Source organism: Xenopus laevis, chromosome 2L, assembly GCF_017654675.1.
Source record: "Xenopus laevis strain J_2021 chromosome 2L, Xenopus_laevis_v10.1, whole genome shotgun sequence".
NCBI lineage: Eukaryota > Metazoa > Chordata > Amphibia > Anura > Pipidae > Xenopus > Xenopus laevis.
Window position 1 is genome coordinate 17,651,191 of NC_054373.1, and position 60,948 is coordinate 17,712,138.

Here is a 60,948-nt window from a genome sequence, read left to right on the forward strand (position 1 = left end):
AAGTAATAGCTACAGTGAGAACATTAATGATGGACACTGGCAACGTATGGCCAGAAATATTTGTCAAGTATGAATAAAGATGTAGGATTTCATTTTAGATATATACAATCTAAGTGTACTAAACAATATCGATAAAGTCAGCTTGAAACACAACTGACCTTTCCACATATGATTTCAACATTGATGGTCCAGAAGAAGAAGATATATCAATCCCCTGGGGACATCTTCTAGTGAGGTTGGAGTCTCTCAGAAATATATTAACCTGAGTCTCAGTATTTCGGCCATAATTTAAGGTTTCTGGCCAATTCTTCAAAGTTGCAATGCCAAATATATTTTTTCCAGGTTTTCTGAGGTTTTGGAGCTGCTGGTGACTCAGAAGTACCATTATAATCATTTAACACTGCTTTATATCCATTAGGGATCTGACCTATGAAACAAATGACGGCATGTAACATACTGCTCCTTCAAAAATACTTTCACATGCTCTGGATAGGCAATGCTTAAGTTTCCAAAAAAGACCAATAATGATACAGAACTGTCAGGAATGGCAATAGGCTATAAGTTGTTGTAGATAAACAGTAACATACCCCCTGTTGTAAACTATAAGGCCTTTCCTGGTCATGAAGGAGACCCTTGAGCTTATCAAGTCACGATTGATTTTAATACAGTGGGGCAGGAGATGAGGTCTAATTAGATCTGCCACCTATTTTTTGGTAAAATAAGCCTTTACCTATTTGCCTTCTTCCCTAAAATTGGCAGCAAGTTATTTTTACCAACTGGGCTTGTAAAATCCCAGCCAGATGGTGACTGTGCTTTTAATCTTCTTATATTTTAAAGCGTGCAATGTATTATTTTTACGGTTCTACCCAGTTCTGAGTCTCAATCCAAAACACCATAAAGAAGAATCCAGGAGCCCAAAGTTTAAATATACAAAAAGTTTTATTTTACATGATGTAAAAAAATTAAACAGCCTTACGCATTTCATGTTACCCAAGGACATTTAATTATCGGCTAACTTTCTGTAGAGGAAACGCGTAAGGCTGTTCCTTTTTTTACATAATGTAAAATAATGTAGCCTTATTTAAAATGGAACAATGGAGCGAGGAGCACAAATGGCGGTTGTTTGTACTAGACAAGGGGGGAGAGTGAAGCCAAACACAGGCAATGCAGTTTGCGTCAAAAAATTCAGGGGTGGTGAGGATCAATGTCTTAAAGGGCATGTAAACCCAAAGAATGTATTGATGCCAACTTGGAATTTTTGGAATTCTCATTTTCTGTTTTAAGTGGTTTCTGCAATTTCATCAGTTTAGACATCCCATAGCAGGCTTTTGGTTCAACTGAGAGTCAGGGAGTTAACTGAATACAGGCGGTAGATCACACCAAAACACCAAAAGTAGTTAGACTGACAAAACTGTTCTTGATTGGAGCTTTGAGAACCATTGTAGAATCCAGTCTTTGATGGTGGCAAAAGTCATGCAAGTTGCCCCACGTGGGTCTGCCCCTTTACAAGACAGTTAATTGAATTTCAATGGTTGAGACGTTTGTTATCATTGCAGCCTTGGAAGGAATGTCCTTTGGCTGTTATATTAGAACAGGGTATTTTAGGAATAATAAGCCATGCTCAGTAGCATTATGATAAATGAGACAATGGAACTCTTGGGACTTGAAAACAGGCGCCAGGATCAAGTATTATGGCAGGAAACTTTCAGTGCTCTCTCAGAAATCAAGAAGAAGTCACTGCATGTTTATTTATAGTAAAAAAAGTGGAGCTTTTCAAAAAGATCATCAGTAATTAGCCAAGGAAGGGTTCTTTTTAAAGGGATACTGTCATGGGAATTTTTTTTTTTTCAAAACACATCAGTTACTAGTACTGCTCCAGCAGAATTCTGCACTTTCTCAAAAGAGCACACACATTTTTTTATATTTAATTTTGAAATCTGACATGGGGCTAGACATGTTGTCAGTTTCCCAGCTGCCCACAGCCACGTGATTTGTGTGCTGATAAACTTCAGTCACTCTTTACTGCTGTACTGCAAATTTGAGCGATATCACCCGTTTTTCTCACCACTTCCAGCAGCCTAACAACAGAACAATGGCAAGGTAACCAGACAACAGCTCCCTAACACAAGATAACAGCTGCCTGGTAGATCTAAGAGCATCACTCAATAGTAAAATCCAGGTCCCACTGAGACACATTCAGTTACATTGAGTAGGAGAAACAACAGCCTGCCAGAAAGTAGTTCCATCCTAAAGTGCTGGCTCTTTCTGAAAGCACATGACCAGACAAAATGACCTGAAATGCACCTACACACCAATATTACAACTAAAGTACACTTGCTGGTTCAGGAATTAAATTTTATATTGTAGAGTGAATTATTTGCAGGGTAAACAGTGTAATTTAGTAATGGAAACTACATCATAGAAATCATGACAGAATCCCTTTAAGTAACACAGTAGAACTTAAGCCACACCCTGATGAATAAGAAAATAGACCTGCCCCTGAGAACCTTACAGAAGTCCATAGTTTGTCGTATTCTAATTTTTTTTGCATTTTAGAGGAGGAGACATAAATATATATCCAGTGGAAACAAAGGAATGACAGAATTCCCATCATCATCTATTTTGCAGCCCAATCTTCAACTCTTCAAAAAGTTAAATATCAAAGTCATGATTTATGGTTTTTAGAGGAGAAAATGTATGTTTTATTTTTATCCACCCAAAAAGGTACAATACGTCTGCATAGTTCATGTTGTTTCCAGCAAATTATTAATTTGAGCAGAAGAATTTAGGGCACTTTTCAATTCTGATAATGGGCACTTGATCTAGGCTTGGAGGTATTGCCAAACATACAAGAAACAGATGCGCTTGGAAGTCGTGATGAGCTAATTTTTTCGCCAGCCATGAATTTGTGGCGAAATTCTGCAATTCTCCATCTGCGAATTTTTGAAAAAATTCACTGCAACAAAAAAAGTTGTTAAGACACAAAAGTCGCCATACGAAAAAATGCCAAATGCCTTTAATGCATTTGGACAAAAAAGTCGCAGAGTGTGAAAATTTGTTGCGTGCGGAAAAATAAATGTTGACGCCCATTGACTTTAATGCTTAGAAGTAAAAAAGTTGACCAGTAGCAATGGGCGAATCTTTGGCAAAACGCATTGAAGTTAATGCGTTTTTGACGCGTCCGACAATTTTTATACGTGCGACTATTTGATCCAAATGCATTAAAGTCAATGGACGTCCGAATAATTTTGGCGAGTGAAAAAATGTTATTCGAGCAGCAATTTTGACGCAAAAAAATTTTCGTCGGCAAATTGTTGCTGCAGTTTTGTGAATTAATTCACTTGCAGCAAAACGGGGAAATTCTATGCAAATTTGTGTAGAGAATTTGGGCCACATCCCAAACCTTCAGCTAGAGGTAGTGGAACTGTAGAACACTGTAGAATCATGAATTGAACTGTTACTTCCAGAAACTCTAACCCACAGACCAGTGTGAAAGTCTACTTTTAAAAATAACACATAAAATGTCCACAACAAGCCTTACGCATTTTGATGCCAGGGGATAAATTCGCAATCTCCCGCCAAAAAATTTTAGACGCACGTCTGAAAGGTCGCTTGTGCCAAAATCGCCACGCGTCAACACTATTTGGATGCCCATTGACTTTAACGCCAGCATCACAATTGACACAAGGGGCTTTTCGGACACACATCCAAAATTGGATGCGGGCGTCAGTTTCGATTTTCACGATTTTTCTGCAATTTGTTTTCACAAATTTTTGAGATTTGTCAGGAGTTCTCAAGAAAACCATGTCCAAGTCCATGGGAACTTTGTGCAATATGAGATTTTTCTCACGGTCAATAAAATTCTATTGATTAACGGAAAAAAACTTGAGAAACGTTCCAAGATACTTCGATTTATACTTGTGAGCCCCAGAAGCGAAATGTTTTTTATGATTTATGAGCAAATTAATATTCTGTACTTTATTAACAGACTCCAAGCAGCGGAGAGCGTCTATATTCCATTTGCATCCATTTTCATTTTCCTTCCAATTACTTTCTGCTTGATTAGGGAAAAGGGCTGCCTGTTCAAGTACATCTAATCAATCTTTCAACAATGTGGCATAACAATATTATCCCCAGTTTCTCAGGTCAACAAGTTCATTAGAATAATTGAAAAGGTTTTTCTGTCGGAGGTCATTGCCGGACTGGAATGAATTGAAGGTAATGAATTGTTTAATGAAGTTGATTGCAATTTAATGCTCTCTCTATTAATCTCTCTCTCTATATATATATATATATATATAAATTTGTTTTTTTGTTGTTTTTTTTAAAATCATTAAAGGATAAGTAAACCTTTAAAATAAGTGAATGTAAAATTGATGAGGGTGCTATTCTAAGATATTTTGCAATGTACGTTAATTATTTATTTTGTTTTTATTCCAAGATATCAAGGGATACATGTAATGTTAATATGAATGAATTTTGTTACAACAGCGCCACCTGCTGGTCATTTTCCCACCAGTCTGACCACCAAGTAGTCAAGGAAGTTGTCAGGAGAAAGAAAGAGACTGCTCTGATGTTCTTCTGCTTAGGAAAAAAATTTAAAACCTTTCTCAAATATTTCCTAAGCAGAAGAACATCAGAGCAGACTCTTTCTTTCTTTAAGAGGGTTATTTATGAAAGTTTGAATTTATCTCAATATTTTCGGAAAAAAACTTCGACCAAATCCGGACTTTCGAGAAAATTTTGTTTGCGGGGAAAAAACCCGAAAAAATTGTGAAAAATACACATTTTTCAGATTTTTTCAGATTTTCCACCCAAAAACTTTGTTTTTTTCCGAAAACCCTGAAATCTTAGGGTTATTGCACGAAACCCAGCGCTGATAAAAAAAACCTTTGGGACTTCTCCCATTGACTTATATACAACCTCGACAGGTCTGAGATGCCGGATTTTCAGAATCTGACTTTTTTCATCCTCTGGGTATAATAAATCCCGAAAAATTCATGATTTTTTTTTCCACTAAAAATTCAGATTTAGTAAATAACCCCCATAATGTCTATATCTGACCCATCTTCCATTAATATACGTTTTTTTCCACATCCATGATGACCTGGTAGAGTGTAGGAGTGGAAGCAAACTTCCATAATTGTGCTATCAAGATTGTGGTTTGAGATATAAAGGCTTTCCCCATCTCTAGGGTCTGGTGGAGGCGATTTTGATATGTTTTGGCCAAAAATTCACCGCCAGTGAAATGACTCTGACGCCCATTAAAGTCTAAGGGCGACAAAAAAATGTTGACGCGCGTCATGTTTTTTTGGCGAGTGATGCCATACAAGTCTATGGGCGTCATTTTCGCAACGAAACAAGGCGAAAAAATTTGCCCATCCCTAATATGGACCAAAGTGTCTGTTCCACCCCAGTGCCTCCATGATAAGAACCCACGATACATAAGAGCCAACCTATAGTAGCAGTTAAATAGCAACACAGCAGCACATTAGAATAATGCTCCTGATAATTGCCACACTGGGTGACTTGTTTTTATAGTTAACTTGATGAATTTTATCTATTTTCTGCTTGCATATATCTTGGTCCGACCAGACTCTTTGGATAACGACACACACAGGGAGGTACATTTATCAAAACTAAAATGTTCCAGTTTTTATTCTAATTTGAAAAAAATGTAAAAACTCTCAAATGTACGCTTATTTGTTACAAAACCTCAGATCTAAAAAAAATTTATTTCGCCAAAATTTGAAGAAAAAAACAACTCAGAGACAGTGATATCACATTCTACCAATCATTTTAAATGTTTCTGTGAGTCTGCCAAATGTTTAATTAATCTTAGATCCTTGAATCGAAAAATAGGTGGAATTGTGATAAAACAACACTTCGGCATGAGCTCGCCAGCTTTTAGATGCCACATTTATACAGGTATATTCAAGTTTTTTTGCTCTTAAATAAATAGATTTGTAGTAAAATTTAAAATGAATAATTGTAGTAAAAAAAAAATCTAATTTGACTGTTGATAGATCTTCCCCAAGGCATTTTGCCCTTCCCTTTTCCCTACTGGATTCCATTCAATCCTACTGGATTCCACCACTGTCATAAATAGAAACCATGTCCGTTTTCTGCCAGGAAGATTTTTGACCAAAACTGTTGATTTCAAACTGATAAAATCCTGTTCTAGGCAGTAATAAGCACTTATCCACTCGTGTCAATATCTGGAGGCTCAGGGGGTTGCTTCTACATTGACTGACACATGTTGATAAAGAAACTCTACGTGTGCCATTAACCTTTTTGCTTTCTCCCAGAATTACTTCATTTTTAAAAGAGTCGTGAAATTTTTTTGTTTTCCAGAGAAATTTCACCAAACAAAGAAAAAGCATTATTATAACTTGCCCTTTATATTTTCTTATCTCCCAAACTTGTTAAACAATTATTCATGCTTTATCTTTATAAGAAAAAATATATAATTGTTGCCAACAATTTGTTGCTGTTGCTCTTGAGCAGTGATCCCCAACCAGTGGCTCTTAGGGCTCTTACTGACGAGCGGTTGAAGCTGCGCTCCCCTGCGTTCCGCCGCAGGGGAGCTCAGGAATAGACGCATTTAGCCTTTTTCAATGGAGCTGTACTCACACAGGTGCGTGTAGGCGCTGAACGCAGGTTGAGACGCAACTTGCTGCATATTCCTGCGTTCGGCACCTACACGCGCCTGTGTGAGTACAGCCCCATTGAAAAAAGTGAAATGCGTCTATTCCTGCGCTCCCCTGCGGCTGAATGCAGAAAAACAGAACACAGGGGAGCGCAGCTTCAACCGCTCGTCAGTAAGAGCCCTTAGGCAACATGCTACTCACTCTCGGATGTTACTCTCAGTAACTCTTTTTACAGTTTTCTTTACATGTGGCTCACAGCTAAAAAAAAGGTTGGGGACTCCTGCTCTTGAGCATAGGAAATAGCAGGCAAGTAAGGGACGTGCAGGTTTGTAGCCATGCACCATGGCCAGGGGCGTAACTATAGAGGAAGCAGACCCTGCGGCTGCAGGGGGGCCCAGTAGGTATAGGGGCCCCATGAGGCCCTAATTCATATACAATTTCAATAAATATTGGAGAAACAAGTCAACCTCTAAACATTTTGGGGGCCTGAAAAATAATTTGCTGTGGGGCCCAGTAATATCTAGTTACGCCACTGACCATGGCCATGCGCCACCCACATACCATCCAATACAACGTACCCCCCAAACGGGGAATATTTTGAATCAAGTGTAAAAGTATGTGCACAGATTGGGCCCAGATAATGGATTTTTCATTTTGCCCAGCTTTGTAAATGAGCCCTTTGGTCTTTCCTCTAATAAAGGGCTATAATCAGCAAGCCACTAAGCTAAGCAGCCTCACTTGCCTGGCTGAAATAATCCTTCTCAAAAAACAAGATTTCCCCAGTTAATTTGCAATGTGGGGCTGCTGTATCAGTCTGTTCCATCTCTAGCCGAGGGGGAGCCTGCAGTCCAGGAAATCGCTTCAGTGCTGAACTAGAACATATGAGGCTGGTAGTGTCCCAGGCAGCAGTCAGTGCACCAATGGGAGGGCAGCACAGTCAGGAGGGGAGCCTCAGGGGCAGGGACTACAACCTCTATAGAAGTCATCATGTCATTTCTAGTCTCCTAATCAAAAGAATCTTCCGGCAATGAATTTGACACTTTCTGTATCAGATCTAAATTCCCCTGCCTTTCCTCTACTCCTGCCTCATTTCACTTGAAATTATCCTTTTAATTTTATTTTCTGTGTTTTTTCTCCAGTAAAGGCAATTGAGTTCCTATTCTGAGATTCTGCAAAAAAAAAAAAAAAGACTTTATTCACTGGGCTCTTGGCTGTGGGTTGGTACTAAAGTCCCTCAAGGACTAAAGTTTGGGGCATTCTCATTGCCCTGTGGGACGGGGGGAGTTTAAAATGTAACCCCCCTTTCTGACCTACGACTACAGCAGTGCAGAAAATATTAAAGGGGCTGTTCACCTTTGAGTTAACTTTTAGGGCTAAAGTTTTACTTTACTTACGGGCGGTTTTTCCTGCGCTCCTCTGTGTTACCCTTTCTTCTGTTCAGCCGCAGCCAGGGGAGCGCTGGAGTAGACACACGCAGTTATTTTAAAGAGGGCTGTACTCACACAGACGCATGCGTTCATGCGTTTTTTTTCCTGCGCTCCCCTGTGTTGCGCTTTCTTCTGTTCAGCCGCAGGGGAGCGCAGGAAAAAACCGCCAGTGTGTAAGAGCCCTTAGTATGATGTAGAGAGTGAGATTGCAAGAAAATTTGCAATGGGTTTTCAATGTTTATTATTTGTGGTTTTTGGGTTATTTAGCTTTTTATTCAGCAGCTCTCCAGTTTGCAGTTTTAACAATCCGGTTGCTTGAACCAAATCCCCCTAGCAACCATGCGTTGATTTAAATGAGGGACCGGAATATAAACAGGAGAGGGCCTGAATAGAAACTTTAGTAATAAAAAGTTGCAATAACAATACATTTGTAAAATTGCAGAGCATTTCTTTTTTTAGATGGGGTCAGTGACCCTCCATTTGAAAGCTGGAAAGAGTCAGAAGGCAAATAATTCAAAAACTGTACATAATAAATAATGAAGATCAATTGAAAAGTTGCTTAGAATTAGCAGTTCTATAACATACACAAAGCAATACAATTTGCCAACCACTTGTTTCATGAACAAAATGAAGGTTTCCTTTCTGACGCCGCCCCCCCCCCAGCAAAGCTTGTATTCAGGAGCACAGGTGAATCAATAGCTGCTGGAGTTCTTCAGACTGGCCCATCTGTTCTGTCCTTCTGTGTAAATATCCTGGATTCAGGCAAATGGGAAAACATGGAAAAAGTAGTAACTTCCAAGCGTTTCTTTGCCAACCTTGCCAGTGAAGCAGATGTACCCGTGTATGGAAAAAGACTATTCCTGCACTTATTTATGTTTCCACCATACAAAATACCTCCCAACAGTCTCACTTTCGAGAGGCAGTCCCAATTTTGACAGCTCAGCCTGTAGTCCCGGGTTTGTTACTGAAATGTCCCGACTTTCTTTTTGATCTCCTGCACTGAACAGCCAGAAAAAGATACAAAGTTCCTAAAACTTAATTGGTTTTTGACAGAGAGCCCCGAATATATGGCAGCTGCACTTTTGTTCCAGTTTAAGATAAGCAAAGAAACAATTGTAACAGTTTAAGATAAGCAGATCTCTTAGGGAAACTGTGACTTGCAGGTTAAAGGGCAATTTCACCTTCATTAGCAAAACTGTAATAACACATAAAAACCACAGAAATGAGTTCAAACTTTCATAACCTGCCAAATTTTGTAAAATGACCATGGTAATTAGGGGGTGTGGCCACACACACACACACAAAATGGGCGTGGTCAAATTTTTCACCCATTTCGGCAAATGTTTTGTCCCTTTTTATATTTCCAAAATGTTGGGATACAATATTGTCTGCTGGCCAGCGCCCAAATCTTGCCCTGCCTCCTATCATAGTGCCATATGAAGGCGATGGACCTATGGAAATTTGCACGATTCGTACTTTATATATTTTATATATTTTATTTGTTCCATAGGATTATGGCAATTGAGAAATAAGGAATAGTGATGGGCGAATCTGTCCCGTTTCGCTTCGCCAAATAATTGATGAAGCGGCGGCAAAAAATGGCAAAATGCCGAAAATTCACGAAACGCATTGAAGTCAATAGGTTTTAATTTAATGTTTAAATTTTTTTTTGGTAAGGAGATCCAGAAAGTACGGAAAGACCGGGAAACCCTAGTTCCTGGGCATTCCGGATAACAGGTCCCATACCTGTACCATAAATGATCATTAACTATTATGCAAAATAATGCATAATAAAATAATAGCTTTTAAACCCATTACAAAATATTTGATTATTTTGTGTAACTTTTAAATTATTTTAACGCTCGACAATTTTTGACGCGAGCGACAATTTTTATACGCGCAAATATTTAGTCTAAACGCATTAGTCAACGGGCGTCCGAATGATTTTTATGTGCGCAACAATTTCGACACGCAACAATTTTTTTTTCGTTGCAGTGGATTTTTTTTTTTTTTTGTGAAACTGTGTCAAATTTTCGACACAGTTTCGCAAAAACATTAGTGGGAGGCAAAACGAGGAAGTTTGTTGGGAATCCATGCCTGTTGAATTTATTTGCCCATCACTGATAAGAAATATTTAGGGCAGGGACCTCCTCCATGTGAATATCAATGGCAGGGATGCAGCACGTCGGCTCCTGTTTAACGTGGGACTGAAAGGGTCTGCAGGGAGTCCTAAGAAAACTGTGAGCTGTGCCTTTAAAGGAAAAAAAAAATCTTCCCAGTGCCACCCACCAAGCGGCTGAAACCTGAGAATGGGAGCACCAGGAAAAGCTGTTGGGAAACAGGAGGAAAGAGCTGGGGATTGACACAAACAAAGAGGGGACTTGGAGGGAGAAGAAGCCCTGGGACTAGATGTCTAGGAAGCCCGACAGTTGTGATTGAGACTCGGCCGAGCCAGAACCTGATGAAGTTAAGAGCCCATTGGATCCAACTGTCAGGAAGGTGCAGAGTGCAGGGCTGGTGCCACACAAACCAGAGCAGCTCACACTCCCTTTAAAGTTTGGATGGACATACCAAGGAGTCTCAGGCATCCAGAGATCCTCCTAGTGCTGCTGCTGTCTGGGATTACAGGTCAGTGCTCCCACTTCTACTGCCATGGAACTCCCAGCATGCAACCCCAGGGCTATTGTTAAACTACAACTCCCAGTGTGCTCTGCTAGCAATCACATGCTAGATTATCAGCAGCTGTGGAGTTGCACATTGACAGCCCCTGCGATAAACAGTACAGGGATATGTATACGGGGTATAGGGGTATGCAAACGTCTGCCCCCAGCTGCTGCTTAACTACAACTCCCAGAATTGTCTACTGTACCTAAATTATATATATATATATATATATATATATATATATATATATATATATATATATATATATATGCGTGTGTGTGCTGACAGGTGCAGCAGATAAACTATATCTATGCAAGTGGTAGAACTGGTTTTGTTTGGTTATACAGGTGTGGGATCCATTATACAGAAAGCTCCAAATTATGGAATGGCTGTCTTCCATAAGCTCCTTTTTATCGAAAGAATCCAAATCTCTAAAAATGATTTCCTTTTTCTCTGTAATAATAAAACAGTAGCTTGTACTTGATCCCAAGTTATAATTAATCCTTATTGGAAGCAAACCCAGCCTATTGGGTTTATTTAATGTTGATATGATTTTCTAGTAGACTAAGGGTTTCAGCACATGGGCAGATTCGGGGAGATTTAGTCATCTAGCGACTAATCGCGTCTTCTGCGGGGTGACAATCTCCCCGAACTGCCTTCCCCCCGCCTGCTATAATGACAATGCAATGCACTTGCGACTTTCCGAAGTCGCCCGAAGTTTCCTCGTGAGGCGACTTCGGAAATCGAAGTGCCGCGAGTGCATTGGCGCTGGCGTTTTGTCATTATAGCAGGCGGCAGGCAGGGGGAATGCAGTTGGGGGAGATTCACGCAGAAGTCGCGATTAGTCGACTAAATCTTCCCGAATCTGCCCGTGTGCTTGAACCTTTAAGGTACGAAGATCCAAATTACAGAAAGATCCATTATCCGGAAAGCCACAGGTCCCGAGAATTCTGGATAACAGGTCCCATTATGAGGACAGGTATGGGACCTGTTATCCAGAATGCTCTGGACCTGGGGGTTTCCGGATAACGGATCTTTCTGTAATTTGGATCGTCATACCTTAAGTCTACTAGAAAATCATGTAAACATTAAATAAACCCAATAGACTGGTTTTGCCTCCAGTAAGGATTAACTATATCTTAGTTGGGATCAAGTACAAGCTACTGTTTTATTATTACAGAGAAAAAAGGAAATCGTTTTTAAAAAATTTAATTATTTCATTATAATGGAGTCTATGGGAGACAGCCATTCCGTAATTCAGCGTTTTCTGGATAACAGGTTTTTGGATAACAGATCACATACCTGTGCTGTATAGAAGGGGTCAAATACTTGTTAGAAACACCAAGGTATTAAGGGTAATTAAGTATTAGAGTGGACACATGATCAAAGTTTCAGAGGCTAGTGCCCTTAGCATGGGGCTATATAAATGTGCAGGGACAGCTGTGAGTATGCAAATACACTCATATAGAGGCTGCCACATTGAGCTGAGGATGTCTGGGGTGTGTAAGAAATATAATTATACAGAGCTACATGGTAAATATCACTGTGCATGAAAGCTGAGCAGATGAAAAGCAAAATGTGTTGGGTTCCGACTGAAGACAGAGAGCCATGTGCTGCTTGTCAGCTCCCAGTTGGGGGATTAGTTCAAAGTGCCGGTCCCTCTGCACATGGTATGACCCACAAGGCTTTCAGATGCTACTGGTTAACTTGTGATTAGTCAGAACCAGCATAAAACAAATATGAGTTTCATATTCACTATTATAAAATATATATATATATATATATATATATATATATATATATATATATATATATATATATATATATATATATATATATATATAATTAAAGGGGTAGTTTGCCTTTAAGTTAACTTTTAGTATGTTTTTGAATGGCCAATTCTAGGCAACTTTTCAATGGTTGTCTTTACTTAATTTTTATAATTTTTATGCCACCTTCTTCTGACTCTTTCCAACTTTCAAATGGGGGTCACTGACCCCATCTAAAACACAAATGTTCTGTTAGGGTAAGGGCACACCTGGAGATTCAGGGAGATATAGTCGCCCGGCAACTAATCGCCTCTTCTTTGGGGCGACTAATCTACCTGAACTGCATCCCCGTGTCTTCCACCTGCTTCAATAAAAAAAACGACTGCGGCAATGCACTCGCGACGCTTCAGGAAATTTCAGGCGAAAACGGGAAAACGAAGCACCGGGAGTGCCATGCCGCAGGCGTTTTTTCATTGAAGGCGGTGGAAGACACGGGGAAGCAGTTCAGGAAGATAAGTTGCCCCAAAGAATAGGCGATTAGTCGGGAGACTAAATCTCCCCGAATCTCCAGGTGTGCCCTTACCCTAAGGCTACACCTTTATTGTTATTACTACTTTTTATTACTCATATTTCTACTCAGGCCTCTCCTATTCATATTCCAGTCTCTTATTCAAATCAATGCATGGTTGCTAGGGTAATTTGGACCCTAGCAACCAGATTGCTGACTTTGCAAACTGGAGAGCTGCTGAATAAAAAGCTAAATAATTCAAAAAACACAAATAATAAAAAAAATGAAAACCAATTGCAGAATAACACTCTCTACATCAGACTAGAAGTTAACTCAAAGGTGGATAACCCCAATAATGTTCATTTGCAAAGTTTCCTTTTATATTTATTTGCTTTGCCACAGGCTGCCCCGGGGGGATGACTTATCATTCATACATGGCCTTAGGCAAATAGATAGCGGCTCCCTGTTGTGCCATTAAGTTGATGTACAACAGGAGTTGGGATGTGTATAGTAAAATGCCTTCCCCCAATAGCGCTGCCTTAGCTCAGTTAACCATTATCTGAATGGCAACATTAGATATTTGGAGTACAGAGTTTTATGGCAGCTGGATGAGGGGATGTCAGGAAAACCGTTTGATTATGTGACTGTCGTATTAGCTGAGAGCAACCTACTGTCTCTTCTACTGCATAAAGCAATGGGGGGAAATAAGTGCAAGAACACACTTATTATAACACATACACATGGCATAATACTCTCAGATATACTAGGGGATGGGATAAACCAGTTATCTTTAAATTAACCCAAACAATCACTGTAATCTACTTGTCTGAGCCCTCCTGTGGAGGAGCATCTGCACAACCTCTGGGTTCAAAGGCTCACCAATATTAAAGGAACAGTTAGACCAAAAAATTGAAGCGTTTTAAAGTAATTGATTTATAATATACAGTTAGCATGCACTGGTAAAACTGGTGTGTTTGCTTCAGAAAGGCTACTGTAGTTTATATAAATGATCTGCTGTGCAGCCATTCGAGATAGAAAAAAAAGGAGAAAAGGCACAGGTTACATAGCCAGGGCCGTATTTATATTAAGGCACCCGAGGGTCTGTGCCTAGGGTGGCTGGTTTTGGGGGGCCTATAAATAATTTTTTTAAAATTAAAAAAAAATCCGGTGAAAGAGCTGGGGGATGAGGGGTAGGGGGGCCGGACTGGTTTGCGGAAGTGATGTCACACGCATGAAGTAGGGGGCGTATTTAGGTCCCATGCCTAGAGCAGCATCAGACCTTAATACAGTCCTGTACATAGCACATAACAGATAAGCTCTATCCAATACAATGGTTTTATTTAAGTTATCTGTTATGTATCCTGTGCAGTGTCAGACTGGGACACCAGGGGCCCACCCAAAAACATTAGACCAGGGGCCCATGCTCAGTACTATTATTCTTCCTTCTTCTTCTAGTCTCTTTTCTTTACATATTAATCTATTATTCCATCTATTTAGCCTCTTTGTTCTAATAGAAATAGGGAATGACCATGAAATAGGCCAAATATTTAGCAGCATGAGGGTCCACTGACACCTGGGCCCACCGGGAGTTTTCCTGGTATCCCGGTGGGCCAGTCCGACACTGATCCTGTGCCCTTTTCCAGCTTTAATGGCTGCCCCCATGGCTACACAGCAGCTTGTTTATATAAACTATAGTAGTATTTATCTGTTATCTACTGTGTATCCTGTGCTTGAATGGCTGCCCCCATGGCTACACAGCAGCTTGTTTATATAGACTATAGTAGTATTTATCTGTTATCTACTGTGTATCCTGTGCTTGAATGGCTGCCCCCATGGCTATACAGCAGCTTGTTTATATAAACTATAGTAGTACTTATCTGTTATCTACTGTGTATCCTGTGCTTGAATGGCTGCCCCCATGGCTACACAGCAGCTTGTTTATATAAACTATAGTAGTACTTATCTGTTATCTACTGTGTATCCTGTGCTTGAATGGCTGCCCCCATGGCTACACAGCAGCTTATTTTTATAAACTATAGTAATTTTTTGAAGTTTTACCAGTGCAGAGCAACAGTACATTATATTTTAATAACCGATCCACTTTTTAGTTTTTGGTGTTATTGTTCCTTTAACTGCATCTCTTGCATTTGAATAGAACCATTCCCAAAATCCCAGCAGTTCTGACACACCTACAATTCATGTGCCAAGTTGGGTTTAGGGATGAACCAAATGATTTGCACTTCAAACTGAAATAGTTTTTTTTTCTGCACTTAAGTTCTCCTTTAAATTAACTGCAAGTATGGTTCACTTATATTAATAGCATCTCTTGCATGTCAATGGAACCATTCCCAGAATCCCAGCAGTTGGGTTTTCCAGATCAACCAACTGATTTGCACTTCAAACTAATAGCATTTAATGTACTTAAAGGGGTTGTTCACCTTCAATTTAACTGTTAGTATGATTGTAGAGAGTGATATTCCAAGACAATTTGCAATTGGTTTTCATTTTTTATTATTTGTGGTTTTTGAGTTATTTAGCTTTTTATTCAGCAGCTCCCCAGTTTGCAGTTTCAGCAGTCTGGTTGCTGTGGTCCAAATTACCCTAGCAACCATGCACTGATTTGAATAAAAGACTGGAATATGAATAGGAGAGGAACAGAATAGAAAAATGAGTAATGAAAATTAGCAATAACAATAAATGTTTAGCCTTGCAGAGCATTTGGTTTTAGATGGGATCAGTGACCCCCACCCCCCTTTTGGAAGCTGAAAAGAGTAAGAAGAAAAAGGGTAATAATTTAAAAAAAAACTATAAAAAATAAATCATAAAGATCAATTGAAAAGTTGCTTAGCATTGGCCATTCTATTACATATTTAAAGTTAACTTAAAGGAGATCCACCCGGAGGCAAAACAATCCTATTGGTTTTAATTCATGTTTTTTTTAATAGACTTAATTTATCGGGATCTAAATTACAGAAAGACTCCTTATCTGGAATACCGCAGGTTCAGAGCATTCTGGATAACAGGTCCCATACCTGCACATGAAAACACCCAGATACACCTAGATCACATTCTAATTTCCAGGAAGCCTAACACCTTTCATGTTCTAGAATATAATAAAAGGAAATAGGGGTTCAGCTCCATAGCAATCGTTGGTGGCTCCAAAATTTCTACATGACAATGTACAGGTACGGGACCTGGTATCCAGAATGCTCGGGACATGGGGTTTTCCGGATAACAGATCTTTCTGTACTTTAGATCTTCTTGCCTTAAGTCTACTAGAAGATCATGTAAACATTAAATAAACCCGAAAGGCTGGTTTTGCCTCCAATAAGGATTGATTATAACTTAGTTGGGATCAAGTACAAGCTACTGTCTTATTATTACAGAGAAAAAGGAAATCATTTTAAAAAATTCTGATTATTTTGGATAAATTGGAGTTCATGGGAGATGCCCTTTCTGTAATTCGGAGCTGTCTGGATAACGGGTTTCCAGATAATGGATCCCATACCTGTACTAATCATTTTTTAATGTTAGGATTTATTTGTAAATTAAAGCTCTAATACAATATACTATTAAACATAAATAATTAGCAGGGACATTAAGTGTTGCTATTTGAATTGCCCCCAGGCAGAACACGGTGGGCTAATATTTATTTATACATTGTAATGGCTCAGCCATATTTACGCCCCTGGTTATAGCCCAAATAAAACATCCGGTTTCTTAATTAAATACACCTTGTCCTGACAGCAAGATATCTTATGGGGTAACTGTCTGTAACAAAGGAACGTGTGCAATGGTGATTTAATATGAGCCGAGAAATGAAGTGATAAATACAGTTTTATAACCCCCTGAAACCTTTTTTGCAAGGAACCTTTCTATTGGCCCTGTGCATTAATTGTAGCCTTAGCCAGGGCAGCGAGTAATTTAGAGCCATTGGCTTAGCCTGGCTGTGATACTACATCAAAGGTTGTCATAGCGGATTCAATAACAATCAAAGCCAAGCCTCTTAAATAACCGGCTTCCCAGCTGCTGGTGAGCGACAAAATATAATTACTTCTAAATTAAAGGAAAAAAAATAATAAATTGGTGGGCAGTTCAACCGAAAATCTATAATTTACCTGGAATAGGAATTTACTGTCAAAGCCAAACAGGCTCTTGTGAATAGGAAAAGACTTGCAGCTAGACACACAGCTGACAATTATGGCTCTTACACAGGTTTTATAGAATGAGAATTTGACTTTACTAACCCACAGCAACTAATCAGTGATTTACTTTTATTGTGCAAAAAAAAAGTCTATCACCCGAGTGACCAATCAGCACAGCTGACAGCAATGACAGGCAGGTCAGGCACTCTCTTTGTTATGTTCCAAAATGAGTAAAAATAAAGACATATTGTACTGAAAATCTTACCTACAATCCACCCAACAGTGCAGGACTATCATGGGATTTATACTAGAAAAGAAGTAGTTCACCCAGAAGACCCCGACAGTTGAGACGCTGCGGTATCTTGAGGACTTTATGTTGTACTTCAACTTGTCTAGAATCTCTCAATAGACAAGATAGAAGAACTAACCACTTTCTACTGTAAATCCCATGATAGTCCTGGACATTTGGAGGAATGTCCTGATGTTGGACTTTACCATCTTCTTTGATCTGCCCTTATCTCCCTCTTATATATAAGTAACCTACAATCTATCCAGTTGCCCAGGATTATCATGGGATTCACAGTAGAAAAGGAGTAGTTCATCTGGAAGACCCCCACAGTTGAGACACTGTGATATATTAGGACTCCATGTTGTACTTCAACTTATCTAGAAATTCTCCATAGACAAGATAGAAGAACTAACCATTTTCTACTGTAAATCCCATGATAGTCCTGGACAATTGGAGGAATGACCTGATGTTGGACTTCACCGTCTTTTTTGAACTGCCCATATCCCCCTTATATATAAGAAACCTACAATCTATCCAGTTGTCCAGGATTATAATGGGATTCACAGTAGAAAAGGGGTAGTTCTTATTTGTAAAAGGACAAGGTCATAGAAGTTAGTGAAGTCTAATATTATGTCATCCAGAAGACCCTCACAGTTGAGGCACTATAGTATCTTGAGGACTTCATGTTGGATTCAACTTGTCTACAATCTCTCCTTAGACAACATATAAGAGCTACCCCTTTTGTACTGTAAATCCCATGACGGTCCTGGACAGTTGAATGAATGACCTGATGTGGGACTTCACCTTCTATGATCTGCCCTTATCTCACCATTTTATATATAAGAAACTTATCTGATTGTCCAGGACTTTCATGGGATACACAATAGATAAAGGGATGTAGGTAGATCATAAAAGTCAGTGAAGTCCAACATTGGGTCATCCAGAAGGCCCTACAACTGAGATGTTGAGAGCTACAGTATACGGAGGACCTCATGTTTGACTTCCAACTTTTCTAAAAGCTCTCTACTGATGCAACATAAGCTCTGTTTATAACCATTAACCATCACTGGGAACGTTTTACTTTATTTGCTGGGGCAAGCAAGGTGGTAACTCCCTCCCATTATTGCCAATAGACACAGAAGCAGCTTTCTATTCTTTACACACGATAAACTACATGTACTTACATTTAACTGTCTGTTTAAGGCTCAGCAAATGAAAGATACACACTAATTATAAGTGGGATTCTCTTGGCTGCCAGTGTTGTTTTAGACTAAAATAACTACAACGTAACGCTAGTTCTCCCATAAGATACACACTAACCGTTTGTTCTGTCCCCTGCACAAACACCAACACCATAACTGTAGCTGTGCCTTCGCTAGCACTTCATTGGGATGAGCATGTGCCAAAATAAATATGTCTTTCTAAAGAGAACAGTGTGTTTGTTGTTTTAGCTTTACCTTCATAAGCTCCCGTTTGTGTCTCTGGCACAAATATCTAAGAAAGATGAGGCTTTTTATAAATCCTGGGTATCCCATATTGGGCCCCAATGGTGACGAGCATGTTTGGGAGTGTGGAATCCATGCAGATTGCAGTATTCATGGAACTGGCTGTGCATTATGGGCAAAGTAGTTTAACAGCAACCGTCCAGCCGCTAAAGAACCTTTCAATATTTTAAAGAGAAGCATTCGAACAGTATTGAGCCCTTTTTTTATCTTTATGTCTCTGTAGAGACAATGGACTGCTTTACTTCATTGATATAAAAGCTGTGGCCCCTGACTGCTGAGGTGGGTGGCTCTTGGTATCATATGCCAGAATTTTCCATATTTTGCAGGTCAGTAGCTGGAAAGCAGGGGAAGTGAAAGATCAGTTTGAGCCTTTGCTTGCGTCATTTATAAATGTTCCGACTCCCAGTCGTTTGTTGTTCTTGGTGCATTTCACCCATGAATTGTTCTTCTCTCTTTGTGCCGCCAGTTATCACTAAAAAACACAAGTAGCCATCTGCACGTGTCTAGTCAGCCCATTAGGATCTATAATACACAATGGATAGCCTGTAAAATGGATTTGTATGAATGCTGCTTAGTGATGTCATCAGTTATAATTGTTCTTCAGTGATGTCACTTGTCACATGTTGTATTCACTTTATTGTAAACATTATAGGCCCTATACTTATCGCTCATTTTATGCAGAGTGTAGCCAGACCCCTGACAGAAAAATGAGCACTACGGGAAGCTCAATTGCACCTCTTAGTGCTCTTGCACTTCCAGGTTCTTATGATTTCCAGGATCGGAATGGGCTGCTGGGACACTGGGAAAAAACCCGGTGGGCACCACCAACCCAGACCCACTTCAGTTTCCCCGGCAGGACCCTTCAGCCTCACCCTCTGATTGCACCCACAAAAAGGAATTTGATTAGCACAAGTAGAGGGGGGCAGGGGCTGATGGGTGGTGGATGTTTGGAAGAGCCTCAGTGGGCCTGGACACCCCATTCCGACACCTATGATTCCTTATAATATAGAAAATGAGCATATTAGAGGTAGAATTTTTCCCCACTGCACTAAATCTTGAGTTGCATGGGTCACCCCAAACCTACGCCTGCAGGGTTTGCTTCCTCTATAGCAGCGATCCCCAACCATTGGCTTATGATCAACATGTTACCCACCAACTCCTTGGATGTTGCTCCCAGTGGCCTACAAAGCAGGTGCTTATTTTTTTATTCCAGACTTGGAGGCAAGTTTTAATTGCATAAAAAACGAGTGTACTGTCAAGTAAAGCCTCCTTAATAGTACCAGTCCACATAAGGGCTACTAAATAGCCAAACACAGTCTTATTTGGCACCCCCAGCAACTTTCTTCATGCTTGTGTTGCTCCCCAAATCTTTTTATATTTGAATGTTGCTCACGGGTAAAAAAAGGGGACCTCAGCTCTGTAGTTACATCACTTATATTAGAAGCTACTTAGGAGTTCCAGACCCCAAAGCATTTGGCCTGCACAGTCAGACTGAGACTGGCAATCTGTGGGTTCTGGCAAATGCAAGAGGGGCTGCTGTAAGTTTCCATAGACAGTCACTATGTAATGGGCTGGTGGGTGCTATTTGGCCTTCTGTGTACCTGAAATGCCAGGGATTATTTTGATTCTCAGTGACCTGTAAACAGTAGTATGTTTATATGAACATGGAAGTCTGAGGTGACTTCTAATATCCTTAAGGGGATCCTGGGCAATGAAGGGACTCAGTCTAATGGGCATGTTGATGACATACAACTCCCAGGCAATATGCTTGAGGTTTGTTTGTTGGACATCCCTGATGTACTAGTATTAAAACCATCTAATGATTGTTGTGAGCATTGGACATGGTGCCGTTACATCCAATCCAATTATATGTAACATCACCCACTAATTGGATGGAATTCAGAGGTACCTCCAATGTCCATGTGACTCTGTAGAATAGAGAAGCCATGGATGATCCAGTTGACCTGAACTGCAGAAATTCCTTCTGACCCTCGAAGTCTGATCACATTTTGAGAGTAGATCCATCTCACTCTCCCAGAATGTAATGGGGCCTTTAAACTAGATGGAGCCCCTGACTGAATTGGGATGAAATACTGTGGTGTCGATGAGGCTGAGGGAAAATGGATCTTTCAGTTGCCATGGGTGAGGCTTGATTAAATATCAATAACATGGTAATAGTTGCCTGTGAGAGCCCTTTGTCTGTGGACCCTTGGGGGCCAGCTCAGGACAGAGCACATTAAAAAAAGACATATGGAAACCATATTAGCAAACCAGCGGTGTCAAAGGGGAATCCCCACGGGGCAAATTAAAATGTGCAGTAAACATCTAAAAAAAACAAATGAGCGCCTGTTAAAATGCAGAAAATGTAGATTTCATCGGCTTTTTCTGTTATAAAGCAAATGTGCAGATCTGCATTGCACCCCGGAGGGAGTCCTCGCTGATGAGATCTTTACATTCCAGTCCTGCCCTCATATGGGATTATGTACCTTTCCTTCACACCTCCCTGCGTTTCTCACACTCCGCTGCCTGTTTTATCACTTAACAGGATGTGAAAAATGTGCAAATAGACAGAGACTTCCACATCACACCATGAAAGTGTTGTGTATCTATATATCTATCTACATAAGTACTATTTAATACTATACAGTGGCACTGCCTTCCATTGGCATGATAGGGATGGCACTGGGTTTCAGGCAGATTTTCTGATTCCTAGGTTTCCTACACAAAAGGAAAATGCTATTCCCGACCAGTCACATAAGCAGATGTATACCAGCCAGGGGCTATCTCCCCCTACTTGTGTGCTTTTCCTCTGCATAGACTAGTTTTCTTCCACATCATGACTATCATCCAGATTTTGGTCAAGCCTCTGGTTGGGAGGCCCCAGTACAAAGCCAATAAGCCCTGGGCAGTGACATATACCTTAAACCCTCAATCTCTTCTTTGAACAATAGTTGGTCAGCAGTCATAGGTAAAATTCAACAGCCAACAAAAGTTGTGGTCAATCTGAGAACTACCAATCAGGAGCCAATTAAGAGCTTTTCTGTGCTGGTTAGGGTCACTAAATTACAGTAAATGTTCTGCTACAATGCAAACAAGGTGAATGATGTACATCTAAACCATCTGTAGGCCATGAAGCTGATACTCTGATATGGTTTGGGTCCCCTGATGAAAAGGATAAAAAAACACTGCCAAATAAGATTTTGCTGATGAATCCAAGAACCCAAAGCTTTTTTGAAGGACCAGCAGTTTTTCTTGCATCCTTGTAACTACAGCTTAACTGGAATAGAGAATACAGAACTGCATCACATATTTAATTCTTCTGTATTTTTTTTTTTATATACAGTCATTTTCAATTAACCTTCTTGGTTCATAGAACAGAAATGTGCTATAATTAAAAGGCCCTTTTCTTTTTTAATACCATGGCAATAAAATTCCAAATTGCTGGCGTAGTTGAGTTGCAGCCTGGCTATATTATTTGGTTACAGAACGAGCGCATTACCCTTCTCTACCCGCTGTCGTTGTGGGACATTAACCCGGTTTATAGGCGGCGATATTGGGCAGTTGCTGATCTAATGAATATGTTTTACCTTGTAGTTTATTAATGGTTTATGTTTTACATTGGTACAATTCAGTGGTGACCTTTTTTTATCCCCCGTGGCTGAAGGCGACTTGATGATTAGCGCCAATAATTACCTTTGTAATTGAACACAGTGAATAGTTAGAAAAGATTTATATTCAGGTGGGGGTTTATGAAGAACAAAACCTTGTCTGGAGCTCTTCTGGCTCTCCTGCTTGAAACAGTAGGATTTTATAAAGAGTAAAATGGATTTTACATAAACTCTAACAGTAACACACTTTCAGTGACCGTATAGTCATGAAGGATGGTGAAATGCATGTCTGATGGCCATACATGGACCAACCGTAGTTGCCCACTTGACCACTGTCCAGATATCTCTCAGGCAGGTAATTTCAGTTGAAGAACCACAATGTGATATTGATGGGTCTGTATAGGCCTCTGTTATGATCCAACTGTTGACCTGAGGGCCAAATGGATTGGATTAACCTATGTTCTAACATGAGGATGGTAAAATCAGGAAAATATTGGTTCCTTGATCTTTAGATTTGAGTAGACCATCTATCATTCCCTCACTCTACTCAACAAGGAAAACCACATCAAAATCTTGGATTCCTGCTTTTTACTCGAGGAGAAACGAGGACCGTCGGATAACAAAGCGGAAGATTCAGAGACTTTGGTCACACAACTTTTTATAAGGAAAATCACATGCAACATAAATATTATCCTAAACGTTAAAGACTGAGGGTGGCTGGGGTTTAAAAATAGTTACAACAAATATATGTTAAGTAAGCAAATTATGAATACCTCAAATGGCTGGTACGCTGACATCTCAGTGTAAGATATCGGAATCCTGTCTCATAGTGTTCTACAAATCAGGTGAAAAAGCCTGTTGGTGGGTCCAATACACTGGTCAATATGATGATGGGCCAGCAGCTTTTATTGGCCGGTGAAGGACCACTGCATCAAAAAGAAAGTGATATGGATTCTTATTGCACCAGGAAGGTTAGAACAAAACACTGGTTTATTTATCTGTTTATCTTGCTGTTTACCAGCTTCATTCTCCATTCACAAACTGAGGCCGCACTGTTCTTCATGCCTTCTCTTTAGAAGATTTCAGTTGAAGCAAAGCAAGCCAAAGTGTTAGATCATGAGAAGAAATGGAAGGGTCGCTGCTTTGTCCGTCACACAGTCTGGCTATAATCATCCATAAATGGTTACATCTGACGCTGACTAATGAGGTGCAATTATTTTTAGACCAGCAGCAACACCTCCAGATGGTGGAGTCTTATTGGCAGAGTCCTCTGCACTACTTTTTCTTTTTAATATGTTTCTTGAATTGATTTTCCCAATATTATAATAATATGGACCCTGTAATAAACTAAAGAATGTGCAGGCATACAATACAGATTGGGGTGGTCATTCATTAAGTGCAGGGTGCAAAGTGCAAAAACCAGGGGAAGGCCACCATGTTTTTTGCCCTTTGCACCCTGCCCTGCTCATAGGCATTCCCCTATCCATATAGAGCCCTATCATTCCCATGACTCTCCATCTGTAGTGTTATTATCCCACCCCAAGGAGCTGGTATTGGGCATTGCCTAGAGTAGCCCAGGGTACAAGCAGATGAATGTTGATGTAATGAGATGGTCCATGCATAGCTTTAGTAGAGGTACCATCAAACTATGCCAGCCTTTTTCACATTCCCACCCCCTGCTAGCATCAGGAACATGACCTTTTCCCTTATAACCATAATTGGTTGTTCTATAATACTATGTGACCTTTAACTGCCACAAGGTCATAGTAATTGCCCTGGAAGAAGGCTTTTTACCCTTTATGCTCACAGCTGAAGCTAAGCAAGCCCCTTGCAATGCTGAAAGCCTGGGGCCACCATCAGAATAATTCCATTAGTTCAGCATGTCCAACCTGCAGGCTTGTTTATGAGATAAGTGTTCTGTTCCCTTTCTTGGATCCAGTTCTTCTCCTGCATTTTTGTAAATGAACCCTAGAGGTTATGTTTATGTTTTGTTTATCCTTGAACCCGACCCAGGGAGCAAATGTCTGTGTATTGTGTTGGCAGTTTGCAGTTGCACCTGGTTCCTCTGACGTCTGCTCACAACGCACATCAGTACGGTTCAATTCTGTGTCTGTCATCAGGGCTGTATAGTTCATAGTTCCACACCTTGCTCATTAAATGATGTGTTTTTGCTTTTTAGACATTTGCCAAGCCTATTGTGAAGCTGACTGCAAGTCATATTGCTGTGATGGAACGCCACCATATTGCTGCTCATATTATGCCTACATTGGCAATGTCCTATCGTAAGTACAATCTCCTCTGCAACGTTCTGCTTTTGCTGTAGGTAAGGTGAATTATATCTTCCGGTAACCATGCTGGTGAGATTTAAAAGCTAAGCCTTTTTTTTCCATCTGAAAGCAACAATATTAAATCATATAGAAATATAAAAAATCCATAACTTGTCCAAAGATGTGGGTAAATGGACGTGTCTCCTTCTATAATGAGACCAATATAGTTGTACTGTTCTAGATACTCCTGGAACCCAAGCTTGAAGATCCATTAGAGCAATGTTTGGAGAGAACGCTGATTTGCTGCCCCAGATATTATCAAACCAGAGCTAAATGTGGGGCCCAAGACTGAAGACCAATTTGGGATATACTTTGGTAGAATGCCTATCTGCTCTCCTAGATACTCCCAGATCTCCAGCTTGAAGGTCCATTAGAACAATGTTTGAAGTGAAAACTTAATTTGCTGTCCTAAATATTCTTGGAACCATAAGCTAAGGGGGGGTAGTTAAATTTTGGAACTGAAAGAGGGCTTGAACCCAAAAAAAGTCTGAATTCTGCCTTTTTCAGCAGGATTCGTATTCTGCCAAATTCTTCTGCCTGGCCGAACCGAATCCGAATCCTAATTTGCATATGCAAATTAGGGGCGGGAGGGAAATCGTGTGACTTTTTGTCAGAAAACAAGGAAGTAAAAAATGTTTTCCCCCTTCCCACCCCTAATTTGCTTACGCAAGTTAGGATTCGGATACCGTTCAGTATTCGGCCGAATCTTTCACAAAGGATTTGGTGGTTCGGCCAAATCCGAAATAGTGGTTTCGGTGCATCCCTAATAACAGGAGGAGGAGAGGCAGGGAGAGTAGAAGAAAAAGACTAGAGCAAAGGGCAGGGACCAGGAGAGGTACACATACAGAACTGACCAGGGGGTTCATACATATAATTTTATTTTCAGCTTATGAATAAAAAGTGTGTATATATAATATAAAGTGCATAATATATATCATCATAATTCTGCTTGCCCTTATTCATTCCAGGCATAGAATAGCCATCGGAGGGGTTGCAATGCTAATAGAACCCCCATCCTTCATAAAGCAGTGCTAGGATCACAGGGTATAGAATCCCCCACTACAATATTTGCATTTTCAAGCCTTTGCTTGTTTTTGTGACATTTCAGGCATCAGTCTGTGCTGCTGCACATAATCCTCCAACTGACAGGCGCTCATCCCTTAAATATTAATTCTCCCCAGATGGAGCCTGAGGCACGAGACTCGTTATCAGTTAATAATGCATACGCCCTGGTAACCTCATATACTCATTAAAAGAGGAAGATTATGACTCGTACACCATTTCCTATGTTTTATACACAAATCAAGTATCATACAGTTATTTCATTTTTTTTATATTGCACAGATGTTATTTGTGTGTACGTGAAGGGAACAGGTAAGGACTGCTCTGACGAGAAAAGCTTAGGCAAAAGCTCTATGATACAGTGCCCTCCAGTGGCCAAAAAAAGCTCCAAAAAACACGCAGTTTTATATATCTATATTGGATCAATATTATAATGCTTGTAACAGGGGTGTAATTACAGCGAAGCAGACCTTGCGGTTGCAGGGGTGCCCAGGAGTTATAGGGGTCCCACGAGGCCTAAATAAAGAGCAATATTAAAATATATTGTTAAAACAGGACAAACTCTGAATATGTTTGGGGCCCTAAAATGAATTTGCTGTGGGGGCCACTAACATCATTGTATTTCTAAATCATTGCTACTGAAAGTATTATCTGTCCGTCTATCCATTTCTATTCTCTGCACTGCTGGTTCTGACTCTTCCAAGGATGTAGTAGAAGCCATCCAATGAACAGACCCAGAGGCCCCTTTATGTGTCTTTCACAAAACAGCAGTCCAATCCTACTTTATGTGTGATATTCTAATTAAATTTACTAGAGTATTTGTTCAGGGGAATATTATGAGGTTCTGTGGATGTTGGATGACTTGTCATTGAGTGTGATGATATCAACTTACTGGAGGACGCTGGGTGTTCCAGCCACAGCTGGGGTTCCACCAATTAGTTTTATTACTGCCTTTAGAACACACCAGTGAAATCGACCTATTTAGATATAGGAAAAGCCCAGAAGTGCACCCACCACTGGGACAGAACTAAGGGTCAGAGGGTTAGATAAGTGCTTATTCCCAGCTGCCGCCATGTTTGTTTTAAACAAGACCTCCCTTTGGAGGCGGCTTGAAACACAGTGGTTTTATGGATATATAACTGGGATTTTCACCCAGCACCCTTTCATAAAAATAGGAACCTCAGCCGTAAAGCTAGGGATTGTTGTTTTAGCAGCTGTTGTTTTACTGTCGAGTCCATTAGCTTTTCCCATGAATGTCAATGAGGGCGTTGTACAGGACTTTAATTAGTGCCCAGGGTGGTGTTGGTGGAATTCTGCATTGTTCAGTCTATAATATACCTTAAATAGAAGGAGAATAGATCGAGGAAGTCTTGCTCACCTTTTGTGCATTTATGTCTGCTGCGTTGACAGTCGTATTATCCCACGTCATTGCTGGTAATGGGATACGGTCAGCACATGCCAAGAATAACTGGAGCTTCTACTGCTTGATGGAGACGAGTGATTCATTGGCATGTGATAACAGATATCAGTCTGGGCCAGTTTCCTCCTGCCGTCCACCCTTAGAGGTGTGAGTGAAGCACTTAGTGACCAGAATCCCCACATGGGCTGCTGCTATGGTCTGGCCTCTCTATAGAAATGAATCAGTAGGTTTGAGCACATTCATTGAGAACCACCATCAAATCTGCTCAGTGGAAGCTCCATATAGGGGCCCATGGGCAGTACCCTTAATGGGATTCAGTCATGATTTTTATGATGTTGTTTTATTTCTAAACTACACTGTTATAATTCACTCTACAATATAAAATTTCATTCCTGAACCAGCAAGTGTATTTTTCTTAGTTGTAATATTGATGTGTAGGCGCCATCTTAGGTCATTTTGCCTGGTCATGAGCTTTCAGAAAGAGCCAGCACTTTAGGATGGAACTGCTTTCTGGCAGGCTGTTGTTTCTCCTACTCAATGTAACTGAATGTGTCTCAGTGGGACATGGATTTTACTATTGGGTGCTGTTCTTAGATCTACCAGGCAGCTGTTATTTTGTGTTATTGTGTTAGGGACCTGCTATCTGGTTACCTTCCCATTGTTCTGTTGTTAGACTGCTGGAGGGGGGGAGGGGGGATATCACTCCATCTTGCAGTTAAGAGTGACTGAAGTTTATCAGAGCACAAGTCACATGACTCGGGACAACCGGGAAACTGACAATATGTCTAGCCCCATGTCAGATTTCAAAATTAAATATAAAAAGATCTGTTTGCTCTTTTGAAAAAGGGACTTCAGTGCAGAATTCTGCTGGATCAGCATTATTAACTGCTGCATTTTGGAAAAAAATGTTTTCCCATGAGAGTTTCCCTTTAAGGGAGGCAGCAATGTTCCTAATTTATGATGCTGGAGGGCATCCCTAGGAAAGCTATATGTATTTGTGTGTGTACCCTTAGCTGTGGTGTTTATTGAGTGACCATAGAGAGAATCACGTGGCTGCAAATTCATCCAATTCATTTGCAGTAGGTATTCAACAATGGCTGTACTGATGGATGAGTGTCATTGGAGATGCTCTGTCGTAATTGTTTCTGACTCTTGCTACAGGCTCAGGAAAGGCTGTACATTGATTTATTATGCCAACCAGCCCTGTGCATCATTCCTATGGGTGTTGGAGCGTTGAATGATGTGACCAATGGCACTGGAGAGCACCAGGCATAGGAGATAAACTCTCAAGTGGTAAACCCCCAACCTAAAGCTTGCTCAGAACAGGTCCAGACTGAGAATTAAAAAAGGCCCTGGCATTTCAGGTACACAAAGGCCCAATCAGCCCACACAGAGGCCCAATCAGCCCCCACCAGCCCACTAAATACTGACTTTCTGTGGCACATTATAGCAGCCCCTCTGGCATTTGCCAGAATCCACAGATTGCCAGTCCGGGCCTGGCTCAGAACCATGCGGGACAATAGTTACCCCTATCATGACTGTGATGCTTTTATTTAAAATAAAAGTACTGAGGCCCTCTGTAGCTAAATACACCCCAGGATCATTATTAAATGAGATACAAATACCGATTCTAAATGCCCCGTGTTTATTGCATATGATGTGTAAGTGGCTTTCATAGTCGATTTCCCATTTGTGCAACCTCGTATATATCTGCTGAATATAATCTGTCAAGTTCTTGGCCCAGTTTCACAATGGTGCCGAAATGTTCCGTAGAGTGGAGGCGTTTCATCTGCATTCATCTAATTTAATATCTGTGACTATAGAGACGTTGCTTGTCCTAGGCCTTCAAGAGATGGTCCATAAACAAACTCAGATAACCCAACTCCATCTTGATCTGATTTTATTATGTTATATAATCGGTTATCTCCAAAGAATGATCATTTACTTTCCAGATAATTAACAAAGAAATTAAGAATCCTCTGCTCTGACAATCACAGCTTTAGCCGTGTTCCTGTGTTTCTTCCACCTCTAGACCAGGGTCGGCAGCTTATTCCTCCATGAACTATAACTCCCAGCACCTCCTGATCGCCTTCATCTTTTAATAAAAAGCTGAAAGTTGTAGTTCAGCAAGTTTTGGAAGGCTAGTGGTTCTCCATGCCCCAGGCCATATTCTGTTTCTTTTTTAGGAATCTTCTATGGAAGTGGTCTTCGGAGTTTTTGATTTGATGGTGTGAGTTTCCCCCTTTATAAACAAGGTTGCAAATATAGAAGTCATTTAGCTAATTCACCCCCATATCTCACACTAACTGGCCTTCAGGATAGGCCTCCAGTAGAGTATATAATCATTTTCCCCAAATCTCTCCTTAAAGGACCGGTAACGTCAATTTTTTTTTAAAAAAAATGTGTTAGTATACATTGAAAAAAAACACAGAGACAAATGAAACTACAAAATCACAAAAAAAAGCTTTATTAAGAAATAACTTACCGAAACTCCACTTGCGCTCCTCTTCAGAAAGCGAATGGGTGATCCATCGTGCGGCGCTCTATTTCTCCTCCCTGCCTTCCTTATAGGAGATAGCCAGGGAGGAGAAATTAATCGCTTTTTCTGAAGAGGAGCTGAAGCAGAATTTCGGTAAGTTATTTCTTAATAAAGGCTTTGCGATTTTAAAGTTAAATTTGTCTTGGTGTTTTTTTTTTTTGAAAAAAAAAGGCAGACAACTCAACCTTGTCCATACTGGTATCCTTCTGGCCTATGAATTCTTCTAACTCCTTGAGAACATCTCCTTCATAAATGAACAAACTATAGCAAGGTGACAGTCATAACAATGCTTTTGAGGATTGCTAGGAGGTCAGGGGGGATCCTGACCAATTGTTGGACCATAATAAGGGTACTGAAACCAAAAAGGCTGAAAACATCAACATACATTCCAAGTGCTAAAACATACTCTCATAAGAATGGATCATGGATTTAGAGAAACTCCGTAGCCTGTTTGATATGATGCTATATTATTATAGAACAGTAGCACAAGTGTTAGTTTAATACTCAGGCCTGTGTTCAGCCTGTAAAGTTCTCCGTTAAAGGAGTAATTAAGGAACTAAATCTCGTGCCTGAGAATTTTGCATTTATATTGCCTTCTCAGCTTCCATTATTGACCGCAGATTTATTAGTTTGTTATTTCACTGGTGTTCTCGCACCTTCATTCCTCCGCCTTTGCTCCATTGAATGGGAGGGCAGAGAGCAATATAGATTTAAACAAAGAAAGGAATGAATTAAATTCATCATTTTAAAAAAAAAAAAAAAAGCAAATAAAAATTGACACAAAGCAATCCGACAGAAAGTTACTTAACATAACCAATTGCAGTGATATGTAGTCATTGAAATAATTCAGTAAGACCAAAAAAGGATTAATTGCATTTCAAATGATATTTATTGTCTAGTTAAACCTGGTAAATGTTAAGAAGAAATTTGTTTTTTTATATGAATTGCCAAATCCAGGGTGTGTATAAGACAGCCATGAAAGATATTGATACTTTTCAATTTTGATTACCGTATATACTCGAGTATAAGCCGAGTTTTTCGGCCCCCAAAATATGCTGAAAAACTCTACCTCGGCTTATACTCGGGTCAAGCGCAAAAACGGTCGCCGGCGTCTAAGAATAGTCGCCGGCGCCCAAAAATAGTAGCCGGCGTCCAAGAATAGTTGCCGGCATCCAAGAATAGTCTCCAAGAATATTCTCCGGCATCCAAGAATGGTCGCTGGCATCCAAAAACGAGACGCCAGCACCTCCAATGGGAGCAGAAACCCTCAATTTTTTGATCGAAACTTACCAGAAGCTGCTGCATTTCTCACCCTCGGCTTATACTCGAGTCAATAAGCTTTCCAAGTTTTTGGAGGTAAAATTAGGTACCTTGGCTTATACTCGGGACGGCTTATACTCGAGTATATACGGTACCCCAGTCCTCTAAGGGGAGCTGAAAAAATTTGAATATTGGGCCCAAGAGGTTAATTCCCCTGCTAGCTCAGGATGTCCTGGTAGCTGCCACCTATGCCCTAGGCCAGTGATCTCCAACCAGTAGCTTATGAGTAACATGTTGCTCACCAACCCCTTGGATGTTGCTTCCAGTAGCCCAAAAGCAGGTGCTTATTTTTTTACATCCAGGCTTGGAGGAAAGTTTTGGTTGTATAAAAACCATGTGTACTATCAAACAGAGTCTCCTGCATGCTGTCAGTCCACATAGGGGCTACCAAATGGGCAATTACGACCCTTATTAGGCACCCCCAGAAACCTGTTTCATGCTTGTGTTCCTCCCCAACTCCTTTTACATCTGAATGTTGATCACAAAGGTTGGGGAACGCTGCCATAATGCTTGGGAAAATAGACTCCATAAATGAGGTGTAGACAGTGGATAGTAGTTTTATGTCTAGCACACTGTAGTACTTGTGATATAGATGGGGTAGCATCAGCTTCACAGAGGAGAAGTAGTTTGGAAATTGTTTTACCATAAAGGAGAATTCAACCCTTATCTAAAAAACCCTATCCCCCCTACGCTATTTAGACCCCCTTCCCTTCTCCCCCCCAAACTAGCTGCTAACCCAGGGAAATTCCCCCAACTTTTTAATTACCCCTTGGTGCCGATTCAGGGATCTCAGTTCACGCAGCCATCTTCTGGGTCTTCGGTAATCTGAGACTGAGACTGTCGAAGCATGCGAAGTTGGAGCAATTTCCTGGTTCGCGGCAGCTGCATATGCGCCGAAATAGACGTAAATTGCCAAAGTGCCAGAAGAAGACATGAAGACCTGGAAGATGGCTGGCGTGAACTGAGATCCCTGAATCTGCACCTAGGGGTAAGTTAAAAGTTAGGGGCATTTGCCTGGGGGGGGAGGGTCTACGTAGGGTAGAGGGGAAGGATTTTTTTAAGTTAAGGGTTGAGTTCTCCTTTAACTAAAGTGAAGAGACACTCTATGGAGATGGATTTAGGCTATACTGAGGTCTCTAGAAGGCTTCCACTGGAGGGATTCCAAACCTCTAGAAGGATATTCCCACTAGCTAAGGAAACCACCTTCAAACTGTAATGAGACTGGGATGAGGTGAAGGCACCGGGAGTGGTGGGTGACTTTGAAAGCAGAGTCACTGACATCTAGGACAAGATATGTAGCATTAGTAGTGGTGTTATGACGTGGCGATCGAGAGTCTGTCTAATAGTCCTGCCTGATTTTCCTAATTTGTCTTGTCATATGTTGTCATCAAGGGAATACCTGCTGCTAACAGCCAATACACCCATTTGATGTTCAATAACCCCTAGAGCCCCAGAAAATGACAATACAACTAGTGATTGGCGAATCTGTGCCATTTCGCTTCACCAGAAAATTTGCTAATTTACCGAAAAATATGCAAAGCGGCGAAAAATTTGTGAAACGCATTGAAGTCAATGGGCATCAAAATAATTTTGATGCAAGCGTCAATTTTTATACGAGCAACTATTTTGTTCAAATGCATTTAAGTCAATGGCGGTCCGAATAATTTTGACGCGCGGCAAATTCATGCCTGGCGAATTAATTCGCCTATCACTAAATATGACCAAGAAAGGCTTACACTTAATTGTTGAGTGTTGATCCCGATTGCACCAACAACAGCATTTGCACTTCCTATGGCAAAATATCTCCGGGGAAAGAATTTCAAGCTGAAAGACCTGAATCAGTTGATTCCCAATCTTTGGTCTAGTCCTGCCTGGACAGCTCTGCTTCCCGCAAGGTATTTCAGCCTTGAAGTCTGAGCTTAATGTTCTGTTCACTTACATTTAATGTCTGACTTACAGTTAAAATGATGTTACCGAAGGTAAATCCTCTATAGAATATTTCTACTCTCTTGTTCTTTTCCCAACTCTCTGACAACTGTAGTGCAGCTATTATCTCTCCTGACAGATTCTGTCTCCGTTATGTATGACACTGGCTAGAATGTGCTTTTACTATAATGGCACAAAAATGGACTTAGATGTGGCTTAATGGACATAAGCTACAAGTCTGCTCAATTGCCGCTTCTACCTTCGCTACTATATTTTGCTCTCTGTTTGAAACTCTATAGCACTTTTTATATTTAGTCCATCTTCAAGGTTTAGTAAAAGAAACCCCCTTTTAACCCATGTATACTTAATCATATGCCTGTACCAATGTTCAAATATAATACAAGTACAAATTTTAGTAATATGAACATCGGTACAAGCCTATATTTCAGCATAAATAGATTAAAGGGGGTTCATTTTACTAAATAATTGCATCCCCCCCCCTAATCTATTTAGTTTGGTTAGAGAAAACTTGGTCACTAGTAGTCCTCAAGTTGTTTTTGGATTAATTTAGTCCATTTTCCTAATCTTTTTTCAAAATATAAGGACTCATTTATTATTGGATCTGCAAGAGCGCTAAATGGTGCAAAATTGCGATTTTCTATTTCTCAGTGTTATGGCTGCATTCTGCACATAGAGCACAAGGTAGCCCTGTTCTTAATTTCTAAATGACATACAATCTAGGGGCCATGTGCCATGTACCCCCACCCCCTGCCAAACACAGCTGGTGCTATGTTTGAAGGATTGTACAGGTCTTTGCACTAGAGTTCTGCGCGGGACCAGTTGGGCAGACCCATGGCCAACCCAGACCCTCTAATGCACAACCCCACACAAGCCCACTGACCCGCAATCAAGGGCCCCATTTAGGGTTGCCCCCCGGCCGGTATTTTACCGGCCTAGCCGGTATAACACCTGCCAAGGCCGGGACTGGTATAGTTGCCGGTAATTTGTAATACCCTTAAAAAACAGCCCTTGGCCCGCCCCCAATTCGCTCTGAACTTACCTTTTTTTCAGTCTTCTGGACATCGTACAATGTTGCTCCACCCCTTTTGCGGCACAATGTGTGGCTCTGCCCCTTTTTGCATCACAGACTGCCCCCTTTTTGTGCCCGCCCCCCCACCGGCCGGTAATCTTTTTCAGAAAAGGTGGCAACCCTAGCTCCGTTCCTGCTATCTGAACCTGGCCAAAACTTTAACCGGACCCGGGACCCATGTAAACCAGAAGTGACATCATTGGTGGGCGGAAGTGACATCACTCCAAAGGCGGATCATTCAGGTCAGGAGGAAAACTGTATATTTAACATGGGGAGATGGGGCAGGTTACCTGTGCATACCTCCCAACATTTTGGAAGTAGAAAGAGGGACAAAAAGACTTGCAGCGACTTTTTTTTGCCCATGCAAAAAAAATTTAGCCCCCTCCCTAATTACCATGTCCATTTTACAAAATATGACCGGTTATAAATGTTTGAACACATTTCTTTTGTTTTTATGTGTTATTACAGTTTTGCTAATAAAGGTGAATTGCCCGTTAAGCAGCAAATCAGTTTCCCCAAGAGACCTGGTTATCTTATATTGTTACAAAAGTGTCTAAGTATCTCTTTGGGGCTCTCTGCCAAAAGCCAATTAAGTTAGAGACTTGATCTATTTCTGGCTGTTTAGTGCATAAGATCAGAGAGAAAGTTGGGACATTTCAGTTATAAAACCGGGACTGCGGGTTGAGCTGTTCCGATCAAAACGAGACAGTTGGGAAGTATGCCTGCGGGCCAACTGCATGTTTAGGGAATGCACCCAAAACCCGACTACTTTGAGGGTATTCTGTGGGTACAGGACTCGGCACTCCATTTTTGGAAACCCATGGGGCAAAGTGCAAAAAACCGAGCCGTTAGCTATCTTAGATGTAGCATGTAAAAATTGAATTCCAACGTGGAATGTGTGTTAATAATATTAAATTTTTCCCAGTTCTATAGCAAAACAGACATAAATGGGCTATTAAAGGAAGTCTTTTTTACAGGCAGCTTGAGGGCGTTTGACACCAGCAGAACACGACCCGCCGATATTCCCTCTTTCCAGTTAGAGGCTGATGAATTAAAAAGACCACACAGTGTGATTTGATAACAACTCATTCATATTAAAGAGCTCTGCTTCCTAAAGATTACGCTTTAATTATACCGAAACATCTCTGCCAAATGGCTTTTTTTTTTTTTTTTTCAAGGAGGGTGATTCTGTATGCCCAAAAGCAACATTTTCTCCTTTCATTCTCTTTTCCTTTGAACGGAGATGTGAAGTGTGAATGGTTTGTTATTTTATTATCATATTGTCTGTGTCTGAGTGATTACTGTTAGGGTGGGTTGTGTTTTGTTCTATACATGCCATAGTGAAGGGGTCTGGGTACACACACGCACAAAGGCTGAGAATTATGGGTGGATTTAGCCAGTAGACTTCTAAAGTGTTGCTTGATCCTCACCTGAGCGAGCTACATGAGATACAATAGTCTCCATAGTCCTGAGTTTCTCATCACTTACAGCACCAGTTATCACATCCCAATCATCTTCTTGGCATGGAGCTTCATGTACAGGCAATGGAACTGTTATCCAGAATGCTGGGAACCTGGGGTTTTCCAGATAAGGGGTCTTTCCATAATTTGTATCTCCATACCTTAAATCGGTGATCCCAAACCAGTAGCTCGTGTTGCTCCCAGAGCCTTGAAACAGGTGCTTATCTTTGAATTCCAGGCTTTGAGGGAAGTTTTGGTTGCATAAAAACCAGTTGTACTGCCAAACAGAGCTTCCTGTGGTCTATTGATCCACATATGGGCTACCAAATAGCCAACCACATTACTTTTTTGGCACCACTCATGAACTATTTTAATGCTTGTGTTGCTCCCCAACTCTTTTTATATTTGAATGTGGCTCACGGGTAAAAAAGGTTGGGGACCTCTGCGTTAAGTCAACTAGAATATCATATAAACATTATTTAAACCAAAATAGGCTGGTTTTGCCTCCAGTAATTATCTTCTTTTTTTTTTCTTTTTAAAGGTAAAATTTTGTTGTTTTAAACACGTATAACATAAACAAAACACATACCATTAAGGTAACATAGTTTCCATGGCAGAGGTAACATACATTGTCTTGATGTTTCATTCAATAGTTTGGCAGTCCCTTTGGGCATTGGACAGGTACCCATTCATCCAGGAGAAGTCTTATTGGCAACTAGGGTTGCCACCTTTTCAAAAAAAGGTGGGGGCGGGAACAAAAGGGGTGGGCTGTGATGCAAAAAAGGAAGGTCTGTGATGCAAAAAGGGGCGGAGCCCTGTCACACAATGGCCAGAAGGCGAAGAAAAGGTAAGTTTGGAGCAGAGGGCCACGGGCTATTTTTAAGGGTATTACAAATTTACCAGCAACTTCACTGCCGGTAAATTTGTAATACCATCCCCGGTCTTGGCAGTTGTTTTACTGGCTAGGCCGGTAAAATACCGGCAAGGTGGCAACCTTATTAGCAACCGAGGTTAATCACATCGGTGATTATAAAGAGCCTCAGGCTACACATTTGGAGTCTTCCGGCTTACGTTAGGGAACCGTGAAAGGATTAATCATATATTAGTTGGGATTAAGTACAAGGTACTGTGTTATTGTTACAAGGAACAAAGAAATCATTTTTTAAAAAACCTGAATTGTTTGATTAAAATGGAATTATAGGAGATGACCTTCCTGTAATTCAAAGCTTTCTGGATAATGGCTTTCTGGATAACAGATCCTATACCTGTATATTTAACCCAAACTAGAGGTTGCAAGTTTTTAGAAAGATGAGAAACTTTGTATAAAAAAGGCAAATTGTAAATTTGTAGGGGTTTCTTCACTGCATTGTTCTATGAAATTTAAAGCTATTGTCCCATCTCTGGTTAGGAAAGGGCATCACTACCATAGTACTCCTGCCATCCCAATTATATAAGCAGTAAGCCAATACTTATAATTACATGTAAGGGGTGTGTCTGGTATCGGCTGTCTGTATTTTGTAGGAACCGTTGAAAATCAGACTCAAAAATGGTGGATGCCTTAGTATGCCAAGAATGCTGGGTGCCAAAGGAACCACTAAATGATTTGCAGTGTTTGGAGCAGTCTTTAAGGGTACGGCATGGGCAACAGACAAGGGGGCCTCCTCGGAGTGGGAGAAGCAGACATGCAGATCACACACACACAACGTGGGTGGCGGGGATTCTTGAGCGCAAACAGTGTTTTTGTTAAATGAGCTATTTAGTGGCTTTTGAACTTAAAATTTCTATTATCTTCTATTATCCTGCCTGAAATGTAAGATCCAGTTTGATTGCCATGAATACAGGTTAGCCCTGCGGCTACATGTTAGTGTCAATATTTACCTGTTCAGACCCTCCCAGTCTGCTATTCCCACCACTGCAGTAAGTGCAATAAGGCAATGCTTCCCAAACAAACGTCAACTGAAAAACCACAAAGAATAAACAAAAATCCTTATTTGAATATCTCTGTATTGGACTTTAGACTAAAACATACTAAAGGTTTATTTCAAGGTGACCTTCAACACCTTACATACAGTTATTGTCCATCAGATTAGTATAAAATGGCAGGCAAAAAAGATTGATTTCATTCTTCCAGTGGGGAACAAAAAGAAAATACAGAAAAAAACAGAAATAATATATAACTGAATTACACCAAAGAACAGGGATGGCCCTTCAGAATAATTCTAAGTAACATATGGCACCAGAGACATGATGTGCAATTGCTAAAACCTGTAGTAGAGAAGTTGCTTCCTTTCAAACACTGTTTGGTTAAGAAATCCGTGCACAAGAATTAGAGCTGATGATTGATTGGGGCACATTCCCTGTGGACCACCCAAGCATTGTGAGATGGATTCTGCTTCGGGTCAGAGTGTGGCCACCCCCATTCCTAATGAGTGGTAAAGGTTTTCCCAGCTCCTGCTCTGATGATGAGGACAGAGGCTGACAAGTGTTTACTTAACATCTGCTGGAATTTAGGATTTTTTTTTTTTTGTAAGGAGGGGAACCATGACATTAGACATGGCCTTATTTATCCTAATGGTGAAAAGAAGCAGAAATAAATAAGTTGTGTGCATGTATTGTCTTATACAATGATGCAGTCTATATTGGTTTCTACAGTTCATGTTGGAGTTTATAAGACTGCTGGTTAAGAAGTGCCTTCTCCTAGCCTTGAGTAGTGATGGGCGAATTTCTCCGGATTCGTTTTGCCGGAAAATTTAGGAACTTCCCGTGAAATTCGCAAAACTTGCGGAAAATTCACTAAACATTAATTTTGACGCAGACAATTCTGACTCTGGCGACAATTATGAAGCCATTAAAGTCAATGGGCACCTAGAATTGTTGCCGGCGTCTTAATTGTCGCCGGCGTCAGAATTGTCTCCGGCGTCAAATATATTTTGATGCTGGTGAATTTTCATGGCAATTTTGCAAATGTATTTATTTTATTATGCGGAAATTCACGCCTGATGAATAAATTCACCCATCACTAGCCTTGAGGGCTACTGGGCCATCCTCTATAGTTGGTGGTTCCCAAACAATGGGTCTGGCCACCGCTGATGGGGAGGGTGCAGGAGCCATGGCTCAAATTTAAAGGGGTGCACACCATTTACAGTGATACATGGAAGAAAGAAATCGCAAAAAATAGCTGGGCACTCATAGGAGAACATCTGCCTCAAGGTGAAGCCAAGTGCAAAAAGCATTGAGCCTATAACTAATTGCTTCACCAAAAGGCTGCACCAAAGGGTTTCTCCTTTTGTGGATTCCTTGAGTGCCCACTTATTTGATTTGATTTCCTATATGGATTTCAGCTGCGTTTGCTGAGGGTCTTTGGCTGGTGCACTTGGACCAATTTTGTTACTTATGAGTTTTGAACTTGAGTATATTTCTAGTGTCCGTTTTATACTCGATTTAGGAGAAACTGAGCTTGAAGGTAATTTTAGAGGAAGGTTTGGGGGTGAACATTTCATTATCACTTGTTTTTATCACTGTCGTGCGCTAAAAATGACCCAGACCAGGTTTTGGACCTCAATGATGGGCTTGAACCAAAAAAAGTCTGGTAACTACTGCTCTACAGCAAAGCATGGTGCCCCTTTGCCTGGCCACCTTCAGGCTCCACAGAGGCAGTGGGTGGGGAATAGGCTTCTGCAGAAGTCTCATCACACCCTCCCACAGTAGTATCCTCAGAACTTTCTGTATAAAACAGAAAAGTCAACTTTGGAAAGGCACCAGTCATGTCCTGCCCCATCATCAAAAGCTCCACAGAAGACAGGTTGCCTCCCACTCCCCATCGAAGTCCCCTCCAAATCTAGAGTTAAATCCAATCTCAACCCAATTTGACCTAAATTACAAACTAGCCGAGCAATAAAACAATAATACGGTTCCGTTTCAAGATCTCATATAACTTTAATACCGCCCTAATATCTAACGAGCAATTTGTTTAATATCCTCCTTGCCCCGAACGCCATTGAGCGGCTTCTGAATCAGCGTTAATTCGAAATTAAAGTGCTCCATAACCTGATAACGGCTTTCATTTTAGATTAACATTGACACTGCGGAATACACCCACGAGTTGGAAACAAGAAAGACAATTACCGTTTGTTTATATTACATCAGATACCGAGCCGTGTGACTGATCTTCATACTGAAACTGACTAATTGATACGACTGCAGAAAGCTTTTAATTAAACGGCGGTTTCTCATGAGCGGCGTTAAAGCAATAGAATAATCCCACTGGTTCAGCAACAAAATAAAAAAATATTTTGCATTTATTTAAAAGCAGGAAAAGGCTGTTTGGGTTGTTTATAGGTACGGAGGAATCTAATGCTCACAGATTATCACAGCATCGCCCTCTGTGCCTTGTTATTTATTTCCGCAAAGTCATCCTCCTTATGGAATATTGATCATAAGTAGTGCGCCTCCTTGGGATGAAGAATGACCCCAGCAAATGAAAATTGGACATAATGATTGGGAATTAGCACAGGATCACAACTGGTTAGGCATGTGAGGCCACTATTTAAAGGGTTGGTTCACCTTTAAAGGAGAAGAAAAGCTACATAGGCAGCTTATTGCCAATACATTAGCCACAACAGTGCAAGTTAGAACACCATTTTTATTCTTTAGAATGCTTTACCATATCTGAGTAAACGGCTCTAGATATTGTCTCTATTTGTTAAGGATAGCAGCTGCCATTTTGGCTTGGTTTGACATCACTTCCTGCCTCAGTCACTCCCCACTTGCTCACAGCTGTGGGCTCAGATTACAGCAGGGAGGGGAGGAGGGAGGGGGAGAGGAACAAACTGAGCATGCTCAAGCCCTGCCTTGGAGGTTTCAGCTGAAAGAAGGAAGTCTGATACAGAAGCCCATGTGTACACAATAGAAGGAAAGAAATTTGGTGTTTCTTTTGACAGAGCAACAGTAGGGTTTACTGGTGTATTTATATAGACCTTTCTGATAAAGCTTACTTAGTTTTAGCCTTTCCTTCTCCTTTAAGTTAATTTTTAGCATGTTTTAGAATGGCTAATTATAAGCAAATTTTCAATTGGTCATCATTATTATTATTTTGTTTTAAGTTTTTTTCTTCTTCTGACTCTTTCCAGCTTTCAAATGAGGGTCACTGACCCCATCTAAAAACAAATGCTCTGTAAGGCTACACATTTATTGATATTACTACTTTTTATTAATCATCTTTCTATTCAGGCCTCCCCTATTCATATTCCCGTCTCTTATTCAAATCAATGCATGGTTGCTAGAGTAATTTGGACCCTAGCAACCAGATTGCTGAAACTGCAAACAGGGGAATGGCTGCATAAAAAGCGAAATAACTCAAAAACCACAAGTAATAAAAAATGAAAACCAAATGCAAGTTGTTTCAGAATATAACTCTCTATATCGTACTAAAAGTTAACTCAAAGGGGAACAACTCCTTTAACTGGAAACACTTTGCTGGATGACAAAAATATGTATACTCTAAAAATAATATGAAATGGCCCCAGTGTTCTTCTAAACAATTTAGCAATTTACAAGATATTATCAGCTTTTACACTGCTAACATAATAAATTTGAAACAACATCGCCACCTGCTGTTCATTTTGGCCAACTAGACATAGGGGGTTATTTATCAAAGTCCGAATTTATCTGAATATTTTATGCTCTGAGCAAATCCGCTCAAGTTTTTTACGCTTATTTATTATTATTACATTTTCCAGAAAATTTGCTTTGCACTAAAAAATCTGATTTTCACGAATTCTTTGGACTATTTCATCCAATTTTCACTATTTTTTTGTAATTTTCACCAGAAAACTCAGAGTATTGCCCGAAAATTTCCTGTGTGGGAAAAAAACTCGGTAAAACTCGTATGAATTTTTTGGATTTGACGCCTGAAAACTAATTTTTGGGACTTCTCCCACTGACTTCTACATGAACTCGCCAGGTCTGACTTGGAGTAATTATTTATTTGGACTTTTAACACCCTCGTGGTTTACTAAATTCCGAAAAATGAGGCCTTTTTTTTAGGGATGCACCGAATCCCCTATGCAAATTAGGGGCAGAAAAAAAGAGGGAAAAAATTCTTCTTTTGTGACAAAAGGTCACGTGATTTCCCTACCCGTCCCTAATTTACATATGCAAATTAGGATTCGGTTCGGCCAGGCACACAGGCCCGGATTTAGGGAAAGGCCCCCTAGGCCCAGGCAAGATGTTTAGGGGCGGCAAGCAAGCGCCCCTAACATCTATATAACTATTAGGGATGCACCGAATCCACTATTTTAGATTCGGCGAACCCCCAAATCCTAATTTGCATATGCAAATAAGGGGTGGGAAGGGGAAAACATTTTTTTTTACTTCCTTGTTTTGTGACAAAAAGTCAGGTGATTTCCCTCCCTGACCCTAATTTGTATATGCAAATTCGGATTCGGTTCGGCCAGGCAGAAGGATTCGGGCGAATCCGAATCATGCTGAAAAAGGCTGAATCCTGGCCAAATCCCGAACTGAATCCTGGATTCGGTGCATCCCTAATAACTATCATTATAAGCCCCAAACTTTCCTCGCCAAAGTACTTTCCTCGCCATGATCGTCATCGCCCCCCGAGAGCCGAGAAGAGTAGACAACTAGACACAGAAGAGAGATCTCTCAGTGCACAACACACACCTATACGGCACTGGATACATTTGGCTGGTGGCTGCAAGTCAGCAAGTGCAGTATTATCCGCAATTTAAAAGCGCAGCCAGCAGGCAGGATTTGATTTCTGTACTTTTTTTCCTTTATTGCAAATATATTATCTTCCACAGTTCCACTTGGTAGGTTAAATAATAATTATTATATTAATAATAATGCAGCTGAGCTGTCTGCTGACTAAAATAATAATATGAGCCACTTCATAGAGGCTTTAGCAAATGTGCCTGCAGCTTGCAGAGATTTTTTAAAACGGGTTTTTTATTTTATAATTAGCTGCCTGCCATATACACAATTATTTCCAGTTTATTGTCTGTTTTTATTTGGGTTAAGATTCCCTTTCGGGGGGGGGGCGGCCCAGCAGCTGGGCCTAGGGGAGCACTAAAGGCAAATCCGGCCCTGCAGGCACAAGGATTCAGCCGAATCCTGCTGAAAAAAGCCGAATCCCGACCGAATCCTGGATTCGGTGTATCCCTCGTTTTTTTTTTTTTGTATTTTATAGTGTAAAAAGTAAAAATTTCTAAGTTTTTGGCATTCGGACTTTGATAAATAACCCCTTAGAAGTTATTCAATGGGAATATTGTCTTTATGATAGGGATGCACCGAATCCAGGATTCAGTTTGGGATTCAGCCTTTTTCAGCAGGATTCGGATTCGCTTGAATCCTTCTGCCTGGCCAATCCGAATCCTAATTTGAATATGCAAATTAGGGGTGGGGAGGGAAATCCCGTGACTTTTTGTCACAAATCAAGGAATTAAAAAAAAATTCACCTTTCCATCCCTAATTTGCATATGCAAATTAGGATTCGGTAAGGAATTCGGCCGAATCTTTCGCAAAGGATTCGGGGATTTGGCCGAATCCAAGATAGTGGATTCGGTGCACCCCTACTTTCTGATAATCAACAGGGATTTACATAAAAATGTAACACATACAGTAAGAGTCATTACACCACCTGCAGCTTATGTTTACTGGTGTAAACAGTAATGCATTTAGGTTTCTATTATAAAGTGTCTCCCGGTGTCTCAGGGCTCATTTAGTGAGTAGTCTTGTCAGGGCCCGGCAGCTCATCTGCCAAACAGAGCAGGTTCATAGACACATCTCAGGGGCTCGCTCAGGCAGAACAGACGGGTCTCTGTCCACTTCATTAAGCAGCCGAATGCACCGACAGCTCTCTGGATACACAGAACCTTGTTTAGCTTTTAAGCACCACTCGGCTCGGAAAACAGGACATTTCTACCTTTATTTTCTGCATGACGCTGCCTGAGACGGGCTTAAAGGGGAACTGAGCAGCATTTTGTGGAGTAGAATTTTTTTATCATAGAAAAAGGTTTAGGAAGATTATATGTGATAGACGTGATGTAATAACTAAGCAATGATGAATAGGACATAATGAAAGGCTTTTTTTGCAAATATTTTTCCATTTACAAATGTTATTCTATTCCCCCTCCAGATTATACCTCCCAACATTTTTGCGTGTAACGCGTTGAATTTTTTTTGGCCACACCCTTTTTTTTTACCACTAATTACCATGTTCGTTTTACAATTTGGCAGGTTATGAAAGTTTGAAAATATTTCTGTGGTTTTTTTTCATAATAGGTGGCAGCCCTACTTATAGGATTATAAACTTCAATCACTCTTTACTGCTGTACTGCAAGTTGGAGTGATATCACCCCCTCCCTTTCCCCCCCCCTTTAGCAGCCAAACAAAAGAACAATGGGAAGGTAACCAGATAACAGCTCCCTAACACAAGATAACAGCTGCCTGGTAGATCTAAGAACAACACTCAATAGTAAAAACCCATGTCCCACTGAGACACATTCAGTTACATTGAGAAGGAAAAACAGCAGCCTGCCAGAAAGCATTTCTCTCCTAAAGTGCAGGCACAAGTCACATGACCAGGGGCAGCTGGGAAATTGACAAAATGTCTAGCCCCATGTCAGATTTCAAAATTGAATATAAAAAAATCTGTTTGCTCTTTTGAGAAATTGATTTCAGTGCAGAATTCTGCTGGAGCAGCACTATTAACTGATTCATTTTGGGGAAAAAAGATTTTTCCCATGACAGTATCCCTTTAAGAGATATTCTATTTGATACAATATCTACTGTAGTGCAAGAATGTGGTGACTGCATGCAACTTGCACATACAGTGGTGCATCTAGATGCTGCTGGGCCCACAACAAAACTAGAGTTTGTCCCTTTTTTACCAATATATGTTGAAATTGCTCATTATTTAGAGCCCCTATACCTCCTGGACCCCGCTGGGTCTGCTTCCTCTGTAATTACGATATTAACTGCAATTTACATATATTGAGCCTACCGGGTTTGTAAATGAGGCTCAATATCGTTTGTCCATATATTGCAATATATTTAAACTGACCAACTACGTCAAAGTCATCCCATATGTGGCCAGTCCTACGCTCAATTTTCATCCGATTCATTAAGAATTCTATTGCTTCATTTTGCACAGGGACTAAGTTTTACAGTGACAGATATTCCCCTGGTAATTACCATTGGCGTTACATAGGGGAGTTGGTGAGGCATGACTGTGACCGGTATAAAAACCTACATAGGACGGAGCAAACAGGCATGATCCAGTGTAGCACAGAATGGCATAATTTAACATATATATAACATCACTCAGACAAGGGACACTGGGCTCATGTAAAATTTATAGATTTGCAAATTACAAGGGAAACATGGAGCCGCTTAAATATTCCGGGGTTTTTTGAAAGGAATAGCCTAGGAAATGACTATAGCTCTAATAAATGATGTGTAATGACTTGCAGATCCTACCCCCCCCCCCCCCCCAGGAAGGTTCATCTTTAATTCAGATTCATTATAATCTACAAATATGTTTATACCCAGTAACCCTTTAGTCTCATTAGTCTAATGAGAAAACATTATGCTCTAAATTATTAGCAAGGGGGACAATTGTGACACCAGGGTCAGGAAGTATGTAGGCAAAATTCCCTATAGGTTTCTGATCTCCTAGACAGAGACAAAATCCAAATACAGGTATGGGACTTGTTATCTAGAATGCTTGGGACCTGGGGTATTCCGGATAAGGGATCTTTCCGTAGTTTCGCTCTCCATACCTTAAGTCTACTTGAAAATAATTTAAAAAAATTTTTTGCCTCCAGTAAGGATTAATTATATCTTAGTTGGGATCAAATACAAGCTACTGTTTTATTATTTTAGAGAAAAAGAGATAGTTATCAAAGAGTGAAGTTAGAGATCGCAACAGTCCCCTAGAGTAAAATACAGCCTCTCTCCATTCATTTCTATGGCATCTATAAAGGCGTATTTATCAAAGGGTGACCGTGAACCCTTTGATAAATATGCCTTTAAAGATCCCATAGAAATGAATGGCGAGAGGCAGAATTTCATGCGATCTCTAACTTCACTCTTTGATTAATATACCCCAAAAAGAGAAATCATTTCTAAAAATGCCGATATTTTTTATAATAATATAATACCACCAGAATGCATTGCAGGACAGTGACAATTGCATGTATAATAGCCAACACCATGCATAATACCTCCATCTTTTTTGCTGTATGAAATTCATTGATGTTGGTTTGGGGAGGAAGGGGCAGTTTCACTAAAGGGCAAATTGCCGCCAGCAACCGCTTAAAACGCTTAACCAGGTGCAAATTCGCTACCATACAACTTTAAATTTCCCGCCGTATGCAAATTGACCGAAGCGCAAGATCACTAGCGAATTTACCCTAGGCACAAATGAACGGTAGCGCATCTTTGCTATGAAATGCTCGCACTGCCGAAGTAACGCTAGCGAACTACGCTAATTCTCTAATATGCGAAGTTGCACCCTGGGAGCCGAAAGATGGCGACTGTTTGCTAGCGTTACTTCGGCAGTGCGAGCATTTCATAGCAAAGATGCGCTAGCGTTCGTTTGTGCCTAGGGTAAATTCGCTAGTGATCTTGCGCTTCGGTCAATTTGCATACGGCGGGAAATTTAAAGTTGTATGGACGTCTTTATTATAAATGTTGATGCAAATGCTTGAAGTTACCACTTTTTATTACAAATGTCCAGCGAAACTTAATAAAGACAAGAGAGTAAATATAATGCTCTACACATGAGCCCACTGTAAAATGAATGTTCCATATGTTATGAAATGTCTGGAGAAAGTTTGTCAGGACTTTTGCAGGCAATCCTGCTTCAAAAAAGGAAAAGTCGCCAGCGTTTTTGTAACTTTAAGGTTTTTCGGCACACAAGATATGATGTAAGTGACAGAAGATTGAGGAAGATGAAGCTTCTTTTTTAGCACTTCGCCTGGTCTGAGGCGGCAAAGTCAACTCTGGCGAAAGAGGTAACGTTCGGTAAAATCCGCACTTTACTGAATTTGCGGAGTAACAACCTTTCGCCAGAGCAAAAAGTCGCCTGGCGATAGAATGCAGACAAACTTTAGCGATGGTCTCTTTCGCTAGCGAATTAGCGTCTGCACCTGTTAGTAAATTGGTGATGTCCCTGCGGGTGGCAATGCTGGTGAATTGTTGCTATCGTTCGCACTCTGTTCTTTAGTGAATCTGCCCCTTAGTCTTTTCAAGCCTTAATTAAGGCCACCCATGAGATGTTTTGAGATCCCTTTATATACTTAAGTAGGACTGTCTGACCTCTGTCTTTGGCCGGCCCACAAGAAACCTCAAGAGCCATCTAGCCCTTAGGTCCCCCTTCCATCTCCCCAACTCTAAGGTACACTGTGCCCCGCTGCCACTGCCCGGTGTTGGCATCCACCCACAGACAAACCACTTCCCCCACTGCATAGATCCTGGCCAGACAGCAAACCAGGTTCAGTGGCCCCATTAGGGCCCACCGGAATTTCTCCAGCCACTCTCACTCCGGTTAATGGGTGCTGAAAGTTTCACTTCAATAACATCCAAGGGGCTGCAGACTGGGCAACCATTGTGCCCTTCTAGTGTCACAACACACACATGACCCTCAGAATCCCTGCATCTGCACCATTCATTGCCTTAAAGGAGAAACAAACCCCTCATTAAAAAACCCTACCCTCCCACCCCACAAAGACCCCCTCCCTCCTCCCCCCCAGCCTAGCTGCTACCGTGGGCAAATGCCCCTAACTATTTACTTACGCCTCGGAGCAGATTCAGGGGTCAGAGTTCACGGCAGCCATCTTCTGGGTCTTCTGTAATCGTAGAATGGGAGTGGCGCATGTGCAGTTGGAGCAATTTCCCGGTTTGTGACAACTGTGCATGCAACGAAATTGACAGAAATTTCAGAAGCGTCGGAAGAAGACACGAAGACCCGGAAGATGGCTGCCGTGAACTCCGATCCCTGAATCTGCACCGAGGGGTAAGTAAAAAGTTAGGGGCATTTGCCTGGGTTAACAGCTAGACTGCGGGTGAGGAGGGAGGGGGTTTATGTGGGGTAGGGGGGTAGGGTTTTTTTAAATAAGGGGTTTGTTTCTTCTTTAATGGCAGCTGAGCAACAACCAGCCTGGCATAATCAGCAAATTCAATGTGTAAACAAAAGAACAATGCTGTTATTAAGCTATGGCTGTGCTTGTATAGTATGAATAATAGGTAGAAGCAATGCATTTAACACCGTCCTTCACCATGATTTATATATATACTGTGTATATATATATATATATATATATATATATATATATATATATATATATATATATATATATATATATATATATATATATATATATATATATATATATTCAGCCCCTGTGAATATGTGATGCTAAAAAGCACCTCTCCACCCATCCTTACCCTCCAGAGATGGTACACGCTCCCTTGTGTGTCTGTTCTGTGATGTGAAATCTTACATGAAATGACCCTGGAGGTTTGCACTGCAATTACAGCCTGTGGTTTGTGGCAGCAGAGACTGTGATTTCCTTGCCGGTGTAATGAGATGTGCCTGTAATGTGGAAAAACACTGCTCGTAACTCTTCAGCCTCCGCAGCTAGCGGCGTTTTTTTCTCCCCATCCCCATTCTTTTTACTTCTTTATTATAGATTGCAGTGCAGCCTGAAAGAAAAGAAATGGTGCAATATTTTGAACTCTCTCTTTTCCTTTTTGATGGTTATTCTTCTGTCTCCTGTTTAGTGTCTCTTGGTAACCACTCATATAGGTTCAACCAAATCTATCATTTAAAATAGGGCTTTCCTCACCTTTTTGTACCAGATATTGATTGTGATGTATGTAACTCCATATGTTCTATGTATATAATTCATGTGATTTAGTTGTATAATCACATTTACTTTACAGTGCTACGCAATATGTTGGCACTAAATAAATACATGTTATTAATAATAATAAAATAACACTTTTAAAATAAATGTAGCACTCTGCCACTAGGTGGCGCATGGAGTTAATTCTAGAAGCAGTGATAATGTTCAGCGTACATTCTTGGAAAGCGACATTGCTGCAAAGCATCTAGAGTAGACCTATACCAGCTATTTGTCCTTCCTGTTCGCTACCTAGCTTCTCCCTTCATTGTTCTTCCTCGGTTACTTCTGTAAACCCATAAATCTCTATTCTGTCAATTCCTATTGTTTTTGACAATCCTACAGTTTACAATATGAAGACTAGTCAGCCTTTCTTCTGCTACCAAATCTGCTACAGAATATGTAGATTGTTGCACAACAATGCTCATTCTTTCTACCTATCCGGATAGAACCTTTTTGCATATCAGTTCTACAAAAACGATGCTGCCACTTACGTTCAGAGCAAATCAATTGAGAAAGATGTTCTTCACGAGGGAAACTACTCCCAATAATTATCACTTCTTATCTAACATCTATGATTAGTGTTCCACCATGAGCTACTCTCTAATCCGAGGCTTTGTTTAAAGACACTACCAAGGATTATCTCTAAGGTTTATTAGTCTGTACCTGAGGCCTGATGAAGTTGTTTCAGGTGGGGGAACAGCATTATACTTTTTACTACTTCTTGGGTTGAGAAAAGCCAAAAGCTGTGTGCTACTTTTCCTTTCTTCGGTTTTTGTTGTTATTTGGCTTCCATGTTAGATACCCAACCAATGTACTCTTCTATTCCCTCACCTAGAGAATCAGTGAACCATAACAAATAGTCACTAGCCCAAGCCGGGACATAACTAAACAGTAATTGATCATACAATTAAGTGTGTGGAGCACAGCTTCCTCCAGACATCTGGTAATCATTAAGCCACCATAGATAGGTGTCACAGCACCATTTGTGTAAAGCTACTGGGTCATCAAGGAATTGAAGAACTGGGGTACCAGCTAATAATGTGCTTACTATATAGGCAATATCTCTGTTAGGTTTAAGCAAGGGGTTCTTGGCTAAATGACCTGCTTTCTGATAGCTGGTTGGTCATGCCCCTTACAAAATGTGGCACCAGCTGCTACTATCGAGGAGATAAGTAAGGTTGTGTCCTAGATCTACATAACAAAGTGTTTGTTTTTTTTGGAAACAAAAAAAACAAAATATTTTTATCAGTCCATTGCCATGTCCTCTGTGAGATGCAGGTTTGCCGTTTCTTTGGAGTCCAAAGTGTCTCCAGTGGGACTGGTTTTGCTTGTAAATGTGCTGTATATAAACTCTTCAAGCTTAAAGGACAAGGAAAGGCAAAAAAATAAAATCCCATTTTTACTTTCTTTAATGAAAAAGAAACCTATCTCCAATATACTTTTATTAAAAAATGTGTACCGTTTTTATAAGAAACCTGACTGTATGCAGTGAAATTCTCCCTTCATTTACTGCTGCGGATAGGAATTGTCAGATGGTCCCTAACTGCAGGGGGAGCCCCCGCCTTACTTCCCAGCTATGCAGAACTCAAGCAGCTTTGTTTATGACGATCCCTAAGCAGCCCAGACCACACTGAGCATGTGCACAGTCTTAGTCTTGCAAAGATGTTCAACAAAGTTACAAGATGGTGACCCCCTGTAGCCAACTTTGAAAGCATTAATTATTTGTTTGATTAGACTTGTGGTGCAGTAAGTTCATGTTTATGTTTAGTATACAAAATACAGCATTTCTAGCCTTATTCTATTTTAGACTTTCCTTGTCCTTTAATTTAAAAAAAAATGATGGCCATCTTTTGAGCAAACGTTTAGCTCCATGAATTTGTTTCAATCTTTGTATTCATTATGAAAAGAACAGGTGGGCCCAGGAGGTATAGGGGGCTACAGGAGGCCCAAATAATGTGCAATTTCAACATCTATTAGTAAAACAGGACACCCTCTGGATAGGGTTGCCACCTGGCCGGTATTTTACCGGCCTGGCCGGTAAAAATGATGCTTGATGCCAATATTATTAATAGGATATAACTTAAATAATATAAGAAGGCCATTATTTTTTTCCAGAAAAGGTGGCAACCCTACCTCTGGATATGTTGGGGGCCCTAAAATTCATTTGCTGTGGGGCCCAGTAATATCTTGTTACGCCACTGGTGAAATTTCCCAATCAACTGCGCACATGCCCTCTCTGTATCGTTTCCAGGCAACAATTTTAGCACTCTGATTAGGCTGCATAATGGGTTGAAATAAGGATAAATTTAGCATCAACGTGGTCTCAGACTAGCTTACATCCCAGTGTCCTTTTGGTCTAGTTAATATTTAATGGAGTATTATTTGTGCACAGCACTGAGATTCATAACTGAGAAATTACAGCCGGTGAACACATCGCTCTTACAGGCAGTGTAGGAAACAACCGGGATTTTATTACACATTACTGCAAAATCCTTATTTAAAAAACTCCCTTATGTGCTCATTATTATTATTATTATTTGGGTTTGTTGATATAACTTTGATCAGTTTGTGGACAGAAAGATGAATTCAGCATTTTCCATTTCTCTGCTTTTCTTGCCCTTCAGTTACAGACAACGCCGTTAAGAAGCTCCTTTGAAAATATATATTTGTTATAAATGAAGGAAGATTGTTCTTTCTCTGTGCAAATCTATAATGAGCCTTTTTTAAATCAACCTTTAGCCAGAAAGCTCTGAATTACAGAAGAGCTGTCTCCCATAGACTCTATTTTAATCAAATCATTTAAAAATTAAAAACATATTTACTTCCGTAGCAAAAAAAAACAGTAGCTTGTACTTGATCCAAATTAAGATATAATCAATCCTTATTGAAGGCAAAACTATTTCATGTTTAAGTGATTATTAAGCAAACTTATGGTATAAGGATCCAAAAGGATCCGGCAAACCCCAGGCCCCAAACATTCTGGATAACAGGTCCCATACCTGTATTTGGATTACATTTGTATTCATTGATCTGTGAATCAGAAATGGCTTGTCAATTGCATCTTCAGGTTAATAACATCTACTAACGGGGTTGTTCATCTTTCAATAAATTTTTAGTATGATGTAGAGAGAGAGAGAGATATTCTGAGACAATTTGCAATTGGTTTTCGTTTTTTATTTTTTATTTTTTTTTTGAGTTATTTTGCTTTTTACTCAATAGCTCTCCAGTTTGCAATGTCAGCAATATGGTTGCTAGGGTCCGAATTACCTGAGCAACCATGCATTGATTTGAATAAAAGACTGGAATAGGAGAAAGACTGAATAGAAAGATGAGTAATAAAAAGTTGCAATAACAATACATTTTGTAGCCTTACAGAGCATTTGTTTTTAGATGGGGTCAGTGAACCCCATTGGAAAGCTGGAAAGAATCAGAAGAAGGAGGCCAATACGGTAATTAAAAAACTATCAACAATAAGTAATGAAGACGAAAAGAAAAGTTGTTTAGAAATGGCCATTCTATAACATACTAAAAGTTAACAGTAACATGTAATCACAGTTCATCAGCCACAGCTTATTGTGTAGGTTGGAAACTGGAATAACATTTGCATGGTGCTGCTTCTGGGCAGAGTTCTGGGTATAGGTGGTGCAAGTGTGCCAGGAGAAGGCAAGCGTTCATATCTACACACATAGCAGCTAACTGCGCTGAAATAATGATGTGTCTTATATTTTCCATTAGGCAGCTCATAGCCCATTAAATTAGGTTAAAATGGTAATTTGTCATCCAATTCCCTTTCCTGGATTTTGTAAATTATTAATTTTAGTGAATTTCAGTTTGCTTGTACACTTTCCTCGAGTATTTCCAGAGAGAGAGTTCAAGCAATTAATATCCTAAATAGGATCAGCTTGGCTTTTGTCATGAGATCTTGCTATAGTCTTCTTGGCAATTTATCAGTATGATCAGGGGCAGAACAAGATTTAAATTATGAGGGTAAACTGATAAGGTTGAGGTTGTTTTCTCTGGAAAAAAGGTGCTTGCAAGGGGACATGATTACACTATGTACATTCAGTGTCGGACTGGGCCGGCAGGACACCGGGAAAAAACCCGGTGGACCCCCGCCGGCCCAGAACTGCTCCCCCCAGCTTCCGCATGAAGAAATAAGCCTGTGTGCAGAGCGTTTCGTGTTCATGCAGAGTGCACCATGTTCGCTTATGCGTGCGCAACACGCTGTGTCCTGATCAGGGAATTGAAGGTCGGGAGGGAACTGTGAGGAGGGCCCATTATTTGCAGCCCTGGTGGGCTCCGAATGCTCCAGTCCGACTCTGAGTACATTAGAGGACATTATAGACAAATAGCAGGGAACCTTTTTACCCATAAAGTGGATCACCGTACCAGAGGCCTCCCCTTTAGACTAGAAGAAAAGAACTTTCATTTGAAGCAACGTAGGGGGTTCTTCACAGTCAGGACAGTGAGGTTGTGGAATGCACTGCCGGGTGATGTTGTGATGCTGATTCAGTTAATGACTATAACAATGGCTTGGATGATTTCTTGGACAGACATAATATCAAAGGCTATTATGATACTAAGCTCTATAGTTAGTATAGGTATGGGTATATAGAATTTAATTAAAAGTAGGGAGGAGTGTGTGTATGGATGCTGGGTTTTCATTTGGAAGGGTTGGACTTGATGGACTTTGTCTTTTTTCAACCTGATTTAACTATGTAACTATGTAAGAGAACGCCGGGCCTGCGCTTGCGCTTCACTGCAACCCTCCTCATCTGCCGCTAGGGTTGCCACCTGGCTTGTAAAAATTATGGCTGATCCCAATGTTATTAATAGGGGAAAAAGATAAATATATAGGAAGGCTGGTATTTTTTTCCAGAAAAGGTGGCAACCCTCCTCATCTGCCTCATGCTTGCTCAGAAGTGAGCATGTCAATTAAAAGAAGAAGAAAGTAGCGGGGTAAGAACTAAACGCTATAGAGGAAACAGGTTGCGGTCCAGGACCTTTTCCCCAGGCTTTTCCCCAACACCGCGGAGTCTGCTTCTTCTATAGTTACTCCACTGAGTATGATATGGTAAAGACAGAATGTTCGCTATTGTTCCCTTAACTAAATGGAAAAATTAAGGAGCTAAAGGGAGTGGTGGTTCTGCAGAGCACACTGAATATCTGGGGTTATGCTAAAGATCTTATCCACCAAAGACCCTTCATGGAGAGAAGATTGGACATTGGCAGATGCAGAAGTGAAAGGAGGCCATTGCTCCCACTCGCTTGTGCCACTGACCTTAATTAATAGTCTTATATCTGCTTCTCGTCCTTTATATTAACATTAAGTATCACTTTTATGTACAAATTCCAATAAAAATGATTCAGATTACAGTATAGACTATTCTGTGTGGTATCATTATTTTCTACATAAACCGTTAAAGCAAAAACGTCAATCAAGCTGCAAGGCACATAAACATCTCACTTTCTAATGCGACTCAACCTCTTTGTGATGAATCTAAATCACAATGGTTGCAACGCCTCCAGTCAAAGGAATGAGCGATTACCTCTCAGTAATGCAAAGCAAGGGAAATTGGGCTTTCTGTCATTAGTCAGCAAGTTCCAGCATTTCATTTAGAGTTCTTGTTGGTCTCCTTCCTAAAAAATAAAGCACATTTCTGGTTTGAGCACAGACATAAAAGAATCCTTACACCCAGGTTTGGCTTTGGGTGGCCAAACACAAGTCTAATAGAATCCTTACACCCAGATATGGCTTTGAGTGAGCAGGCACAAATCTTATAAAATCCTTCTAACCAGGTTTGGCTTTTGGTGACCAAGCACAAACCTTATATAATCTTTACACTCAGGTTTGGCTTTGGGTAACCAGACACAAACCTAATAGAATCCTTACACCAAGATTTGGTTTTGGTTGTCCAAGCACAAACCTAATATAATCCATATACCAAGGTTTGGCTTTGGGTGGCCAGTCAGGACCATGGGCAATGCACCCCATAAGTGTTGTTCCTAAGAAGTAATATTACTACTAATTGATCAAGTACTTTTTTCTCTTAGTAGATTATACCCTGTTTAGCTGTCCCTGCTATGGAAAATGGCAATTATGCCTTCTGCTTTCTTTCAATGAGAATATAAACACAATAGTAGGGGGTAATGACAAAAAGTATGAGGCCTACCTGTCAGGAGTGCATACCTCCCAACATTTTAGAAACAGAAACAAAAAGATTCAAAAAGTTTTGACCACACCCCCTAATTACCATGTCCATTTTACAAAATTTGGCAGGTTATGAAAGTTTGAACACACTTACAGTTTTGCTAATGAAGGTGAATTGCCATTTAAGCTTTGAGTCTAAGTTCTCACAAGAGACCTGATTATCTAAGTATCTATTCTGGGCTCTCTGCAAAAAGCCAATTAAGTTACAAACTTTGTATCTTTTTTTCTGGCTGTTCAGTGCAGGAGATAAAAGAGAAAGTCAGGACATTTCAGTAACAAACCCGGGTCAAAATGGGACTGTCCCGTGAAAAACGGGACAGTTGGGAGTGCGAGACTGGCCCACAAAGGTACCAAGTACTTCTGGTGGGCCCTAAGGGCCCTATTGCTCATCCAACCATTAGCCTTTTATGGCTATCTTGTTGTAATTTCCTAATTCAGTATACGAACATAGAGAGCAAAAATAGAGAAGTATGTAAAGAGAAGAGACTTGGAGAATAAAGTAGGTGTGAGAAGAGAGGAAGTAAAATGGTTTGTAGAGTTGGCCAGTGAGAGAGCAGCGGCTTAGGCAAAGATACAACTGCAAGACAAACTCTTAATACATTTACACTCAGGAAAATGAACATCAAGAATGAAGGTATTGGTAAGGAGAGCCTTTAAGCAATGTGTGTGGGCATACAGCTGGAAAGTTAATTTACACCACATGTCATTTGTGTCAAGTGTAAATTAAGATAATGTGCAATAAATTACAGCATTGCTATTAATTAGAATAAAAACTGTGATGGTTTTGTGCAATGCCATGTTTTTCTGTAGAGTGAATGTCATTGCTCAAACTGTTTCATGGAATAGTTAATGCCATTACTTAAATTAGTAAATAGTGGGATTAGCACCCAGGCTCCAACTGCAGCACAGCCTTCTCCCAACCTGTAACTTTACATGTATCCTGTGCATTTCAAACTACAAGGAGCTGGGAGAAAGGTTGGGGCTCACTGTGTAGAGAAGTTGCATGAAAGTCTAAGGGACATTCTTGCATTCTTATTGGACTGCAGTCAATACAATTGATCATGTTCATAAATTGATGTATTTGTGGTACAAATCCAAGGCAGCAAGCTTGACTGCAGTATTCTTTATTGGGGAATAGAGTCACTTGACAAAGGGCATAGCCGAAACATGTTGTGTAACTCTATTCCCCAATAAAGAATACTGCAGTCAAGCTTGCTGCCTTGGATTTGTTCCACAACAACATCAATTTATTGACTTATCAATTGGGATATCGAATACAAGATAACCTGTGGAGTAAACCGACAAGAAACCTTGGTGAGCCGCACTTACTTTTTAATTTGCAATCGATCATGTTCTCCTTGCCAGAACTGATTTGGACTATGGGGAAAAGTATTTTCTTGGTTCTCCTACTATCTCTCAAACTGCACATTCAACGTCTCCTATTTGGATTTCTTTTTTCTCTTGACCAGACCCGGCAGTTGGGGAACCATAAGGTTTAGTTCTAAGTTGGCTTTTTTGTTTCCTTATGTACATTCCATCATGATGAATTAATTGTGTACCACCTGTAGGCACCCAAATATATATTATCTTTCCTAAACTGTTTTCCTCCTTAACATTTCATGTTCCAAGTTGCATATCTGATGTGCACTCGTGGATTTCCATTTCAATCCTCCTATCTTATAAGCTTGCCACTTAGGTGATCTATTTGACTGAGCTCTTTCCTTTACTCCCCATGTCCTCACCAAGCACTTCCACTTATCTAACATCACATTCAACCTTAATTCTCTATAGATACCATCAAGATTCTTGTTCATATATTGACTAGACTAATGCAACACACACTATGTGGCCTACAACTTTGCTTCAGCTCTATAGTCAATAATGAAGACTTCTTTATCTTACCAGCCACTTGTTTTCAGATTTTTCCTCAATATCCTCATTGTCTCTCTGTTTTACATTAAAAGCACTTCACAATCAAGTTCCTCAAAATACTCCCCTAACTGTCAGCTTCATTCCACCCATAACATCACATGTGTGTCTTCTTTCTCCTCCTTGCTCACTTTCAGGACTTTTCCAGCAGAACCATTTCAATATTCTCATTACCTTTCTGTTTACATTAAAAGCAATTCACAATCTAGTTCCTCTCTACATTTCTATTCTTCAAAATACTCCCCTAACTGTCAGCTTCATTCCACCCATAACATCACATTTTTGTCATCTCTCTCCTCCTTGCTCACCTCCGAGACTTCTCCAGCACAACAATTTCTCCCATTCCTGATATCTACTTTTTGATGAGTTACAACTTAATTTTTAGAGTTATGAAATATCACTTCATTTAAATTCTATTATTTACAATATGCAAACCCTGGCTGTTTTTTCTTTTCTTTTTACCTGCATTGAGCAAAAAGTATGTGGCAGGGTGCAGGGAGGTGTCTTTACTAATTTAGGTGCTAGTAAGCATCAATGCAGTCGTCAATATTAACCAATCAGCAGTTTGATTTGATCAGTCAACAACAAATTAGAAAATAAAATCAATATAAGATTGGTTGCTAGTGGCAATTTATAATCTATGTTAGTAAATCAGCACCAGTATCTTGTGGTGTCTTCTACCTCTACCATAGGAAATTAAAATATGGCCATTCGCCTCTGACAGCCTTTTAGAACATAGCAAGGGCTGAGAGTTGTGCTTCGACAACACACGAAGAGCCACACAAGTTGAGCAATAGTGATATAAAGCACAAATGCAGCCATCTTGCCCTGCAATTCCTTTTGTCCCACATTATTCCCAGCTCTACCCCAGTATGGTAGGACTTATAGCAGTCACCCCAGCTTTCAGCTTCTGAAAACAACTCCTGTATAGGATTCAGATCTATATCCAGGGTGCTTAGAGGGTACTATACATGCGGCAGTGATTATGAGACTAAACTATAAAGCAATCGGTGCTATTGTATAGCCCAATATCTCTTAGCAAATGCTGCTGGGAAATGATCATTTGGGAAAACCAATCAGCTAGGAATTGCTATTTTGAAGCAAAGCAATTTAGTAAAGTGAAAGAATTCTGCATTGCCTATAATGTGATACTTTGAATTTGAGAAGTGGTAACAGTAATCTTTTTCGGTGGGGGGTGTATGAAGCCATTGCTGCTGGGACAGATGTAAGGTGAGATATACTGCAGAAATGCTTGGCCATCTCCTCATGTTCCAGGTTAAAGGCTAATGTACAAAAAATCTTCTGAGCGGAGATTCAGTGCCAACCAAAAACCAGTCACCATATATGTGCCGTTATACTGCCCAAAAACAGTGTGAGTGATGACTTTGCATGGCTTTGGGCTCTTCAGTAACTTATGACTTCAGCCAAATAATATAAGAAGGGACTGGCCCACCAGGATACCCAGAAACTAATACAGTGCTCATGTATTTGGTAACCATATCCTCCTTGCTCATCAGTACTTGGTAATGGCCAGTGCCCAAGGGCTTTTTCTGTTAACCATATGTGAATACCAGTCTATTGATACCAATTTTGATTAATTTTTTTCTATCTTTTATGTATCAGGGGCACAGCGATAGCAGGAATAGTATTCGGCATTGTCTTCATCATGGGGGTGATCGCAGGAATTGCGATATGCATCTGCATGTGCATGAAGAGCAGCCGGGGAACACGAGTGGGAGTTATTCGAACCACGCACATCAACGCTATCAGTTCCTATCCAGGTACAGAAATGGGGGAAAATGCTTTTGTTATTTAACAATACAGTTGTTGGATCATCCAATTGGGTATATTTATCAAAGAGTGAAGTTAGAGATTGCCACAGTCCTCTAGAGTGAAATTCTACCACTCTCCATTCATTTCTATGGGATTTTTAAAAGAGTATTTATCAATGGGTGAAAGTGAAAGTTCATCCGTTTCAAACAGATACGCCTTTCAAAATTCTATAGAAATGATTGGAGAGTGGCAGAATTTCACTTTGATAATTTTACCTCATTGTATCATTGTAACAACATGTTCGGAGCTAATGGGACCCTGAACAAATTTTGGGAAGCAAATGGGACTTTTAGTCTGATAAGTTGGCAGAAGATACCAGAAAGGAAAACAAATTAGGGATCCACAGTTTTTTCCTCCTATACCAGGAGCCTATAAAAAGGGTTACAAGATACAACAGGATCTAGTTAAATCAAGTATTAATAACTAGGAAGATGTATTCTATAGAGCAGGGATCCCCAACCTTTTTAACCGGTGAGCAACATTCAGAAGTAAAAGGAGTTGGGGAGCAACACAAGCATGAAAAATGTTCTTGATATGACAAATAAGGGCTGTGATTGGCCATTTGGCAGCCCCTGTGTGGATTTACAGCCTACAGGAGACTCTGTTTAGCAATACTCCTGGTTTTTATACAACCAAAACTTGCCTCCAAGCCTGGAATTCAAAAATAATCACCTGATTTGGGGCCACTGGGAGCAACATCCAAGGGGTTGGAGAGCAACATGTTACTCACGAGCTACTGGTTGGGGACCACTGCTATAGAGGTTATAGACCTCGTTACCTAAGAGCCTACAAGGGCAAGTGAAATAGAGCTGAGCCCTGAGCCCTAAGATTAAAAGATTAAAGATCAAAAGATTAAAAGACAGAATGCAATGCTTTTGGATACAAGGGACCCTATAGAACAGGGGTCCCCAAACTTTTTTTACCCATGAGCCATATTCAAATGTATAAAGAGTTGGGGAGCAACACAAGCATGAAAAAAGTTCATGTTGGTGCCAAATAAGTGCTGTGATTGGCTATTTAGTAGTCCCTATGTGGATTGGTAACCTACAGGAGACTCTGTTTGACAGTACATCTGGTTTTTATACAACCAAAACTTGCCTCCAAGTCAGGAATTGAAAAATAAGCACCTGCTTTGAGGCTACTGGGAGCAACATCCAAGGGGTTGGTGAGCAACTTGTTGCACGCAAGCTACTGATTGGGGATCACTGCTATAGGACATCTGGACCCCAGTGGTGTTCCCTAGTTTGTGCATCTGAATGATCCACAAGCTTGTGAGTATCCAAGGGGTGTCCCCAGCCTGCCCCTCATTAATACAGTGGTGCAGACACAGGCATAGATGTGTTTATGATAAAGAAGCAGGTCATTTTGCCTGTATTTATTTACAATGGGCCTCTTTTTCCAGTTCCCTTGTATACGAGATAGCCAGAATATTATTACTAATGCTTCATTGGGGCCTCCAGATATGCCATCATAGAGCCACACTGGGTTGCCTATTCCTCCATGAAGTGTAGCCTTAATGCTCTGGTTTTGTTTTTACAGCTGCTCCACCTCCATACAGCTATGAGTATGAAATGGACTTTCCTCTGGACCTACCTCCGCCATACACCCCAACACCACCAATGTCACATTATCCTTCACCTCCTCCATATCCTGGGCCTTCAAGGAAATAACGTCCAGTAATATAAATGTTTACATGGTGACGCCACCCCTCGGCTCTCTTCTTCCTCGCTAAGATATATTTTATAAGACATTCAAGCTTTATGTTCTGAAGTGCTTGAATTTAGATATTTGGACCACATTCAGCGCTGATTCCTTGTATGAGCAATAAGCCAACAAAAGGCATTTCTTTGGAAAATAAAACATATTTATTTTTGTGTGCCGAGTGTTTACCAGAAAGAGACAACTATATATCAAGTAGAGGGGAGTTCATCACAGACTTTCTGATGTGGGCCTTGATCCGCTGAAATCCTTTGTATCCAAATATTTACGTTTTTAATAAAAAAAATTAAATTCACTAAAATGTACTTGGCAATTTTATTGCTACCAGTGGCGTAACTATAGATGAAGCAGACCCTTAAGTCACAGGGGGGCCCGGACTGCTTCCTCTATAGCTAATAAGAAAACCCCCCTCCGCCCCAGCCACACTCTTACCAGCGAGGAAGGGGATGCAAATCAGGGGGAGGTGGGGCATGGGCGGAATGGAGGCGGGATGTGGATAGGAAGTGGGCGGGAGGATGGGCATTGGAGTGCGCCAGACTCGCGGGTCATCAGGTTCTGGCCGACTCCTGCACAAAATCTTCGTTTCGCTGGTGGGTCTGTGTTGAGCTCTTCTCCTGCTCT

At 40.5% G+C, this 60,948-nt stretch overlaps 1 protein-coding gene across 1 annotated transcript; it reads left to right on the forward strand.

The window, feature by feature from the left end:
• Nucleotides 1-10,390: 10,390 nt before the first annotated feature.
• Nucleotides 10,391-60,622, forward strand: cyyr1.L (cysteine and tyrosine-rich 1 L homeolog; the record flags this gene model as incomplete). Its single annotated transcript, NM_001095498.1, is given in 4 exon segments — nucleotides 10,391-10,705; nucleotides 24,745-24,847; nucleotides 58,399-58,556; nucleotides 60,148-60,622. Coding segments are annotated over 4 exon segments (459 nt in total). The 3' UTR covers nucleotides 60,279-60,622.
• Nucleotides 60,623-60,948: the final 326 nt, after the last annotated feature.